We start from the raw sequence: 72089 nt of genomic DNA, 5'->3' as shown, positions 1-72089 counted from the left end.
TGTTCTTGGACAGCAAAGGGAAAGACACAACACAACTCCGAGACGAAATGTTTCTGTGTGAAATGGCTTTTCTGTGTGACATTACGAGTCATCTGAATGCAATGAACTTGCAGCTGCAGGGTCGGGATCGTGTCATCTCTGATATGTACAGTACAGTGAAGGCATTTAAAACCAAACTGACTCTGTGGGAGACGCAGATGCGGAAAGAAAATTTGAGCCACTTTCCCAGCTGCCAGACCATGAAAGAGAAGCTCTCTACCAGTGCGTTCCCGAGCGCACAGTTGGCTGATAAAATAGGTATGCTTGCCGCTGACTTTCGATGCCGATTTGCTGACTTTGAAGCACAAAAAAGCAGGTTGGAACTGCTCGGTAACCCATTTGCTGTTGACGTGGAAAGCTCACCACCAAACCTCCAAATGGAGTTGATTGACCTCCAATGCAATGATGCACTGAGGGCAAAATATGCGGCAGTGGGTGCTGCGGAGTTCGCCCGTTTCCTCCCCGACACAATGCCCCAGCTGCGCATCCAGGCTGCTCAAACGTTGTCTATGTTTGGCAGCACATACCTGTGTGAACAACTGTTTTCTTTGATGAACTTGAACAAAACATCACACAGAAGTCGACTTACTGCTGAACACCTCCACTCAATTCTGAGGATTTCCTCAGCTCAGAGCCTTACCCCGAACATTGATGAACTTGTGGAAAAGATGGGACACCACCAAGTATCACCCTCAACCTCAAACAAGTGAACATTACTGTGCAATCACATATTTAGAGTTTTTACTCAGTTCAAGTTTAAAAGTTAAAGTTTAATATTTGTTTTCACTGCATGTTACTTCTCCTTAAACAAAGTGTTGTTTTTGATTAATAGATTTTTGCACTTTATTTTATTGTATTTCAATCCAATTATATTTTAAAAATATTTCAGTTGAGTGGATGATAGAAAATTGCTATTGTTTTTTTCTTTGAAGTAAATTTAGCCCACTTTTGCTAAAATAGAAAATATAGGCTACTGATGGTGCCTTGAATACCGGTTTCTTTCATTTAATGTTCATGTTATGGGGATTTTTATATAAAGGAAATTTGTCTTTTGTGTCTGTTGAAAATTAAAGATTACTGACAGAGCCATAAGAAAATATTGCTTTATTTATCTGATCATATTGGAATATATTTGTTAGGTTTTCAGTAGGTTCAATTAGGTTCACTAGACTATATGCGTCATTTAAAAATTTCTCAATGAACATTCGAACAGTCCGGCCCTCGGCTTGTAGCTAAAATTTTTATTTGGCCCTCCGTCCATTTGACTTTGACACCCCTGGACTAGAGCAATGAAGTCAGGTATAGTTTCTGATGTCGCTATGCGTAGGATTGCTGAAAGGTGAGTCCGTAAGATATATTCTGTTCCTTGACTTATTATATTTCATCACTGAAAAATGTCGGATCACATACGTAGGTTGACCCAAACAGTGCAAACATCTTCTGAGCATGACTCCTAATCTTCTGAAAGTTTTGTTCATCGAGAGATGAATAGAACCTCGTCAGTGACATTGTTTGGAATAGTTCTCCAATCACTGCATCTGACTGAAGATTGATAAGCTCAAGTTGCAGGTCAGTGGGAGCATTATCCACATTATAGGTGAAAGGAGAGGAAACAGTAGGAGCATTATCCACATTATAGGTGAAAGGAGAGGAAACCGTAGGAGCATTATCCACATTATAGGTGAAAGGAGAGGAAACCAACAGCATGTCATTTTCCAACACTTTAAAATCCTCAAACGACGAGAACTGACCGTTCAAAGCACGCAGCAGCGATGTATACTTCTCCCGCCGGTCATCTGATAGGGAACAGACTAGTGGTGTCAGAAGGTGGGTGATTGTTGCCTTCTACTTGGCGGGTCAGGAGAAGTAATTTTCCCTTGAAGGCTTTGACAAGGCTGTACATCTGATGTGTAAAAAGGCCCTTCCCTTGTAGTTTGGAATTCACTTCATTCATGAGGGCCATGATGTCCACGGTGAAGGCAAAATCAACCAACTTTATTTTATCTTGCAGTTGAGGGAAACTAACATTTTCCTTTCATTAGCAAAAACTCAGCAATCTACAACATCAGGTCCCACACCTTTTTAAGTACCTTCCTCAAAGCCATTTCACGTTTGTGTGTTAGGGGAGATCTGAATGGCCCGACTCTCTTCCAACAGTGAGACAAACTGCCTGGGTTTTTTAAGAATGTGCTCTTAAGAAGTTTACAACTTTAGTGACTGTCCACAACATGGCTCATTTTCAAGGCACATTTACAGAGCACCTCCTGATGAATAATGCAATGCAGGAAAAACGTTTTCTGATCTGGTTTCAGCTCAGATCTTGTATCCTTTTCAAAAGGCTAATGTTTTTTTCCAGTCAAGTTTGGGCACCCATCAGTGGTCACACTGGATAACTTTATAAAACTCAGTCCCAGCTTTGCCACACACTTATTGACCACCTCCAATAAATATTTCCCTGTGGTTGTGCTCTTCATTGACTACACTGAAGCAAGCTCCTCTGTAATTTAAAAGTCTGGGGTTATGCCTCATAAGACTATCAACAACTGCGCTGTGTCACGTGCATCACTGCTCTCATTCAGGGCAAGGGAGAAATGGGTGAAATCCTTGTCTTTCACCTGTTGTTCCATATTATCTGCGATGTCCTCAACACGCCGTGTCACTGTTTGTCTTGACAGGGAAACCTTTTCAAACAGCTCTTTCTTTTCGGGGGAAAGTATTGCTGCAGAGTTGATTTAAACATTCTTTAATGAATTCACCTTCAGCGACTGGCTTGATTATCTTAAGCAATTTTGTGGGACCGTACCTAGCTAGCTCTTGCAATTCCGTCGATTGCTGAATGCAGTTTTGTGAAAAGTCCTTGCCCTACTCTGCTCAGAAGACATTCCTATATTTCTCTGCATGCCTTGTCGGGACAAGTTGTAGTCTTTCAAGACAGCGATGCTCTCTTTTCACACTAAGCACACAGCTTTCCCTGATGCCTCAATAAAGAAATATTTCGATGTCCACTCTTTCTGGAACACCCTACATTCATTGTCTACTTTTCTTAGTCTAGCTCAGGCCTGATGAGTTTCTGTCTAAACAGTGACATGAGCTGCCTGAAAGCCTGAGATTTAATTCAAATTGGAATTAGTGGTTTTGTTGGGGATAATATTGAATTATTGGAATTGACCTAACATTGGAATTCAGAGGAACTGAATATGTTGAATTTACAGGGAGAGAGAATTGGAATTGACCCTAACCCTGATGCGCGTATACCAGTGGTACTTGACTCAGAGCTGACTAGCATTCATTGGGGGCGGCAGCGTAGCCTAGTGGTTAGAGCGTTGGACTAGTAACCGCAAGGTTGTGAGTTTGCTCAGTTTTGCCGGTTGACCAGCTCTACAAAGGGTCTTTTAAAATTGGAGGCCACTGTGTTCTTGGGGACCTTCAATGCTGCAGTCATTTTATTTAGTAAGTTTCTCCAGATCTGTGCCTCGACAATCCTGTCTTTTAGCTCTACGGATAATTCCTTCAACCTCATGACATGGTTTTTGCTCTGAATATGAACAATTTTTAGAAGCTCTGTTTATACCTGCCGTTAACATGCATCCTTTGTCCTGATCTTGACCTGATTTGCAAAATCTTCTGTTTACACATAAGGTCTGATCACTATCAGATCACAATGTCTGTTTATACCTGGTTCTACACTGAACAAAAATATAAACGCAACATGTAAAGTGTTGGTCCCATGTTTCATGAGCTGAAAAAAAAACATCCTGTTACACACAAGCTTATTTCTCTCAAATGTTGTGCATAATTTTGTTTACGTCCCTGTTTGTGAGCATTTCTCCTTTGCCAAGATAATCTATCCACCTGACAGGTGTGGCATATCAAGTAGTTGATGAAACCGCATGGTCGTTACACAGGTGCACTTTGTGCTGGGAACAATGAAGGCCACACTCAAATGTGCAGTTTTTGTCACACAACACAATGCCACAGATGTCTCAAGTGAGGGAGCATGTAACTGGCATGCTGACTGCAGGAATGTTTAACGGAGCTGTTGCCAGAAACTTGAACGTACATTTCTTTACCATAAGCCGCCTCCAATTTTGCTTTAGAGAATTTGGCAGTACATCCAATCGGCCTCACAACCGCTGACCACGTGTAACCATGCCAGCCCAGGACCTCCACATCCGACGCGGAATCGTCCAGGTGGACAGATTTTGATTGGCTGGGCATGGCTCCCCAGTGAGGTGGGCCTATTCCCTTCCAAGCTCACCCATGGCTGCGCACCTGCCCAGTGATCTGAAATCCATTAGAGCAGGGGTGTCAAAGTCAAATGGACGGAGGGCCAAATAAAAAATTTAGCTACAAGCCGAGGGCCGGACTGTTCGAATGTTCATTGAGAAATTTTTAAATGACGCATATAGTCTAGTGAACCTAATTGAACCTACTGAAAACCTAACAAATATATTCCAATATGATCAGATAAATAAAGCAATATTTTCTTATGGCTCTGTCAGTAATCTTTAATTTTCAACAGACACAAAAGACAAATTTCCTTTATATAAAAATCCCCATAACATGAACATTAAATGAAAGAAACCGGTATTCAAGGCACCATCAGTAGCCTATATTTTCTATTTTAGCAAAAGTGGGCTAAATTTACTTCAAAGAAAAAAACAATAGCAATTTTCTATCATCCACTCAACTGAAATATTTTTAAAATATAATTGGATTGAAATACAATAAAATAAAGTGCAAAAATCTATTAATCAAAAACAACACTTTGTTTAAGGAGAAGTAACATGCAGTGAAAACAAATATTAAACTTTAACTTTTAAACTTGAACTGAGTAAAAACTCTAAATATGTGATTGCACAGTAATGTTCACTTGTTTGAGGTTGAGGGTGATACTTGGTGGTGTCCCATCTTTTCCACAAGTTCATCAATGTTCGGGGTAAGGCTCTGAGCTGAGGAAATCCTCAGAATTGAGTGGAGGTGTTCAGCAGTAAGTCGACTTCTGTGTGATGTTTTGTTCAAGTTCATCAAAGAAAACAGTTGTTCACACAGGTATGTGCTGCCAAACATAGACAACGTTTGAGCAGCCTGGATGCGCAGCTGGGGCATTGTGTCGGGGAGGAAACGGGCGAACTCCGCAGCACCCACTGCCGCATATTTTGCCCTCAGTGCATCATTGCATTGGAGGTCAATCAACTCCATTTGGAGGTTTGGTGGTGAGCTTTCCACGTCAACAGCAAATGGGTTACCGAGCAGTTCCAACCTGCTTTTTTGTGCTTCAAAGTCAGCAAATCGGCATCGAAAGTCAGCGGCAAGCATACCTATTTTATCAGCCAACTGTGCGCTCGGGAACGCACTGGTAGAGAGCTTCTCTTTCATGGTCTGGCAGCTGGGAAAGTGGCTCAAATTTTCTTTCCGCATCTGCGTCTCCCACAGAGTCAGTTTGGTTTTAAATGCCTTCACTGTACTGTACATATCAGAGATGACACGATCCCGACCCTGCAGCTGCAAGTTCATTGCATTCAGATGACTCGTAATGTCACACAGAAAAGCCATTTCACACAGAAACATTTCGTCTCGGAGTTGTGTTGTGTCTTTCCCTTTGCTGTCCAAGAACAGACAAATCTCCTCACGAAGCTCGAAACATCTTTGAAGCACCTTTCCCTGGCTTAGCCATCGCACCTCTGTGTGATAAGGCAAATCACCATGCTCCGTTTCTAACTCCGTCAGAAATGCCTTGAACTGGCGGTGATTCAAACCTTTGGCTCTGATAAAGTTAACTGTGCGCGTGATGATGCTCATTACATGCTCCATTTTCAAGGCTTTACCGCACAACGCTTCCTGGTGTATGATACAATGATAAGCTGTCAGCTCACCTGTCGCGTTTTCCTCTTGCATCTTTTCCCGTATCTTTTCCACCAGTCCGCTCCTGTGTCCACACATCGCAGGTGCTCCGTCGGTTGTCAAACCCACGAGTTTTTCCCAAGGCAGCTCCATCTCATTTACACATCTTGATACCTCTTCATACAAATCATGCCCCGTAGTTGTGCCATGCATAGGACGTAAAGCCAAAAACTCCTCTGTCACGCTTAGGCTGGAGTCCACTCCGCGGATGAAAATTGACAACTGGGCAATGTCAGAAATGTCGGTGCTCTCATCCACAGCCAAGGAATATGCAATGAAATCTTTTCCCTTTTTCACAAGCTGCTCTTTTAGATTGATGGACAACTGGTCTACTCTCTCGGCAATGGTGTTTCTGCTCAGACTCACATTTAAAAAGAGTTGCCTTTTTTCTGGGCAAACTTCGTCACAAACTTTAATCATGCAGTTTTTGATGAAATCCCCCTCCGTAAATGGCCGGGCTGATTTAGCGATCTCTTCTGCCAAAATAAAACTGGCCTTGACAGCAGCCTGGCCTTGTGATTAGGCTTTTTTGAACAGAGCCTGTCGAGATTTGAGGCCTCGTTTTAATTCCTCTGCCTTTTGTAGCCTTTGTTCCATGTCCATATTCTTGTTGTTGTCCGCGTGTTTCGTTTCATAATGTCGTCTCAGATTATACTCTTTCAGTACCGCCACACTTTCTCCACACAGAAGACACACAGGTTTTCCAGCTACCTCCGTGAACAAATACTCCGACTCCCACCTTGTTTGAAACCCCCGGTTCTCAGTGTCCACCTTCCGTTTTGCCATTTTTGATGGGTATCTGAAAGTTAATTTTACTGTGATGCTGACAACTGCTGTGCCAATAAATATTGAAATGAAGCAGCCTACTGCTCGGTGCGTCACCGTTGCATTGTGGGAAATGTAGTATTGGTGCGTGTAAAAGATCTGCGGGCTGCCGGCTTGCTGCGGTCTGCGGGCCGGTTCTAATAATAAATCAAGATCATCCCAGGGGCCGTAAAAAACCTTCTCGCGGGCCGGATGTGGCCCGCGGGCCTTGACTCTGACATATGTGCTCTAGTCAATGCCCATCAGAGAATTCACTCCTCACACTGAGTAGTTTAAATGTAATGTAGAGGTCTCTTGTGTTTTTGTGCATACCAACATCTCAAGACATCAGTCATGAAGTTTAAGCTTGGTCGAGAAAATGAGTCTTCCAAATGGACTATGACCGCAAGCATACTTCCAAATTTGTAGCAAAACGACTTAAGGACAACAAAGTCAAGGTATTGGAGTGGCCATCACAAAGCCCTGACCTCAATGCTATAGACAATTTGTTGGCAGAACTGAAAAGGGGTGTGCGAGCAAGACTCAGTTACACCGGCTCTGTCAGGAGGAATGGGCCAAAATTCACCCAACTTACTGTGGGAAGCTTGTGGAAGGCTACACAAAACATTTGACCCTAGTTAAACAATTTAAAAGGCAATGCTACCAAATACTAATTGAGTGTATGTAATCTTCTGACCTGGGAATGCGATGAAAGAAATAAAAGCGGAAATAAATCTCTACTATTATTCTGACATTTCACATTCTTAAAATAAAGTGGTGATCCTAACTGACCTAAGACAAGGAATTCTTACAAAATGTCTTTGGCTAAGGTGTATGTAAACCTGCGACTTCAACTGTATACCTACTGTAAATCCGTCCAGATACGCTACTTATTTTACTTTTTAACATGCACAGAAATAAACCACATCCATGTTCTCCTTTTTGTAGGTATTTTTATTATTAAAATGCAATGAACTACACTGAGGGAAAAGTCAACTGTGCGTTCAGCACCACGGACAAAACTTTTGTTAATTGTTCAATATATCCACAATTTTCCTACCTCATGATGCCATCTATTTTGTGAAGTGCACCAGTCCATCCTGCAGCAAAGCACACCCACAACATGATGCTGCCACCCCCGTGCTTCACAGTTGGGATGGTGTTCTTCGCCTTGCAAACATAACGATGGTGATCATGGCCAAACAGTTCTATTTTTGTTTCATCAGACAAGAGGACATTTCTCCAAAAAGTACAATCGTTGTCCCCATGTGCAGTTGAATACCATAGTCTTTTTTTATGGCGGTTTTGTAGCAGTGACTTCTTCCTTGCTGAGCGGCCTTTGTTATGAGGATATAGGACTCATTTTACTGTGGATATAGATACTTTTGTACCTGTTTCCACCAGCATATTCACAAGGTCCTTTGCTATTGTTCTGGGATTGATTTGCACTTTTCGCAACAAAGTCCTGAGCAGTATGACGGCTGAGTGGTCCCATGGTGTTTATACTTGCGTACTATTGTTTGTACAGATGAACGTGGTACCTTCAGGCGTTTGGAAATTGCTCCCACGGATGAACCAGACTTGTGGAGGTCTACAATTTTTTCCCCTGAGGTCTTGGCTGATTTCTTTTGATTTTCCCATGATGTCAAGCAAAGAGGCACTGAGTTTGAAGGTAGGCCTTGAAATACATCCACAGGTACACCTCCAATTGATGTCACTTAGCCTTTCAGAAGCTTCTAAAGCCATAACATCATTTTCTGGAATTTTCCAAAGCTGTTTAAAAGGCAGTCAACTTAGTGTATGTTAACTTCTGACCCACTAGAATTGTGATACAGTGAATTATACGTTAAATAATCTACCTGTAAACAGTTGTTGGAAAAATGACTTGTGTCATGCACAACGTAGATCTCCTAACAGACTTGCCAAAACTATAGTTTGTTAACAAGAAATTTGTGGAGTGGTTGAAAAACGAGTTAATGACTCCAACCTAACTGTATGTAAACTTCCAACATCAACTGTATCTGTCAATACAGTCATACACATGATGTATAATCCTGTAATATGATTCTGGCCCGCAATGGCAAAAATATATTCTAATGTTGCCCTCCATGGAAAATAATTGCCCAGACCTGGTCTAGCTATACAAATACATATAGGAATACAGTTTGGAATTATTAAAAACAAACCCTACTGTCAATTTGATACTATGTGGATTAATTCCTTTAACTGGGAAATTAAAATAAAATTCCAAAGATTAAATGTTTTAATTAACAATTCCAATACAAAAAGTCTAAACTCCAAATTAATTCCAACGGAAATTCTCCACTTCATGAGTGAATTCAAGAATTTAAATTTCTAATTCAATTGGAAATGGCAAACTATAAATATAATAAAATACAAATTTAGCAAATACAATTGTAGTCTAGCAGTTTACAAATGTATTTCCATTTTAATTCACAAATACATTTTGAAAATGGACTACAATTTCAGTACATATTGCAATACACTGTACATAAACAAAAATGACTACTTTTGTTAGGAACCCCCCTGAACATATGAAGAGTTTGACCACTTGTATTTTCTCTTCTACATATTCTGTCACTTGATGGTTTCATTCCAGAGACACATTTTTTTGTCTATAATTATGATATATATATATATATATATTTTGCCTCACACAGAGAAATAAGTAGTACTGCTCGGTTTTACAGTCAAATGTAACAATGTCCTTTCCCCCTTCTGATGACCAGGTGGCGAATCGCATCTCTGCATGTCTGGCAGACATATCAGTGTGGATGACGGATCACCACCTCAAGCTGAACTTCGGCAAGACGGAGCTGCTCTTCCTCCCGGGGAAGGACTGCCCGTTGCATGATCTCGCCATCACGGTTGACAACTCCATTGTGTCCTCCTCCCAGAGCGCTAAGAACCTTGGCGTGATCCTGGACAACACCCTGTCGTTCTCAACTAACATCAAGGCGGTGGCCCGTTCCTGTAGGTTCATGCTCTACAACATCCGCAGAGTACGACCCTGCCTTACACAGGAAGCGGCGCAGGTCCTAATCCAGGCACTTGTCATCTCCCGTCTGGATTACTGCAACTCGCTGTTGGCTGGGCTCCCTGCCTGTGCCATTAAACCCCTACAACTCATCCAGAACGCCGCAGCCCGTCTAGTGTTCAACCTTCCCAAGTTCTCTCACGTCACCCCGCTCCTCCGCTCTCTCCACTGGCTTCCAGTTGAAGCTCGCATCCGCTACAAGACCATGGTGCTTGCCTACGGAGCTGTGAGGGGAACGGCACCTCAGTACCTCCAGGCTCTGATCAGGCCCTACACCCAAATAAGGGCACTGCGTTCATCCACCTCTGGCCTGCTCGCCTCCCTACCACTGAGGAAGTACAGTTCCCGCTCAGCCCAGTCAAAACTGTTCGCTGCTCTGGCTCCCCAATGGTGGAACAAACTCCCTCACGACGCCAGGACAGCGGAGTCAATCACCACCTTCCGGAGACACCTGAAACCCCACCTCTTTAAGGAATACCTAGGATAGGATAAAGTAATCCTTCTCACCCCCCCCCCCCCTTAAAAGATTTAGATGCACTATTGTAAAGTGGCTGTTCCACTGGATGTCATAAGGTGAATGCATCAATTTGTAAGTCGCTCTGGATAAGAGCGTCTGCTAAATGACTTAAAAGTAAATGTAAATGTAACAAATGACTCCATTTTAAATAAACTGTACAAATTATACATTTGTGACATCTATATAATAATTGTTTTAATAAATAAATTCAATACAGTAATATGAGATCTGTATGCAAAACATTAACATTTGACATTTACCAGGTGTGCTTATCCAGAGGGACATACAGTAAGTGCATTCACCTTAAGATAGGTAGATGAGTGAACCACACATCACCGTCAAATATACAGCATACGGATATTATCCGCTCGTGTCTTTATACTTCCGGTTTTGTACACAAGCTTCAAAATGACTAAAAAAATAGATATATTCTTGGTTATTGCAAAGCCATTTCACAGCTGTTTAGATCATACAATGATTCTCGTTTGGACACAAACTGAAATTAGGTGAACATGATCAAATTTTATCAACAAGGTAATGGCAGGGGGATTTCTACATATTGCGCCTAAGGAAATTTCTATTCTCCGTCTGCTTAGCTAACTTTTGTTTCAACCCTGACTTTGTATTAAAAATGTGACTGATACAACTCTGATGTACCCATTGATGGATTTATTAGTTCATTGATTAATGACACTTGCTTAGCCAACACTGCCCAAGAGGAAATAGCCGGAACCCACCTATGCAAGACCTTATATTTGAGATGTACATCTCCCTTCCCCCAACACTGACATTATCTCTGTCTAAACACTGGTCCTGTCAATGACCCACATGCAAAGGTAACACAGGAAGCGGTGTCACAACAGCTGTGCAAGTGTGAACAGACTGCACTTCCTGTGATTGTCTTCAGTGAATGGGGGGTTTCAAGCAGAAAGCAGTCATCCCATATAGAAATGGACTGTTTTAAAAAATAATTTTTACAATTGGGTGTGATTGGTAAAATAGCGTAACTGTTAAAGGGAAGTGACAGCACACTCTCTGCAGCGTATTCAGGGAGACAACATGGCAACGCGTCGCCTCCCGCAGAGGTTCTGCAGGTGTCTCATCAACACCACAGGACTAGTGCTACTTTCTGTACCTGAGCCAGGAGACTGACAAGTGTGTAGGAAGTTCACTGACTGAAGTGTGACTGGTTGTGTATGTGAGGCAAAGGCAATGCATGTGTAAGAAAGATATCTCAAGCTCTTTCCCAAGCAACCGTTCCAATCATTAAACCACAACACGTAGAACCACTAAAAGACTGTACACCTGCACAACATTACCATGTCCTTGCAAGCCTAAATATTCTGGAGCAATATAATACCTGAGATTCAGGTATTCTGCGTGAGCAACCGACAAGAGGAAACACACACACCCACATGCAGTAATTTATTAATATTGAGGTCCTTAACCCGATCAGACAGAGGCACAGTGAAATTGATATAACAGGAGAGCTTGATAATTCTTCTTTTGCGTGACAGTTAAGAATGGGCACAGTCTTTCTTCATACAAAACATTACCAATATGAGGTGACCTCAAGTCAGTTGGAGTGATTAGTGAGCAAGGAAGAGAGAGGATGGAGGTAAATATGTGGCATACAGAGTGAAGGTCTTACCTGTGCTGCCTAATGTTTTGTAAAACCGGTACTCCAAATGCAGCTGTGGTGCCCTTGACTTTATTGGTTCCTGGAGGGGGAATACAGAAGGAAACACTTCAGTTGAAGGGAGTCTTTTCATACACTACACACCAAGAATAAGAAGTACACCTAAATAGGTACATTATTCAAATTAATTATCCTTCAACAAACTATTTTCAAATTCAGGTTTATAAATACATACATATTTTTTAAATAAAATTATATGTAAATAGGCTGTTCACTCAAAGTATGTTTTTAAGAGCTGCTCATTGAGTCACTCCACAAATACAGAAATAAGAACACATACTTACCAATTTTATTGCAACATACTCATTGGTGTAGAGGTTTTTACCTGGGGGGGGGGAGAGGTTATTATTTTCAAAACAGATGTGAGGTCGCACCATAGAAATATAATGAAAAGAACGGGCTTGGATGCTCTAACCCTGTTAATTTGACTGGCAAACTCATGGGTACAGTCACATTGACTTCCTGGTATTGAAATACAATCATTTCTATCAACTGATACGCCGAGTCGATATTCACCTCATAAGGAGCATCACCCCTATACCACGCCCACAAATCGGGGAAAATAAAACACTTTCCCCATTGCGAGAGAGACAACTTTGTCGCCTTTCTTTTGTTATACAGAAAATCGCAAAACATACCAAAAAGCTGCTTTGAAAAAAATGACAACGTTTTTGGTGTGAATCAAGGGGGTAACCTAGGTAACCACAGATTGTTTTCCCCACAGGCGGGCAAGGCCGAGACCTTCTAATACTATACTGGATTGCCATGGTAATGTAGACGCTAACCGATGTGGCTCATGCAATTGAGTGTCCTTCTTGTAATGTCAGCTGAGTTGACTCAACAAATCACAGCACGGATTGAAGGGTACACTTCCTGCTTTTACGTCCTGGCATGGGTACACTCAAAATGTCTACCAGTACACCCATTATGCCACCATTGACTTGAACGGGGACGCCCATTATATTCATTATACTTCTATGGTGGCACATCCAGTGCAGCCACCAAGGAACCATCTTAACTCCCACAGCTTTAAGACACATGCTTCACAAATAACAGTGATGACTGAACAAACAGTGACTGGAAGGTCAGAGTCGTGTAAATTGATAAATGCGGACGTTCCCATTGGACAGTTGAGGTGAGGAGGACAACCAGGAGCATCTAATGCACCATTAGGCATCTGAATAAGCCCATTGTGCAATACCATGAACCCTATCATGCGTATTCTATTAGGTGCACGTCTTGCACAAAAACTACCAACTTCGGATGATTTAATAAAACCAGTAACTTTGGGCCTCCATTTTACTCCAATTACCTGTCTTTGTGGGGAATTGGAGTGACTGTAGGCCTTGCTCACTAAGTCATATCGCATTACAAAAGGTGTCATCTTGGAGAGAGAAGTGAATTGCGTTTGCGGAGCAAGCTGAGAATGAAAGAGCTAATGCCAACAGTGCGACACCAGCTGGGAAAGTGAGAACACGGCTTGTGTTTTGATGTAATGATCCTGCGCATAGCAGTGCAATAACACTTTATATAAATGTGGGGGAATTACGTAGGGCAGTGGGAGAATATGTTTCATTGTAGAATTCAAATACTTAGCGTAGCACATCACTTCAGTTTGTGTGTTTTGAAATAGACCAAGTGTGTTTTGAGATGCCAGGCTTAAAGGAAAGATTCACCCATGTTGAATGTTATATCATACTTTGCCATCTCTGAACAATGTTCTATCGATTCCTGGAGTCATTTCATGTTTATCTGAGCTCTTGCTGTTCACGAAGGCAGAAATACACCCGTTGCAACGTATGATCCAAAAGGTGTCATACCAGCTACATTTCTGCCTGCTTGTAAGTGCTATATATTGAAAGCTTGACTGCTGACCAGCCAACATTTTTGGGACTGTATTTATAGCGGACTAATGAAGAAAAAATAAAATAAAAGATACTCAGATGATTATTCCTTTAAATTTCAAAGGGTACAAGGTTTAGTGTCCTCGTGGAAGCTTCTTCCCTGGTTAACACTGGCTCCAAAAGACACCTTGTGATATTTGCTATTTTACAATCCTCCACGTTCAATGTTGAAATGCCAACGATTTGTGGTGAGGTTTCCTAATTAACAAAGTCAAATTTCATGAATTCTAGTCAGAAGAGAAGAATACAGGTCTGAATAACAACTCCCTCACAAGACAGTTAGTATTCACATCTGCTTTTTAAGATGTCTTGCCCCTGTAGGCTTATCTCTTCTCAACTTCAATCGAGCAACAGCAGTCCAGCATTCTAAATGTCAGGGCAATTTAGGCCATTCTTAAATTCCTCATAAGTGAGCAGAGGAGCCTATGGAACCCAGCCACACTCAGGCTGAGTGACAACGCCACAGGCAAACTATAGGCTTCAGAGAACCTCTGACTGCTCAGCAGCACAGTTCATGCGTAGAGCATACCAGAGAACAGGCCACTCTCTCACCCACCCCCTCCTGGACTAATATCCACGTGGGAGGCAGCAGAGTAGAAGGGAGGAGAATCTCAATCTCTCAACCAGTTTCAGAACCAACAGTAAAGCCTTTCTGGCTATAGCTCTTCATTTCATGGCTTCATGCTCCTCACTGTACTGCTTGGAGAATATGTTCATTAGACAATCCAGATATCTTCGTCAGTCACAGGCTACAGGTGATGTGAAATAGGCCCAATGACCTTAACGTATAAGCAAAAACCGGTTAAATTCAATTAAAAAAATTAAAAAGATAGGTCTGCTATACTGTACCCAAATGAACAACTCTAAAAGAACAGCCTCCTCCTATTTACCATGCAGGTACTGTATGTCCCTTTGCTGACTGGGTTAAAAAGGAAAGCTTATTATAAATTCTATTAGATTCTTTCAGCATACATGAAACAAGGCAACATTAACAGCGTATTCATGGGGAAAGAAGCAGAGGAGTCTTATGAGCAGGCACACATGCATAAACTCAGGTAGGGTCACAGTTTGGGGAATATTCAGAAGTGGAACATTTCCATGGGAATTAACTGGAATATGGGAATATATTTTATTTGTATTTTTTATTTTTTTATTTCACCTTTATTTAACCAGGTAGGCTAGTTGAGAACAAGTTCTCATTTGCAACTGTGACCTGGCCAAGATAAAGCATAGCAGTGTGAACAGACAACACAGAGTTACACATGGAGTAAACAATTAACAAGTCAATAACACAGTAGAAAAAAAGGGGAGTCTATATACATCGTGTGCAAAAGGCATGAGGAGGTAGGCGAATAATTACAATTTTGCAGATTAACACTGGAGTGATAAATGATCAGATGGTCATGTACAGGTAGAGATATTGGTGTGCAAAAGAGCAGAAAAGTAAATAAATAAAAACAGTATGGGGATGAGGTAGGTGAAAATGGGTGGGCTATTTACCAATAGACTATGTACAGCTGCAGCGATCGGTTAGTTGCTCAGATAGCAGATGTTTGAAATTGGTGAGGGAGATAAGTCTCCAACTTCAGTGATTTTTGCAATTCGTTCCAGTCACAGGCAGCAAAGTACTGGAACGAAAGGCGGCCAAATGAGGTGTTGGCTTTAGGGATGATCAGTGAGTGTGTGTGTGTGTGTGTGTGTGTGTGTGTGTGTGTGTGTGTGTGTGTGTGTGTGTGTGTGTGTGTGTGTGTGTGTGTGTGTGTGTGTGTGTGTGTGTGTGTGTGTGTGTGTGTGTGTGTGTGTGTGTGTGTGTGTGTGTGTGTGTGTGTGTGTGTATATATGCAAAGTAATATTAATACCATCTAAAAATGTAGATATTTTTTTGCATTGGATATATTTACCATATCATAAGGAGACAGAAACATAAACCTTTTTACCTTATCATAAGTAGAAACATAAACCTTTTTACCTTATCATAAGTAGACATAATTGCAAATGATTAAATCCTTCCAAAATAAACAAAAACAACTATTTAGTTATGAATTGAACTTTAATTAAATTAGTTCACATGGGATGACTTCACTGAACAACAAAAGGGAATATTGAAGGATCCCTAATGATCCATTGCATATCCTAAAAACATTTTCAACATATATAGTCTAGAAACTAAAGCTTTGGTTTTCTTCCTCTCAGGCTTCCATGTCTTCTCCCTGGACCTCCTCAATGTCCACCTCTTGAACATCACCCTCGGAGGCCTCATCTTCGCTGTCACTTTCCAACCTTGTTGAGGATGGCTCATTGTCAGACTCAAAAAGCCTCAAATTTGACCGGATGGCCACCAATTTTTCAACCCTTGTATTGGTCAGCCTGTTGCGTGCTTTGGTGTGTGTGTTCCAAAACAAGGACCAGTTGCGCTCTGAGGCGACTGATGTTGGTGGGATTTGGAGGACGATGGAGGCAACCGGGGAAAGAGCCTCAAATCCACAAAGTCCCTTCCACTAGGTGGCTGATGAGATATGTTGGCTCGACTGTCATATTGCATCTCCACCCCAAAGCCCTTGCTTGGAAGTGTTCTTCACCAGACTGCCAAGAACCTTGCCAACGTACAGGCCAAGGTGGCGAGACACGGTAGTGATGACACCATGAGACTTGTTGATCTCTGCACCAGACAGGATGCTCTTGCCAGCATACATGGGGTCCAACATGTACGCTGTGGCGTGTATCTTCACACTTTTTGATGTATTTCAGTACTGCAGTTTCCTCTGCTTAGAGCAACAGTGAAGTGGGCAGGGCAGAACAGACTTCTTCTCTTACATCTGCAAGCAGAGTCTGAACATCAGACAGGATGTCATAGTCTCCCTCAATCCGTGCAATGGCTACTGCTATAGGTTTCAGGAGTTTCAGGCTGCTTACCACTCTCACAAAATACATAATCGAGGATGATCCTCTTGATGGGGCTGTCCATGTCGGCAGACTGTGATATGGCCATATCATGGAGAGACTGCTTCCTCTCCAGGAGACTGTCAAACATGATGACAACACCACCCCAAGGGGGGTTGCTGGGCAGCTTCAAAGTGGTGCTCTTATTCTTCTGACTTTGCTTGGTCAGGTAGATTGCTGCTATAACTTGATTACCCTTCACATACCTAACCATTCCATTGGCTCTCTTGTAGAGTGTAGCCATGTGTTTTCAGTGCCATGATGTCCTTGAGGAGCAGATTCAATGCATGAGCAGCACAGCCAATGGGTGTGATGTGAGGGTAGGACTCCTCCACTTTAGACCAAGCAGCCTTCATGTTCGCAGCATTATCTGTCACCAGCGCAAATACCTTCTGTGGTCCAAGGTCATTGATGACTGCCTTCAGCTCATCTGCAATGTAGAGACCGGTGTGGTTGTTGTCCCTTGCGTCTGTGCTCTTGTAGAACACTGGTTGAGGGGTGGAGATGTAGTTAATTATTCCTTGCCCACAAACAGTCGACCACCCATCAGAGACTGCAATACAGTCTGCTTCCTCTATGATTTGCTTGACATTCACTTGCACTCTGTTGAACTCTGCATCCAGCAAATGAGTAGATAAAGCATGTCTGGTTAGAGGGATGTATGCTGGGCAAAGAGCATTCAGAAATCTCTTCCAATACATATTGCCTGTGACCATCAGAGGTGAAACAGTTGCATACACAGCTTGAGCAAGACATTCATCAGCATCTATGACTATGTTCCTCCATTGAATTAAAAAAAAACTTCAGATTCCAGGAGGACCATGAGCTGTTGCTATCGATAAGGTGTCTGATACACAATTTTCACCTCGAATAGAAGTAGAGGGACTTTTGTAAGAGGTTCGTTGTTGTGAGCGCTGAGGGAACTTTACGCACTTGGCCAGATGATTCTGCATCTTTTCTGCTTTCTTCACATATGATTTGGCACAATATTTGCAAATGTACACAGCTTTCCCTTCTACATTAGATGCAGTGAAATGTCTCCACACATCAGATAGTGCCAGTGGCATTTTCCTGTAAAGATTAGAAAAATTGTTTAAAAAATATATATACACAATTCTATGGACAGATAAATAGTTAAGCAGTTAGATTAAACAACTCATTTGTAGGATAAATGTATTAAAATGAAACATGTATGGAAACAGGTGAATTAACACTCAGTTAGCAAGCTCAAGCAAGCTAATTTACCCACATGGTAGCAAAAACTAACTAGCAGAAATTGTTAACAAGTTAGAAATTATTTAAACACTTTGCTGTAGGCTACTATTTAATCTTTTTTTAACATTTTTTATCACAAATGTCATGTAAAATATATTCACCCCAGCCAGTATTGTAATCAAAACTTACCAGAAAGCATGTAGTCCTTGGCTCAGACAGTGTAGTAGTGTGGGCTTAATAGCATCTCATTAGTGTTCAAGATCTTGAGAATCAGCTGTACATGTGATGGATGAGTGCACTGCACATGTGATGAAGAATGCACAGTGCATGCAGATGGTTGCAATTCCATTGAATTTGGAATAGTTTAACCAAAATATGCCACAAGACCTAGAATTGCTTTATGTGTATCCCATAAAAAAGGTTCACTGTTGTAAGCAAACTTTTTTGATGAATTTAAGCAAAATTCCCAAGATTCCCATGCTTAACTTCAGACTGAGAATTTCAGGAAATTTACCGGGAAGTTTCCGACCTTAAAGGCTTAAAAATGTACCTGAGTTTAAGGTCACCTCAGGCTGCGAGGTGTCAGATGTGATAATGAGTTGTAGTGGAGGTGCAGGGGGATAGACATTCAGCTCTCAAAGTGAAGTAATTATCCATAACGAAAATGAAATGCATCTTATTTGCCGCCAATGTAATCTGTGTCTCAATTCCAGTGTCCACAGCCTTTGCAGAGTAGCTGGGGCCTGACCTCATCATGAATCAGTGATTGCATCGAACTTTAATCATCGTGTTGAGATATTATGATAGCGAGGGTGAGAAGAGGGCACTGATTGTCATTAGGAATTCATCAATGAAGATTTTATGTTACAGAGGCCCAAAATTGTAAAACCAATCTTCATACATACACCAAAAAAAGTTCCAAATGTATTCTTGAAAGGGTGGCCAGTTCTTACCTAGCTTCAGCTCTCCAAAGTTACCACAGCCAATCTTCTTGCCCACACGGAAGTTTGGCCCAACCATGAGCACTCCGGAGGAGCCTGATCCAGAGGGGCGAGAGTGCCCGCTGCGCCCCTGACCCGCCTTGCTGCTGCGCGCCGGTCGCTCACCCTCTTTTTCCCGTGGGTGCTCCATGGCTCAAAATGCCCCCCCAGAGGACACGAGGCACAGGGAGATGGTGCGCTCCCTGTCAGGGGCTGCTCCTCAGCTGGGCAAAGGGGCCGGGGCACCGGGCTCTGCCTCTGCCCAGCCCCGTCACTGCGACCTCGACATTGGGGTGGGGGAGCGAGAGCTTTCACAGGTATCCTGGAAACAAGGGAAAAGGAAATGTCAGAAATTGACCAATTTAAATGTCCTGCTGAGATAAACTATGGAGTGACTAGGTACTGAGAAACCATGACAACCCCACCACACAAGGACCTGCAGGATAAAAGAACTCTACAAAAAAAAAGTGTAGTCCTAAATTGATACTGTCAGGATACTGAAAATGGCAAAAATTGTGATGAGGGAGCTTAGGGCTGGGCGATATTAAATGAATTCAAATGTGTGTTTTTGCGTGATATTCCAAGAATCAAGGTTTTGTTATTTTTTGTTTTTATGTCCGCTTGTTCTCATGTTGTATTTTTGGTCTAGTCTCAGTCGCTCCTCTGTGCACCTTCCGCATTTACACCAGAGATCTGTATATAATGACGAGACGTAAAGTACCATTCAAAGGTTTTACATGTATTTCTTTTACATTGCAGAATAGTGAATACATCAAAACTATGAAATAACACACATGGAATCATGTAGTAACTAAAACAAGTGTCAAATCAAAATCGAAATATATTTGAGATTCTTCAAAGTAGCCACCCTTTGCCTTGATGACACCTTTGCACACTCTTGGTATTCTCTCAACCAGCTTCACCTGGAATGCTTTTCCAATAGTCTTGAAGGAGATTCCACATGTGCTGAGTACTTGTTGCCTTCTTTTCCTTCACTCCGCGGTCCAAGTCATCCCAAACCATCTCAATTGGGTTGAGGTTGGGTGATTGTGGCGGCCAGGTCATCTAATGCAGCACTCCAATCTCCTTGATCAAATAGCCCTTATATAGCCTGGAGGTGTGCTGGGTCATTGTCCTGTTGATAAAAAAATGATATTGGGACTAAGTGCAAACCAGATGGGATGGCGTATCGCAATTGAATGCTGTGGTAGCCATGTTGGTTAAGTGTGCCTTGAATTTTAAATAAATCCCTGACCGTGTCACCAGCAAAGCTCCCCCACACAGTCACACCACCTCCTCCATGCTTCACGGTGGGAACCACACATGCGGAGATCATCCGTTCACCTACTCTGCGACAGACCAAAATGACAGATTTCCACTTATCTAATGTCCATTGCTTGTGTTTCTTGGCCCAAGCAAGTCTCTTCTTATTGGTGTCCTTTAGTAGTGGTTTCAATTAACACCTGTTAATTGAAATGCATTCCAGGTTATTCCATTCCAAGCTGGTTGAGAGAATGCCAAGAGTGTGAAAAGCTGTCATTAAGGCAAAGGGTGGCTATTTGAAGAATCTCAAATAGATTTTGATTTAACACTTTTTTGGTTACCACATGATTTCATGTGTGTTATTTTTATGTTTTCACTATTATTCTACAATGTAGAAAAGAGTCCAAACTTTTCACTGGTACTGTAGATATATTGTTTTACACACTTGAAGTACAAAAATAAAAACTGTTTGTGGTGAAATCATAAGGAAGGCTTACTATTAACAATAAGGACCAAAATGGGCCATACAGCCTGAGTTTTCCAACGGTGTGACAGGAAGCTGGTGTCACAGCAGAGGAAACAGCAGTCACTCCAGGGGACATAACCTATTAATAAACATTTAATTATAATCAAATAACACTTATTTGCATTAGACCTATTTGTATCCTGCTGCAATTTTGATGCTTTTAAGTGATTCTGCAAGATTTATGTATTCATTCTCCCATGCCTGGTTTCTCACTCTCTGCAACCTCTGTGTCTGTCTCTGCCCTCCGGGGAGGGTCTAGTTTCTTTACCTGGTCCTAGTGATCGTGCAGGCAGACAATGGGGAATGGCTGTGGTGCTCCCATTCCTGGTTCTCACTCCCTGCATTAGAACATCCATCCCATTGGTCCCTTTATGTCTGTCCTACCAGTTTCTCTTTTCCTGACCGATTGGCATACGTGATTCACCCTGGGAGCCCCCATCAGCCGTGCCTCTTTTGGAAACTGTTCCCCTCCTGCTCTACCTGGTTGATCCTGCCATATTCTTGTCCCAAAGATTAAGCCAAGTCTAAATACACACGGCCGGTACAGTGAAACTTTGCATGGCTCATTAAGTTAAGGTTCCATTAATTCGCTCCAATGTTACTTGGATAACTGTGGCAATTGTAGCGCTAAGATATGCCAACAAGTGCTGGCCCAAAACCGATACGGGGACCCTTCGTGGCACTGGCGTCTCATTCGAATGTCTGCCCTATCAACTTCCAATGGTACTTTGTGCCTACCATGGTGACGACTGGTCACGGAAAAATCAGGGTTCGACTCAGTAGAGGGAGCCTGAGAAAGGGCTAGCACAAGGAAGGAAGCAGGCACGGAAATGAGCCACTCCCAGTTCGGGGAAGTAGTGACAAAAAATAATACATGACTCTTTGGATTATCTGTAATTGTAATGAGTACACTTCAAATGAGGATCCATTACTGATGTTTAGAACTGATGTTTAGAAGCATTTTTACAGTGGTCAAAAACTTCTGAAAGTGTCATTATGTTTTAACTGTACAATTTGGACTGCCTGTTGTGTATTGTCCGTCGGTGTGACAGTGTCCTATGGGGTGACGCCAATAAATGAAAAAAATGAAAGACATTGTCAAGCATGAGGCAGGTAACATTATAATAATACACAAGTAAGATAAAAGCAATTATCTAAGTTAAAGTGAAATTACTGTGAATCTTACCCAACATTTTTGTAAAGCTTTACACTCGGTTATCATCATTATACAAGACAATTGTGTCTATTTCATTTGAAGTGCCGGAATATGATTACTGATTTAAAGACAGAAGTAACTAATGAGTAAAATAATTCTTATTTTGAAAACAAACTATTATATTAAAATTAATTGTAATGTCACCCCAGAGGAAAAATTCAAGGCACTAATACAGGTCCACTAAACCGGATATAAACTCAGAATTGAAAAAGGCTATATAACATTGAGTTGTACCTTTTGTTTTGGCCATATGGGAACTACCTGTGTACAGTTTCAAACTGTACTTTGGTTCACATTGAATAAATTCCTATTCTTTATGCTGTGAACATTAGCCTTAGCATTCAAATGTAGATCTTGCTCCTTGACATCAAGCTACAACTAGAAACCAGGAACTGTGTTTTAAAAATATCCACGAGTGACCTTGTTTGTCTGTAGAGGCAAAGTTACAGGACCTTTGCTCTAACGTGGAGGGTATAACTGCCATGAGCATAGTCACTAATATTATTCAAATGTAATATATATTTTTAAATATAGTTTGGACTATTTGTAACTTTTATGTAGGCTACCTACCCAGTGAGGCTATTAACTACAGCCATTACACAGAGTTTACAAAACAATTAAGGACATCTGCTCTTTACATGACAGATTGACTAGGTGAATCCAGAAGAAAGCTATGCTCCCTTACAGATGTCGACTGTTAAATCCACTTCAAATCAATGTAGATGAAGCGGAGGAGACGGGTTAAATAAGGATTTTTAAGCCTTGAGAAGTGGATTGTGTGTGTGGGCCATTCAGAGGGTGAATGGGCAAGACAAAAGATTTAAGGGCCTTTGAACCAGGTGTGGTAGTAGGTGCCAGGCACACCGGTTTGTGTCAGGAACTGCAACGCTGCTGGGTTCTTCACGCACAACAGTTGCAAGAATGGTTCAAAACCATCCATCCAACTTGACAACTGTGGGAAACATTGAGGTCAACATGGGCCAGCATCCCTGTGGAATGCTTTCGACACCCTGTAGAGTCCACGCCCCAATGAATTGAGGCTGTTCTGAGGGCAAAAAGGGGTGCAACACAATATTAGTAAGGTGTTTTTAAATGGTTTGGTATACTCAGTGATTTGTCTACATACCAAGTGCATACATTTCCCCCCCCATACATTAATGAATTAGCCTACACCCACATTTTATTTTTGAATAAACCAAGCCTCAGTAAATCATGATGGTTTATGTTACCGTTGCCAGTACTAGACCTAAATGAAACATTGCAGGACAGGTCTCACCAACCTGCAGAGAAAAGTAGGCATTTGGTTAATAATTCATGGAAGAAAGTCAACGTCTTCAGATCCCCTTTCATTTCCCACAATTGTCTGCTCCATTTCCCTCTGACAATGACAGGAGAGGGCCTTGGTGCTGGAGTATGGCGATCAGTCACTGTTCTCCACAATGTGGGTTGGTTATCGCTCTCAGTGACTGGGATCGCACAAATTAGGCCGGCTTCCTATGAGATATTTCCTGCACCTGGTTCAAAGAGTTTCTATCCGCAGAGGAAAAGTGATAGATGGAAAAAGTCGCTCTGAGATGGCCACCAGAAGACAAAGATAGCTTTCTGTGCTTCCTTCCCTAGATGCAAGACCTTCAAACCTTTGTTTCACTGAGGCCATAACAGTTTGTTACAAAGCTTGGAAGCCCTCATCTAAAAGTAAAACGATACTCATGCTCGGTTCGCATCCGACAGCGACAGCCCAGCAAGGCATTTTTCCTCCATTGTCTATGAAAAGCATTGATGGAAAGGGGTTAGACAGCCACGTCAAATCAAACTAGCGCAAATAACCCTTGATGTGCAATATCCAATCAGACCTGGGGTCAGAGCTTTGACATAAGAAACACAAAAGGTACTCAGCATAGAGGGGAATCTTGAATAATTTAAACCCGTAAAAGGTTGAGTGTGGATTCACCAGTCAAGTGGGGGGGAGGGGAGGAGAATACAAACCGTTAAACACATGAGTTGAACAAGTGGCCATTATATCAGCTCCCCTTCCAGTTTACTACACTTGAGACCATTCACACTTCAACAAATAGCTTACTGGTAATGTGGAGGAAAGCTTTGGTAAAAAAGCAGTTCCAGCAACAGTCTAATACTGGAGGAGATGACAGAGTTTGACTAGCCAATTTCTTTAAGGGTTGTTTTCAGAGCGGTCATGTGCACTAATTCAAGACATTCTACAACTTCATTACAGGTTCTTACTATTTCCATTGTTTTCAGTTATTTGGAGTAACAGAGCTGTGAATTGGAGATGGAGGGGATTTTACACCATAATCCAGTTAGAGCCCAGTGAAAAGAGGTAGATGTTTTCTTAAGGTAGGACAATAAACAAAAGTACAGGGGAAGGTGTTTCAAATGCCATTGTGAGAATAAAGGCTGTTTTTTCAATATAGAGAATGTGTAAGAGAGACTCGCCTGTGGTAGCAAAGTCACTGATTCAAACCATCCTCTCTCTACCGGCTGTTATGCAAATTCCAGCTCTGTGCACGTCGCACACGTCATGGCTAAGCCTACAATAGTGTGTGGAAAGTCAGGGATTAAATTGCTCAGTGTGACACAGTGTGTGTGTTTTTCTAATGCATTCTCTGACTGCATAAATGTGTATTTTTCATCTAGCTGTGCTAAATCAAATGTAACGTCACAGTCATGGAGTTAAGTCGTTATGCAAACATGTTACAATGGACAATGCAAGCTAAGAAAAATGAACAAATAAAATATACAATACAATTCATTCGTAACTAACAGAATGAAGGGTTGTTACATTTGGGCCTTCCCGGGCCTCCTTGTACTCAATTCAAACTTAAAATGATAAAACCAGAAAGTATGTAGAAAATAATGGACAGTTATGGAATAAAATATCTCAAATAAAATAGCACCCACTGAGTTTGTTAAAATGTTTAAGTCAATCAGACCACATTAGAAAACCACACAATACATGGCAAAAATTGTAGAATTGCAGGTAACTAGCTATAAAACTGGATTTAAAAAAACAACAAATTAATAAAACTCAGTCCATGGCAAAATGTATAGAATTTAAGGAAATTACCTTTAAAAAAAGTAACATGTTTTTATCTCTGCGGCCAAGAGGACAGTTTCAAAAGATTTGATCTCCAGTGTTCTGGAACACAACAATTTTTTGTTTTTTGTACTTTTGCCACTTTTTCCTCCCAAATTTCGTGATATCCAAATTGATAATTATAGTTTTGTCATGTCGCTGCAACTCCCCTACGGATTCGGTAGAGGTGAAAGTTGAGAGCCTTGTGTCCCCCGAAACAAGACCCTGCCAAGCCGCACTGTTCACTTAACCCGGAAGACAGCCACACCAACGTGTCAGAGGAAACACCGTCCAGCTGGCGACCGAAGACCGCTTACAGGCGCCCGGGCCAATTGTGCACCGCCTCATGGGTCTCCCAGTCACGGCCGGCTTTGAGACACCCTGGGATCAAACCCAGGTCTGTAGCCTCAAGCACTGCGAAGCAGTGCCTTAAACCGCTGCGTCACTCGGGAGGCTTCAGAACCATTATTTTAAAAGCATGGGAACCGGTTAATGTTATTTTACGTCACATGCATTTTACTCAGTCCAACAAAAAAGCGAAATCCAAGTGCCTATACAAAAGCACTCACTGTCACTCAAAAACATCTCCTTCCAGTGTCTGCCTGCCAGCTAGTTAAGGATACTATAGCGATAACATTTCACAGTGGATTTTATTAACCTCTCTGGGATGTGGGACGCTGGTGTCCCAACTGGCCAACATCCAGTGAAAATGCAGAGCGCAAAATGTAAAATAAATTACTATAAAAATTCAACTTTGATGAAATCACACATGCAATACACCAAATTAAAGCTACACGTGTTGTGAATCCAGCCAACGTCTCAGATTTCAAAAAGGCTTTACGGCGAAAGCAAACAAACACAGATCATATTTCAACCTTCCAGGCGAAATACAAAATGCAGAAATCAAGATATTTTATGCCTAGACTTTGACGAGCTTCTTCTGTTGGCACTCCAATATGTCCCATAAACATCACAAATGGTCCTTTTGTTAGATTAATTCCGTCAATATATATCCAAAATGTCCATTTGGCGCGTTTGATCCAGAAAAACACTGGTTCCAACTCTCGCAACATGACTACATAAGTTACCTGTAAACTTTGTCCAAACATCTCAAACTACTTTCTAATACAACTGTAGGTATTTTTTTTACATAAATAATCAATCAACTTTGAGGGGATATACTGTGTTCAATACCGGAAGAAAACAATGTGTAGCTAGCTTTCATGTCACGCGCCTCTAACAAAGATTACACTTCCCTCTAGCCTCGTTCTGAACAGTGCTACTTCTTCATTTCGCAAAGGAAAAACCTCAACCAATTTCTAAAGACTGTTGAGATCTAGTGGAAGCGATAGGAACAGCAAGAAAGTCACTTAGAAATCTGGATTCCCAATGAAACCCCATTGAAAAGAGAGTGACTTCAAATGGTTTGTCCTCGGGGTTTCGCCTGCCAAATAAGTTCTGTTATACTCACAGACATGATTCAAACAGTTGTAGAAACTTCAGTGTTTTCTATCCAAATACTAATAATATGCATATCTTAGCTTCTGGGCCTGAGTAGCAGGCAGTTTTTGAATTCACCTAAGTTTGTTAGCTACATCTGGTCCAGGGTGTTGAGCTAGCCCCGGCATCGGGCCAATTCTCGGACGTTCAAAGTTCCTCCATAGCTGGGTACAGTGAGCTCTGAAAGTATTGGGACAGTGACACATTTGTTGTTGCTTTCGTTTTGGCCCTGTACTCCAGCACTTGGATTTGAAATTATACAATGACTAGGAGGTAAGTGCAGACCGTAAGCTTTATTTTGAGGGTATTTCCAACCATATCGGGTGAACAATTTAAAAATGTCACAACTTCTTGTACATAGTCCTCCCCACATTTTAGGAGTCCAATAGTATTGGGACGAATTCACTTATACAGTGCATTCGGAAAGTATTCAGACCCCTTCACCTTTTCCACAAATCTTAGTTTCATCAGACCAGAGGATCTTGTTTCTCATGGTCTAAGAGTCCTTTAGGTGCCTTTTGGCAAACTCCAAGTGGGCTGTCATGTGCATTTTACTGAGGAGTGGCTTCCGTCTGGCCACTACCATAAAGGCCTGATTTGTGGAGTGCTGCATAGATGCGAGAACCTTCCAGAAGGACAACCATCTCTACAGAGGAACTCTGGAGCTCTGTCAGGGTGACCATTGGGTTCTTGGTCACCTTCCTGACAAAAGGACCAACCCCCCCCCCCCCCCCAGATTGCTCATTTTGTCCGGGCGGCCAGCACTAGGCAGAGTCTTGGTGGTTCCAAACTTATTCCATTTACGAATGATGGAGGCCACCGTGTTCTTGGGGATCTTCGATGCTGCAGACATTTTTTTGGTACCCTTCCCCAGATCTATGTCTCGACACAATCCTGTCTCTGAGCTCTACGGACAATTCCTTTCCACCTCATAGCTTGGTTTTCGCTCTGCCATGCACGGTCAACTGTGGGACCTCATATAGACAGGTGTGTGCCTTTCCAAATCATGTCCAATCAATTTAATTTACCACCTGTGGACACCAATCAAGTTGTAGAAACATCAAGGATGATCAATGGAAACAGGATGCACCTGAGCTCAATTTTGAGTCTCATAGCAAAGGGTCTGAATACTTATGTAAATAAGGTATTTTTGCTTGTCTATTATGGGGTAGTGTGTGTAGATTGGCGAGGGAAAACAAATGTACCTAATCCATTTTAGAAAAAGTGTGTAACGTAACAAAATGTGGAAAAGGGAAGGGGTCTTAACACTTTCCAAATGCACTGTATCAACAAAAAGAGGTTAACGTATGTTTTACTCAGAGCATTGCCACATCCCTAAAATGGCCATGAGAAGTTTGTATTTATTAATGATCCCCATTAGCTGCTGTCAAGGCAGCAAATGAGGATCCTTAAAATATGACATGACGTGCCCTCAGGCCACTGCTCTACAATTAGGGCTGGGCGACATGGCCAAAATATAATATCCTGATAACGATACATATCACAATATAGCACATTTTCTGTAAATCCACTGAATAAATAGTTTATATAAAATGACCACATGTAAAGGCCTATTGCTTTTTACATTTTGAATTAAGGTCAAATAATATTTTATTATTTCTCCTTTTATTTAGAACCTTTGTGCAAATTTTCAATTAAGCAAGTAACAATATTAAATATTAATGTATAAAATCTAAAAAAGGTAAATAGAAAACACTTCAACTATAGTAACAAACAAAATAAATGTTAGGCCTAAAAATGTTGGGGCTTACATGTTATTTTGGCAATAATACGTGACACATCAATTTGCATTTGGTACCTTGGGTCAAGCGTTAGCAACAACTCACAAAACCCCCGTTTCTCCACCATGTAAATTAGGGCCATGTCTTCGCAGATGTAAGTTGTAACGGCAGCTGTTATCACCTTCAATTTTTGTAATTCTTTGCCATATGGTGTGCTGTGGGGAAAAGCCTCATGCAACGTCTGAGTCGGGGGGGGGTTGTTTTGAGCACTCAACTGTACTTTTTTGGGTCTCATCCGTAGAGTCTCTCCGTACGGTTTCACCTGACTCTTGCGTGGGTGGTAAAAGAGGTTAGTGGTGTTTGAGCTTGTTGTCGGGACAGGCCAGCGGCATATTTTGCATATGACGATTTTCTGGTCCGTGTCAGACTTTTCATACCCAAACCTCGTCCATGCGACCGAAGTAGCCCTTCCTTTCGGTACGAGCTTTGTGTCTCCATGCCACGTTCACTCTCCTCCATGTTTGTTTGTGTTGCAAATTTCCTTCCACAAGAACACAAAGCGTCGTCCAATTAACAAAAAATATTGCCGTAAAGAGTGAGATTTGCAACAAAGAAAAACAAAAGACCATAATATGAAACGATATAAAAACGTTTATCGTCACGAGATACATAGTCATTATGCCCAGCCCTATCTACAATACAAAATTCATGTGTACGTGTGTGTAGAGTGCGTGTTAGCATGTGTATGAGTGTGCCTGTGTGTGTCTCCTCACAGTCCCAGCTGTTCCATAAGGTGATTCTACAGCTTGCGTCAGTTACCCGAGTTCCATGTAGCCATGGGTCTATGTAGTACTGTTTGCCTCCCATAGCCTGTTCTGGGCTTGGGGGTTGTGAAGAGACCTCTGGTGGCAAGTCTGCATGGGTGTCCGAGCTGTGTGCTAGTAATTTAAAAACAGAAAGCTAGGTGCTTTCAGCATGTCAATACTTCTTACAAAAGCAAGTAATGATGAAGTCAATCTCTCCTCTAGTTCGAGCCATGACAGATTAACATGTATATAAATGTTAGCCCTCTATGTACATTTAACGGCCAGCCATGAAGAGGTGACTCCGGGATGCTGGCCTTCTAGGCAGAGTTGCAAAGAAAAAGCCATATCTCTGTCCATTGTGTGTTATTTTGCCCATCTTAATCTTTTCTTTTTATTGGCCAGTCTGAGATATGGCTTTTTCTTTGCAACTCTGCCTAGAAGGCCAGCATCCCAGAGTCACCTCTTCACTGTTGACGTTGAGACGGGTGTGTGTTCTGTTTAATGAAGCTGCCAGTTGAGGACTTGTGAGGCTTATCTACAGTATCCAACTCCATCCTGTCAAAAAAAGGATAGGCCTGTGGCTGAATCTAGGTGATGATCCCTGCACTAGAGGGGTAATGGTTAACACCCAATTTCTGTGATTCCTATGTTGACACATTTATGAAATTGCTTATTCAAGTTACCAGTGTGGTAGTACTCGAAGTAGAGGAGAGGCACAGGAGAAAACCAGTCGAGTCCGGTCCACGTTTTAAGTGTCTCGAATACATTTATACTCGGTCTTGACTCGGTCTCAGACAGTGAAGCCTCGTAATTTCTTCCCGAGACCAGCGGAGATTAAACATTAAAAAAAATTAAAAAACGTATCAGCTTCCATTCGGTAAGCGCATAAAACCAGTTCGCCAGGCCAAATGTGTATGTGTACACACACATGTTCCTTTCTTAAAACATTACTATCTATTATAGACGTGTTTAGAATGTATGCACACATGACTGTAAGTCGCTTTGGATAAAAGCGTCTGCTAAATGGCATATATTATTATTTTATTATATTACTCAGTGGTGAAACTAATGCACCTGCCATTTCCAGCTACAAAAATAATTTACAACATTAACAATGTCTACACTGTATTTCTGAGGATGGAGCTGATTTCCTAGTGTTTACAATCTTATGTGCCAAAATAATTGCTCAGAGAACTTGGGGGCCTAAATGAAAAATTGTAAGCTTAGATTGAAGATATGGCAAATAGGAGCAGCAATATCGTCCGCTATCTACCCTCAGTAATTTTCCATCCAAGTTGTCAGACCACGGTGGCTTGTCATTTTTTCACCTCTTCCACACTCACTTTACAGAAGTCAAAATTACAATGCTTGTCTTCTATACATTTGATCAGTTATACTTAGATGTGTAGCCTCAGTATTAGTTGCTGGCATGTCATGCCTAAATTTGCTAAATTTGCCAATTAAAAACAGAGGGGTGCTGTTTCACTCACACAAATGCCTTCTTTGGTGAGATAAATTTGCATGAGGCTGAATGTAACAAACGACAAAAGAGAAAAGCAATGTTCTTTTTTTAATTGCTAAATTTGAGGAAGCCTGGCTTCCCTTGGCATCCATGAATACACACCACCGCAAAACATGTTTTATTATCAACTGAAAAAATATGTTTCTCCTGTCTTGAATGAAACATTTCTAGTGTTATGAAACCCTATCCTATCTGTCCAGTAGCGGAACAAGATTGCATGAAGTTCACATAAGACGCAATGAAATGCATCATGATAGAAAACAGGGCATAAATTGATCATCACTAGTTACCACAGCCAAAGTAATAAACCCTTTTTGTCAATTTCTGTTTTTAAAATGTGATTAATCCTATACGCACTGATAACCTTAAAGCAAAACCACAAAAGCCATTGACTTTTTGGCTGTGGTAACTAGTGGAAACCACAAATTCCATTGCTAAATCAGGAAACCAGCCGTGGTTGGCTAACATAGGTAAAACTAGATACACTAGCTCCTTTAGAAAGGACTGGATTAGCTAGCAGTTGGAATGACAAATCTAGCTAGATGAAAAACTCAACCCAGTAGGGTTTTCAAAAAACAACACAAGAGATAGTATCAATAACATGATGAAAGAAGCCGATTGAGCCACATATAATCCCCACATGAAGTTTCTTGTCATCCTTGCTAGCAATCTGCCATCAAAAATCACAACAGGCTGACTTCTGCCCCATGGCAGCTTCTTTCTTGGCACTCCTAGATGTCCCATAAACATCATGTTGGGTCTTTTTTCGATTAAATCGGTCCATATATAGCCTAGATATCGATCTATGAACACTGTGTGAACAACGGGAAAAAAATAGCGTTTTCTAACGTAACGTCATTTTTTTAAATTTAAAAAGTCGACGATAAACTTTCACAAAACACTTCGAAATACTTTTGTAATGCAACTTTAGGTATTAGTACACGTTAATAAGCGATAAAATTGATCACGAGGCGATGTCAATTCTATAGGTGTCCGTCTGGAAATGCTGTCCTGATAAATCTCAAAACAAAATATCCGGTCGGATACAAGAAGAAATGGCTTGTCTCTTCTTTGTTTGACCAAGAAACAAATCGTAGGCAAATGACAAAACTGTTGACATCGTGTGGAAGCTGTAGTAGGTATTGCAACCTCGACCTCATTTAATCCGGTTCACCTTTAACAATCCTTGGAAGTGGCGCATGGATATTTTTTTCAATTTTCAGTGATCAGATTTTCCTGCACTTTTCGATGAAACGCACGTTCTGTTATAGTCACAGCCGTGATTTAATCAGTTTTAGAAACGTCTGAGTGTTTTCTATCCACACATACTAATCATATGCATATACTATATTCCTGGCATGAATAGCAGGGCGCCGAAATGTTGAACGATTTTTAACAAAGCAATAAGGCCAGAGGAGGTGTGGTCTAATGCCACTATATACCACAGCTAAGGGCTGTTCTTAGCACGACAACGTAGAGTGCCTGGACAAGCCGTTAGCCGTGGTATATATTGGCCATATATCACAAACCTCCAAGGTGCCTTATTATTATTATAAACTGGTTACCAACGTAATTAGAGCAGTAAAAAAATGGCTGTCAGCCGGTCTGCATTCAGGGCTCAGCCCACCCAGTTTATTATAACACAACACACACACACACACATATACATACATACACACATATATACACTCAGCAAAAAAAGAAACGTCCTCATTGTTAATTAACTGAGTTTATTTTTCAAACTTAACATGAGTAAATATTTGTATGAACATAAGATTAAACAACTGAGACAAACTGAACAAGTTCCACAGACATGTGACTAACAGAAATGGAAAAATGTGTCCCTTAACAAAGGGAGGGTCAAAATCACACACACACACAACTCAAATGATATCCATCTTAACTGGCTCTATAGTGTTTTATGTCCTGCAGATTCGATAAGAAAGATTACGAGTTCAACTGGAAAGTGAGCATGCATGTCGGGTAACCAGTAGCCTTAATTCTGGCACAGAATTGAGCATAGTTTAATAATAATAATAATACACAATGAGAGAAATTAGGTTTGGACTACTACTTGCAAATGTGCAATCATTGGACAATATTAGACAAATATTAAAACTAGAGGAGGTACAATCGCGAATATCCTACCAACAGGATATTACAGTTTTTGATGTCCCATGTTTCACGGAATTGTGGCTGAATGACGACATGGATATTCAGCTAGAGGGATATACGCTGCACAGGCAAGATAGAACAGCACACTTCGGTCAGACGAGGGGGGTGATCTGTACAGGTCTGTAAACGCTGGTGCACAAAACCTAAGGAAGTCTCTAGATTTTGCTCACCTGAAGTAGAATATATTGTGATAATTTGCAGGCCACACTACTTGCCTAGAGAGTTCCGCTATACTTTTCGTGGCTGTTTATTTACCACCACAGACAGATGCTGGCACTAATACCGCACTCAGTCAGCTGAATAAGGAAATAAGCAAACAGGAAACCACTCCCCCAGAGGTGGCGCTCCTAGTGGCCAGAGACTTTAATGCAGGGAAACAAATCAGTTGTAACAAATATCAATCAACATGTTAAATGTGGCCAGAAGACGCAGATGCTAAACTACAAGACTGTTTTGCTATCACAGACTGGAACATGTTCCGGGATTCTTCCGATGGCATTGAGGAGTACACCACATCAGTCACTGGCTTTATCAATAAGTGCAGTGAGGACGTCGTCCCCACAGTGACTGTACGTACATACCCCAACCAGAAGCCATGGATTACAGACAACATTCGCACTGAGATAGAGGGTAGAGCTGCCACTTTCAAGGAGTGCGACTCTAACCCGGAAGCTTACAAGAAATCCTGCTATGCCCGGCGACGAAACATCAAACAGGCAAAGCATAAATACAGGGCTAAGATTGAATCATACTACACCAGCTCTCACGCTTGTCTTATGTGGCTACAAAGGGAAAAGGGAAACAGAGCTGCCCAGTGACACGAGCTTACCAGATGAGCTAAATCACTTCTATGCTCGCTGAGGCAAACAACACTGAGGCATGCATGACAGCATCAGCTGTTCCGGGCGACTGTGTGATCACGCTTTCCGTAGCCCCTTTCTTTCTCCTATCAGTCTGTAATACCAACATATTTCAAGCAGACAACCATAGTCCCTGTGCCCAAGAACAGAAAGGCAACGTGCCTAAATGACTACAGACCCTGACAGTTGTGAATTTGATGCAGCCGAAGAGCTACTGCGCCCTTACCCGGGAAAGCACTGAACAACAGACAGGGACATTGGACCATCTAAGCAGTACAAATATGATGAGAACTACATTGATTTGGGGTTCACTTATATTGGGAGTAGTGCATTTCCTCAGTACTTTTGCACATATAAACACACAGTGGTTATCTCACAACTCGATGAAACCTTCACTGTTGTGTAGACATTTAGAAACAAAACATGCCAATTTGAAAAATAAACCACGGTAGTTTTTTGAGCGAGAATTAAGATGACTTTCGAGTAGTAAGACATGTATAAAAGCAACAGATGCCATTAATAAGAAGGGGCTAGAAGCGTCTTATATGGTGCGCTACAGAGTGGCTAGGAGAGGCAAGCCCCATACTATTGTGGAGGACTTATTTCTTCCTGCTGCCGCGGATATGGCTGGGACAATGTTGGGGGAAAAGGCCATAAAAACTATACAGACAATGTCTTCCTCAAACAACACTTTCACGACACATCAGTGACATGGCAGGAGATGTTTTGAAACAATTATTGCATCGCACCAAAGCCAGTGAATTCTATGCGTTACAGCTGGATGAGTCAACAGACATGGTATATGTCCATTACATTTAAGGGAGGTCAATTAAGGAGGACATCTTCTGCAAACAAGGAGAGGATATTTTTAAGTACAGGAAAGCTTTGTGACATCAAATGGACTTTGGTGGTCAAGATGCGTTGGTATCTGTACTGATGGCGCAAAAGCCATGACAGGGAGACATACGGAAGTGGTAACGCGCGTGCAAGCAGTTGCTCTCGAACGCCACTTGGGTACACTGCAGCATCCACTGAGAGACTCTTGCTGCAAAAGGGATGCCTGACAGCTTGAAAGACGTTTTGGAAACTACAGTGAAAATAGTTCATTTGTTAAAGCAAGACCCCTGAACTCCTGTGTATTTTCTGCACTATGCAAAGATATGGGCAGTGACCATGTAACACTTTTACAACATACAGAAATGCGCTGAATATCAAGGGGCAAAGTACTGACACATTCTTTTTTAAAGTCATCTTTATTGACCATCATTTTCACTTGTCTGACCGCTTGCATGATGACGAGTTTCTCACACGACTAGCCTATCTGGGTGATGTTTTTTCTCAATTTAATCATTTGAATCTAGGATTACAGGGACTCAATGAAACTATATTCAATGTGCGGGACAAAATTGAGGCTATGATTAAGAAGTTGGAGCTCTACTCTACTCGGTCTGCATTAACAAGGACAACACAGGTCTTTCCATCATTGTATGATTTTGTGTGTGCAATTAACTCAAGCTTACAGACAATATCAAATAGTGAAGCACCTGAGTGAGCTGGGTGCGCAATTACACAGGTACTTTCCTGAAATGGATGACACAAACAACTGGATTTGTTATCCCTTTCATGCCCTGCCCCCAGTCCACTACCAATATCTGAACAAGAGAGCTTCATCAAAATTGCAACAAGCAGTTTTGTGAAAATTGAATTTAATCAGAAACCACTGACAGATTTCTGGATTGGGCTGCGTTCACAGTATACGGCCTTGGAGAAAAATAAATAATAATAAATAAAAATATCTATTTATAAAAATAAATTTAAAAAATCGCACTGTTAATACACTGATGCCCTTTGCAACCATGTACCTATGTGAGTGGCTTCTCGGCCCTCACAAGCATGAAAGCTAAATACAGGCACAGACAGTGTGTAGAAAATTATTTAAAACGGACTATCTCTAATACAACCCAACAATGCAGAGTTATGTGCATCCTTTCAAGCACACCTTTGTCATTAACCTGTGGCGAGTTATTCACAATTTTCGATGAACAAATAAAGCTTGATATGTAAGATGGCAAAATAAAGAGCAAAATTATTGATTATTATTATTTGTGTCCTGGTCCTATAAGAGCTTTTTGTCACTTCACACGAGCCGGGTTGTGACAAAAACCCACTCATTCTTATGTTTAATAAATGTATTATGTAGTGTGTGTGTGTGTGGCAGGCTTCCAATGAAAGCAAAAAACTACTTTTGAGAGTGCGCTGACCCTGGTACGCAGCTGGAGGTTGAATGATTGAAGGGGTATGGGACAACAAAATGTTTGGGAACCACTGTTTTAGAGGATTACCTACACAATTAACAATTGATTGTTGACCCATTGGTCAACAGATGCATTTTTGATTGACACCTCAAATTAAACTAGTGTGACGTAACACACTTAATGTTTTGTGTAATCTGTGGTGAATGTATTGTAAATGTTTTTATAACTGTATAACTGCCTTCATTTTGGAAGAGTAGCCCTAATAGATACAAAACACAAACTCAGACACCTGGCTAGCTTGGTTCTGACATGGGTTAGAGTAACGTGCCAGATTACTGGACATAGATAACCACTTGCGAAAAACGAGCGTCCCCGTGTCCTTCATTAGATAACCTAGCAATTTTAATCATTATTCTCCTAGCTGGATCACCAGATAACGTTCGCTAACTACAGTAGTTAACTAATGACGGAAACTCGCATTTGACAGACAACACTAACGTTAGTCAAACACTCACGATCCCATTACATACCATGTATAGTACTGTCTGCACCACAGACACAAACAAAACAGTGAATGCATTTCCTTGTGGTCCAACGCTCTCTAGCCTGGGTAGGTGGATCGTTAGCTAACTAACTACAGTAGCTGGCTAAAGGTAATTGTCCAGGCAACGTCTTCAATTCAGGCCAGCAAATTGCTAGCTAGCTAGCTGCTTCTAGCTAACCCTAGCCTAGGCGGCGTTCAGAAAACGTAGATAAGCTAGTGTTAGCCAATTTTAGCTTGTGGAAATGTTACTTACTTTCAATGTGGTCCTGGATGCATTTAGTCATTTATTTTCCGTGTAGCGATTACGCCAGAAACGAGGAAGCGACGTCAATTGGTGTTTTCAGTTAGCATCCCAGAGCCCTCTTCAGTTCGCCTCCACTGATATAAAAATCAAAGATGGTGCATAAACGAAGATAGCTCACTTCGGCTGTTTACCATTGGAAAAAAAGCGATGAGTTCCGGTTTAACAGGGTGTCTCCCGTAGACGCCAATGCAATAGCAGAGGGGTCTTGTATACTTACGTTAATTTAAATGGAATAAAAAAATATGGAGTGTCTCGCTTCCTCTTCAGTCTCTGTAAAAATGGTCCCGGAAGTGTTGCTCCAACATCCTGCGAGAAAATCAGTTCCAAGTGTATCCTGCTAGAACATTGTCATCATGGAAATTACAGGTCAATGTGCTTTATGGGCGGCAGGTAGCCTTGCGGTTTTATTTTTATTTATTTCACCTTTATTTAACCAGGTAGGCAAGTTGAGAACAAGTTCTCATTTACAATTGCGACCTGGCCAAGATAAAGCAAAGCAGTTCGACAGATACGACACAGAGTTACACATGGAGTAAAACAAACATACAGTCAATAATACAGTATAAACAAGTCTATATACAATGTGAGCAAATGAGGTGAGAAGGGAGGTAAAGGCAAAAAAGGCCATGGTGGCAAAGTAAATACAATATAGCAAGTAAAACACTGGAATGGTAGTTTTTCAATGGAAGAATGTGCAAAGTAGACAAAAATAATGGGGTGCAAAGGAGCTAAATAAATAAAATACAGTTGGGAAAGAGGTAGTTGTTTGGGCTAAATTATAGGTGGGCTATTACATACCATGGTTAGAGCATGGGCCGAAAGGTCGCTGGTTTGAATACGAGCTAACAAGGTGTAAAAATGTTTATTTTTTATAAAACTGTCAATGTGTCCTTAAGGCACTTAGCCCTAATTTTCTCCAGGGGCACTGTACTACAAGTGACCTTGCGTATGATATGTGTCACACTTGGCACTTCTCAACGATGAATTGGTTCCAACCTTTCCCGATACTGGTTAAAAATCTCATGGTATTGACCAAACATGTAGCACTGGAGGTTCACCATACTGTACAAAAGGTCAAGCCATTAAACATGGGGCGGCAGGGTAACCTAGTGGTTAGCGTTGGACTATTACCTGGAAGGGTGCCCCTGAACACGCAGTTAACCCACTGTTCCGAGGCCGCCATTGAAAATAAGAATTTGTTCTTAACTGACTTGCCTAGTTAAAGGTAAAATCAAATATAGGGAGAACTGAGGGCCACCACTCATAGAAATTGGACAAAATGCAGGTAGTCTAATCATGGAACACTAACCAATATCAAGCATTGCTGAGGCAGTCAACCTCATTACAATTAACAAAAAAAGGTGACTGAATCTTTTAAGGTGGGTGCTTATTTGTCCCATTTCATTCATGTAGAAGTATGCATTACATCCTGTCCCCAACATTTTGATAATCTTAATGATCTAGCACCATCTTCTGGTATGTAGAGGTTACCCATATGACAAAATATTGGCTAATAAATTAGTAGGGGCATGATTGCCATAGTTGTTTGACAGGCATGGAATCCACTGATACATTTGCTAATTCTACCATCATGGCTTTTCAATAACAAAATATTTTGTTAGCACAGAAAACCTAAGTGCAATTTAGATTGAGAAAATAGATTAGGTATTGTAAACAGCAAGAGTAACAAAACAAAAGGCATACAAAAAATGGTTTATTAAACTTCTGTACAAAAACCACGAATTCATCAATTATATACACATAAAATCTGCCAGCCCATTCAAGTACTAGAAGCAATGGCTTTTTAATTGGGACACGATTGGGAAAGCTCATTCATTAGCATCCTCATCTTCAGCAGGCAGTGGTCTGGATCTGAAAGGTGAATGGTTGACATTAGATGGGACAGCAATGTTTGGCCCATAATCACATTTGAACAGGCTCTGCAGCACAGTTAAAGTCATAGATGTACCCTGAAAATGTGAAACCTGGCACATCACCCAACGTACATACACGCTTACAAAGAATCACGAACAGCCAGATGAGCCTTCAAACGTATTACATTTTTACAGTCATAAGGTGAATGCACCAATTTGTAAGTCGCTCTGGATAAGAGCGTCTGCTAAATGACTTAAATGTAAATGTACAGAAACAAAAAAAGCACAAATACACACATTTCCCAGCAATTCTGCTTCAGCAAATAAACCAGAGTAAAAAAAATATGAATCCCCAGAATCTGTTGCAAAAACATTGCCAAGATATCTATGGAGAACAGACCAATGCAATATAAAGTATCAGAATGAGTTCTTAATATTAGTAACTTTGGCAACATTTTTGGAACAGATTCTAATGAAAATGTTTGAGAATATACACCACTTCCTCCAGATCTGCAAGCACTAAAGAGGTAGGCATTTCAGGGCTGCTTTTTGGACTGGCTCTAAAACTAAGCTTAATATAATTCAAATGTACTTCTTCGATGCCTTGGACACTCCACTGCCTCCAGCCTCTTCATCATCTGACTGGGGGAGCTGGTTCTCTTTTTCAGGCTCCCTGCAGGGCCCACCAAAGAAATCCCCAATGCCTTTTTGCCAAGTTGGGGTGGGCCGAGGACACACAGGATTCCCTCCAGCAAATTTACTCTTAGCTGTAAAACAATGCCAGCATTACAATTCACAATTTAGACGAATATCTGCCATGACTACTCACCACTTGGACACATGAGAAAGAAATGCATTCGGAGGCAATATATTGTTAGCCATCTACCAAAAATTGTTATGTAGGTATCTAGCTTACATGGAAATATGGGCTTTAAGACAATTTCAACTTTACGCCTGAATGAAATCATGACTCACCAGGCGTGCCTGCTTGAGAGCCGCTTGATGCATTTGCAGAACTCGAGGCACCCAATGACTTCCTGGGTGCAGATGCAGCCACAGCTGAAAATGGATAAATGTGTTAGTTATCAAGTAATTTTATTAAGCAAAAGCCGTGTATTGAAATGCAGAGTTAGTGTATAGTAGTAGCAAAGTAATCTTCACCGACACATTTGTGTGACTGGTTTGTTTGGGCGGTGAAATTGGCGCGAGATTGAGGATAATGAATAACAAGTAGCTAGTCAGCTAACGAAAATACGCCAAAAAGACACTTGACTACCACGTTGTCTTTATCCAGTCTTTCGTTTTAAACACGTTTAATAACGTTAAGGTAACAATCAAATCCGGCACAAAAAAACATGATGCGAGTACGAAAGCGTCTGGGTTATTAGCATGAGCGCCATCTGTGTTCACAATTCTATTGAATTGGCGGGAGACAAATCTTACCCAGTCAATCAAGCCATCTAGTTAGCTAGCTAATCACTAAAATCGAATATTAGCAGTTAGTTGTTCCAAAATAATGGAATGCAAGGGGTTGCAATTATCTTCAAAACTCACTAGCTACAGTAGCTAGCGATTCCAGTTTCGTACAATGAATAACCATTTAACTAACGTTAGCTAGCATGTTATGAATCAAAATAAGTAACAACTTCAAGTTGATTGTAGAACATTACCTTTCCTATAAGTTCCGGGGACACTGTCTGCCTTCGTCCTCACCATGTTAACCTTTTTTTACCGCACAACCTGAAACAAAACGGGACGGACACTTTCAATATAAACTTCTACTTTCCCGCCTGGGTTTAAATGACGAATCTCCTGGCTCACCTGACGTCATTGGTTACGTGACTATTGCCCTCCCTTCACGAAAGCCTCGCCCGTTTCTTCTGTGCTTGCCTCTGGGCAGCTCAAAGCACGCACAAGCTTGTTATGGGGAGATAGGGAAAGGTAGTTTTTTGGGTGACGGGGAGAGAAGATGCTCCCCTGAGGTTTTGTTTGGGGTTTTTGTTTAGTCAAATTAAAATACCATTATTGGAGTATGTATGAAAATTATGAGTTGTAAAAGAATGAATGTTATTGAAGGTAATAAATTATTTTTTTATAAAAAATAAAATTTAAAAAAAGCTTTATGTACTTCGATAGGTTATTACATTGAACACTGCTTATGGTCTGAATAGAGACAAAGCCTCATATAAGTGCAAGTTAAGCCGAAATCAGCCTCCCGCTGTGCCACGAGAGTCTAGGTTCGAGTCCAGGCTCTGTTGCATCCGGCTGCGACCGGGAGACCCATGGGGCAGCACACAATTGGCCCAGCGTCGTCCGGGTTAGGGGAGGGTTTAGCCGGCAGGGATGTCCTTGTTGCAAGGTGTAGGGTGTTTCGTCTGACATTGGTGCGTCTGTCTTCCGGGTCGAGTTTTTTTGGGGGGCTTCCGTGTTTAGTAGGCATTGTGTCAAGAAGCAGTGCGGTTGGGTTGTGTTTCGGAGTATGCACGGCACTCGACCTTCGCTTCTCCCGAGTCCGTACGGGAGTTGCAGCGATGATACAAGACTAACTACCAATTGGATACCACGAAATTGGGTAGAAAAATATAAATCAAATCCAAAAAGTTTGGCCCAAATCTGCCTCAAAAGAATAGTTTGGAAAGTATTCGAGCTCCTTCACTATTCCATATTTAGTTATGTTAGTCTTTTTCTAAAATTGATTAAATCGTTTCCCCCCCCAAATCAATCTACACACTATCCCATAATGACAAAGCATTATCAGGTCCCTCTTGTTGCACAGTTATTTTCAGGTCTCTCAGGAGATGATCGATCTGGTTCAAGTCCAGGGACAAGCTGGGCTACTCAAGGATATTCAGAGAACTGTCCCAAAGCCACTCCTGCATTGTCTTGGCTGTGAGCTTAGGGTCGTTGTCCTGTTGGGAGGTGAACCGTCACCCCAGTCTGAGGATCTCTCTGTACTTTGCGCCATTCATCTTTCCCTTGATCCTGACTAGCCTCCCAGTCTCTGCAAAACATCCCCATAGCATGATGCCTGCCACCACCATGCTTCACCTTAGGAAAGGTGATGAGCAGTGCCTAGATTCCTCCAGATGTGACACTTGGCATTCAGGCCAAAGAGTTCAATCTTGGTTTCATCAGACCTGAGAATGTTGTTTCTCATGGTCAGGGTCCTTTAGGTGCCTTTTGGCAAACTCCAAGCGGGCTGTCATGTATCTTTTCCTGGGGAGTTGCTTGCGTCTGGGCACTCTACCATAATGGCCTGATTTGCAGGAGTGCTACAGACATGGTTGTCCTTCTGGAAGGTTCTCCCATCTCCACAGGTGAACTCTGCAGCTATGTCAGAGTGACCATCACTTCCCTGACCAAAGCCCTTCTGCCCTGATTGCTCAGTTTGGCCAGGCAGCCAGCTCTAGGAGGTTCCAAACTTCTTCAATTAAAGAATGGAGGCCACTGTTCTTGAGGACCTTCAATGCTGCAGAATTGTTTTGATAGCCTTCCCCAGAGCTGCGCCTTGACACAATCCTGTCTCGGAGCACGACGGACAATTCCTTTGACCTCATGGCTTGGTTGTTCCTCTGCCATGCACTCAACTGTGGGACCTTATATAGACAGGTGGGTGCCTTTCCAAATCATGGCCAATCAATTTAATTTACCACAGTTGGACTCCCAAGTTGTAGAAACATCAAGGATGATCAATGGAAACAGGATGCACCTCAGCAAGATATTGAGTCTCATAGCAAAGGGTCTGAATACTTATATGAATAAGGTATCTGGCTGTTATTAAACAGTTTTTGCTTTGTCACTATGGGGTGTTATGTGTTGATTAATGAGGACATTATACGTATACCATTTTAGAATAAGGCTATAAAGTAACACAATGTGGACACATTGTCATTAAATCATTTGCAGAGTCACATGGAGATAGTCATGTAGGGAATAGTGAAGACAGTGATTCTGAAGGACTAGGAAACTCCACCAGAGGCCATATGATAAGACTCACAGTTCAGCCCACTCCTTCATTCTCTTCTCTGTCTTAGCCGGGCTCACTCTGCCTTCTACATAGCTTTGCAGAGTTTTTCTACCTGGCGTCTTGCTGCCGCCTGGACGAGCCGCAAGAACAGCCTCCTCACCTTGGTCTTCCTGGTCCGCTGGCCAGGGACACGCACATTATGCTATATAAACAGTAACAGGTAGGTATAATACACACATACACTTTCTCTCCCCCTTTCTCTTACCTGTGATGTTGGAGCGGTCTTTGTCAGCCTCGGCTTTGTTCCTCCAACGTTCCTGTACCAGAGCCCCCTGCCATCCCTCTCTGTTTCAGCTCGTGGAACCTCTGGAACAGTGCCAGCAGACGATAGGTGGAGATCCTCTGGTCACTCTGGAACGCTACCACGGTAATCCCAGAACCTGGAAGAAACAATGGGCAAATATGAAATGGCACCCTACCAGGTGAGAGCACACACACACACACACACACACACACACACACACACACACACACACACACACACACACACACACACACACACACACACACACACACACACACACACACACACACACACACACACACACACACAACCATCTTGCTCTGCCTGGTGTTTAGTTTGTCCTCCATGTCTTTCTTCTGGCTCTTTTTAAACTGACTCTGCAGCTCAGCCAGCTTCTTACATCTCTCAGCCTTCCTCAGCTCAGCCTCCCCATGCATACGGTCCGTCTGCCACTTCTGCTTAGCCTTCTCGACGCTACAGAGAGAGGGAAAATGTCAAGGAGGATCTGGAGGTAGGGAGGGAGAGAAAGGGCAATAGAGGAGTGGACGAAAAAGAGACTGGTTTTCCTTTAGCCAGGTGTGTCTTTGTATGTTGTTTGTCTCTACTAGGAATCTCCCTCACCTGTATGCTGATGGGTCCTTGATATCCTGTGCCAACCTGTTTCACCAACAACAATGCACAGTCAACCACAGTACTGACCCTCCATTTTGTGTTATTCATGTCTTTACTGTCCCTCTATCCCATGGTGAGGGGTCTTTGGCCTTGCTGCGCTGCAGGGCTTTCAGCAGGTCCTCCTGGGCAGCAGGCTGAAGGAGAAGATGTTGACGTCCTCCCCGTCGTCAGGACAAACTGGCCATCAAAGCTTCAGCACAGCTGTCCGTACTGGTTGTCGTGGAGACTGAGGGCCAAGGAGGCCTGCATGGAGGTCGCATGGCTGCGAGGGGAGGCCCTGACACTGCCGGACTGCATACTCTTCCTCTTCATTTTCCTCCTGCGGCTCTTCATCAGTGGGCTCACGGGCCTGCTCCTTGGCTTGCTTCAGTCGGGCCTCTCTCTCTCTGCCTTTTCTCCTTCAGAGCCTGCCTGAATGTAATCTCCTCCTCCCGCTGACATTTAAATATGTACAAACACATCTCTAGTTTGTGTTTAAAGTTTACAGTACAGTTAATCTCAGACAGTGAGGGCCAAACCTTGATGCGTAATTTGATGCTGCTGAAGGTAAAGTGTCAGAGGTGTGGTTGGTGGTGCTGTGGTTCTGGGCCTCCAGGTCTGGAGACTGCACTTCCACCATTTCACCACTCCAATACAGTGCCAGCAGGGTGTTCTTGTCCTTAACACTCATGTGCACACACAGAAGGAGGGTTATGACTTATTAACTAGTGATGTGCAGTTTGCATATTATTCGTTATTTTTGAACGACTCTTTCTACTGACTCGAGAGTCATGATTTGTTTTTCTGTGTGACCACTTCGTTTTAGTTGTTTGATTGACCTGCTAATCTCGGTTAACCCAGAACTAAAGTATTGCGCAATTGGTCAGATGCTTGATTACCATTTATTTTTGCGGAGTCTGTCCATGAGAGATTACAATGAGTTCTAGAGCACGATTGATAAATGTTCCTCCGGCTCAGCGGCTCCCATCGACGTCTTCTGACAAAACAAATGTCTGTCACATATGCCCACAGGAAAATAGATCATGCTGCAGGCAACATAGATTAGAAACATACAAGCACACTTTTTTTACAAGTCTCAGTCACAAATGAGACTATGGCGAACGACATGTGAACGAGAGTCTTGTAGAATTATGACTCATGAGTTTTCAGTTCATCGTATTGTGTTCTGAATTATTTATTTTGACTCAACGAGTCAAAGATCACAGTCAGTAAAAAGAGCCAAACTTCCCATCACTATTATTAACCTCACGTGCCATTGTCTTTTGTCAATATTTCACTGATCTAGGACCAGACTGACATGTGACTGGGGGTAACACTCCAGCCCCTGTACATGTCCTGGGACTGTGACAAAGCCAAGGTCAAGGTCGTACCTGTCCCCCGTGGTGAAGAACACAGTACAGTCCATACTCTAGAGCCGGGTTTCCCAAACTCAGTCGTGTGGCCCCCCCCTGGGTGCACGTTTTGGTTTTTGCTCTAGCACTATAATCAATGCTTGACGAGGATATGGTTATTTGAATCAGCTGTGTAGTCATAAACCAAAACGTACACCCAGGGATGTCCCCAGGACCGAGTTTAGGAAACCCCGCTCTGGGGAGGGAAGGAGAGATTGTGGAGGGGAGGTTTATTGATATTGGTTATTGTTGCATCCTAAGAAGCTGGGTTCTTTTTACTGAAGACTCCGAGGCATACTTACAATAACCGGAACAGATTTATTTAATGTTCTCCTTGACACATTACAGTCGACTACACTCTACAGTATCTTCAGCCCAACTCTTCCATACATCATTGAACTTTTACCGCCCTTGCATCTCGTAATCCAATCACTTCAATGCAAGAACGGAAACCCCATTGTCATTTGTTAATTCAAATAACTGAACCCCTGAATACAAATCCCATTGGCTATTTGCAACCATTTTAAATCTAAACTCATTAACACATAATACATTTCTCAATACACCACAGTTATTATACCCATCCAGTTGGTTTTTGATCTACAAGTGGATTGTCTATAGATGGGAGCTAATGATTGATTTCACATTGGTCAACAGTCTGCGGCACTTGCTAGTCCGAACCCGTTGGCTGCCACAGGTGCATTGTGGGGTATGAATGTCTGTTTGAGAAGGAGCTCAGCTTCGCCATAGAGACTGCGTCCGGCAACCACCCATAAGATCTGGGGGTTGTAGAGCTCCAGCAGACAGACCACTCCGTCCTGAAAGCCCACCACCACCAGTCCCTCCTCTAGGGTTCACCTACACACACCTGCACGGGCAAACACTCTCAACACACAGTACATTACATAGATAAGCAAAGCGCTTTGAGACCTAGTGAAAGGAAACAAGGCCTTACATAAATTATTATTTTACCATACAGTTAAGTCTGACAACTGTAACTTAGTGAGCTCCAAAAGTATTGGAACAGTGATGTTGTTGTTTTGGCTCTGTATTTTCATCCATATCGGGTGAACGGTTTAGAAATTACTGCACTTTTTCTACATAATGTTGTCCCGCCATTTTAGGGGCCAAAAGTATTGGGACAAATTAACTTATGTGTATTAAAGTATTTGGTCCCATGTTCATAGCACGCAATGATTACGTCAAGCTTGTCATACACGTTTGTTGGATGCATTTGCTGTTTGTTTTGGTTGTGTTTCAGATTATTTTGTGCCCAATATAAATTAATGGTGAGTAATGTTTTGTGTCAATTTGGAGTCACTTAATTAAATTGTAAAAAAGAATAAGAATTGAATATGGTAATCCTGAATGGATTGAGAATAATGATCAGAGAGAAAGATGGAGACACAAATAATGTAGGGGGGGTTAGCATTTTTTGGGGGCTATGATATGTGTGTCTAACTTTCTCACTCGTCATTATTCAAGATTCATTCAGGATTACCCATGACAATGGAGGACATGCTAACGTTGCGTCCGATCACAATCTTGTTCATGGGCTCGATCTCAAACAGACCGATGTCATCGTTACAGTCCGCCGTGTCAATACTCTCAAAGTCTCAGCCCTGCACAGGGTGGAGGAAGTGACATCATCAGGGAGAAATATTACACAGCAGGCAAAACTGACCACAGACCAGTTGTTCAGGCTGGCTTTTTAGGGTTAGCAGAGACCTCTTAGACTGGGGCTGAGAGGACTGTACTATATCTGAAAGGTTACCCTAATGGCTCCGTCAGTGCCAATGGTCATGAGTTCCTCCTCGTCCAGGACAAACTGCTGGGTGGTGCCAGCGTGGCACGTCCTTCCACCCTTATGGCAGATCTCCACCTTGATCAGACCCCTGTCCCACACTAGCATGTTCCCCCACTCAGACCCAGACACCACTTGGCACTGTTAGGTTCTAATTCTCAGAGTAAAAACTCAATGGACACTATGAAAGCTAAAACCAAGTTAATTCTTCCCAGAGGATCAATACAGCTGCATTAGACGATGACATATTCACACAAGCACTGATATGTAACTATGTTGAGTCTCCTACACATCTGAACAGCCAATGCATCTCTGCTGCTAGACATTTACATTTACATTTAAGTCATTTAGCAGACGCTCTTATCCAGAGCGACTTACAAATTGGTGCATTCACCTTATGACATCCAGTGGGACAGTCACTTAACAATAGTGCATCTAAAACTTAGGGGGGGTGGGGTGAGAGGGATTACTTAACCTATCCTAGGTATTCCTTAAAGAGGTGGGGTTTCAGGTGTCTCCGGAAGGTGGTGATTGACTCCGCTGTCCTGGCGTCGTGAGGGAGTTTGTTCCACCATTGGGGGGCCAGGGCAGCGAACAGTTTTGACTGGGCTGAGCGGGAGCTGTACTTCCTCAGTGATATCTGTTCTTCCTCACTTCATCTGACCTGACCTCTACCCCAAAGTGCTCACTCCTCCCCAACTCACGGCCATCATGGTGATTGGTACCAGACTGTCTCTCTTCTCCTCGGATCCCTGATGGCTAATAATAACTTTATCTGACATCATGTAAATGTTATGCATTACCCTCTTTCCCTCAGTGACATGAATAAGTATATTTCATATTCTCAGAACCCAATAACACACAGACAGAAGGGATGTGATCGGGACAACATATAACAACAGAAAAAGAGCATATTGCTTTGGGTCATTTTCAATGCAATAGTAGGAATTGAATGATAAGAGCAGTGGACAGACCTTCCCCACGATATCTGTCAGGGTAGTCTACTTAAACCTTTCCAGAAGGCCTTTCAGTTTGAGATCAGTAAAAGTGCTGGCCATTTTAAAAAAAGCAGTAAAAGTGCTGGCCAGACTAGAGGAATGGATGATAAGAGATCAACTCACATGGTGTACGACTCTGTACATATAATAAGCCATTTATGGATTTATTGTCCATATTTCATGATGAAATCTGTTTTCTCTTAGGGGGTTTGGCGTTCTATAAAGTGCTTTTTGACAAATTTATAAAAGTGCAAGTATACAAAAACATTTGGATTGATTGATTGCTACTGACTTCTTGTGTCCTGATCCGGAGGTGGTGAGTTGTCCGGCGTTGTCAGGTGCAACGCCTTGCAACGCAGCATCACCTGTTCATGCCTCCACTCCCACAATGTCAGCAAGTAGTCCGGAGCACTACCCACACTGGCCAGCAGGGTGCCCTCACAGTTAAAGTCCACAGACCAAATGTCTTGATCATTGATCATATGCTTCATAAATTGTTAAAAACCTAATAGTTTGTGTGTGTGTTGTAGTTCCCATACCTCTGAGAATGTGGTAGGGTTGTAGTGAGGAATATCCATAGATGACGATGTTGGGCTGGTCTCCCTTCTCTGCCAAAGCAAAGTATCTCTTACTGGGGTGGGCCTGCAGAGAAACACAGTGACAGATGGGTTTAAAATGAGGGTGTGTCAAGGTTATCCAGGGCCAGTGTATTTGTTTGACACTACCATGGTGGTGTGATACCTCCCCCACTACAGAAGTGGAGGTAGCGTTGCTCCTTGGTCCGGATGTTCAGGAAGATAAGCAGGTTTTCCACCCACAATGGTCAGCACTCGCTCATCCAACAACTGCAGGTTTGCCTTGTGCCCACAGTAATACCCAAACGAGTGCCTTGGAAAGCATCACAACCCACAAAACATATTAGCTTGAGGTAGTGGTCGGATATGTAGACTACTATACGAACCTCTGGCAAATGGAATCCACAATGTGAAAGGATACGTTAGGTGCTCCTCCTCTTTCTCCACAGTTTTACTACTCCCACAAGGCTCAGTGGTTATGGTGTGTCAGGTCTAGCTCCTGTCTGATAACCGTGGCATGAATTACATTGTCTCAGCTTCCTTTTCCATGCCAGGCCACCAAACCTTGGTTCTGAGATGCTGCTTTGTGCCCACTATTCCCAAGTGTCCTTCATGAGCTAGTGCAAGTGCCTGCGCATGTAATGCCTGTGGCAGCGCGATGCCTATTCTGCGAAGAACTAGGTATCCAACTACACATAAATTACTCGCTATTGAGGCATAAGCTTTACAGTTCTAAAAATATCCACTTGCAATAGCATTATCTCTCTTAGCTCTGGCTCTTTGGCTGAGTCTTCTTCTACTTCTCTGGTAGTCAGTGCTTTGGGTGTAGCACTCACTGCTGCAATCCTCACATTCTCATCGGATCCATGTGAGTGTTTCTCCTGCGGTGCTCTCACTCCCAGCAGGCAGCTTCTCACTTCTGAGGTTCTCTCTGGGTCCCTGGAGTGCATCACTGCACTCCCTCTGCTGTAGGTCCAATGCCTTTAGACTCGTTTATTGTTGGGATATTATAGCCAGGCTTGCTTGTCTCATGTCTAAGCACATTCTTATCTCATCATTTGCCTTTTGTATAATGACCACTGGGTTTACCTATGGGGTGGGGTCATTAACAGGTTCTACAATATCTATGTCCAAACTTTTCTCTACATTTTGGTTGACCTTCTTCCTGAGATCTGTTTTGTTTTCAGTTTTCCAACTCCCTGGAACACTTGTAGGTACTGCTGTTTTAGTGAGGGCTTGGTGTCTGTCACTGTTGCGACATCAGCACCTATTCTCAGAACCCCCAGTTTCATGACTGTATCTTTGCCCAGGAGTAGTTCTCCATTTCCTTTGATTACAATGAACTCTGCTTGCTCAATTATATTGCTGGTTGCGATTTCACGTTTGAATGCACCCTTGACTGATAGTGGTTCACTAGAACAATAAGAATGTAAAAAATGATCTGTCGTAGGGACATATGACAGTGGCGGTTTTAGCATGTACATCTTGGTGAGGCAAAAAAACAATGTGGGACACATGCCAGCAAAGCCACTACACAACACTAAACAATACATTCATTGCACTATAACGGTGACAAACGGTGCCCACAAACTGTTAGGGCCTACATAAAGCTGCCCCAACACCTTACCACTGCTACACCTAGCTATCAGCAGAGCCTTTTCTGGCAGCGAAACAGTTCATTCAGCCTCATTTACTGCCTTTAAAAAATAACATAGCTGATATGGCTGACTTGCTTAAACAGATGTGGTTTCCACTGACAATTGAGATGTACAAACTATGGCATAAGGGGACGACAAGCGGATAAGAGGCAATACGTCATTTAAATTAAGACAATGAGCAAGCGACGATGGACGTAGTCAATATAACTATTTGTTCAGCACTTTTGAAATGTACAGCTGCAGAATTCAGATCATGGGCCATTCTTACAGTATTCTCCCTGTACACCAAGTCAGAACCATAGGATAAATAAAGGGGGCATATAAACAGACAATGAAAGCTCTTACAATATTGGATTATTACATTTCTCTAAAACAAGATATAGGCTATATGTGCACCACCAAGTTAGAACAGTAGGCTAAATTAAGAGGTGAAAATAAACCAAATTATTAGGGTGAGGAACACTGAACGCCATTTGGGTCTTTGCGTGTCAAAAACAATACAAGTCATATAACACTATTTGACATGTTAAATAAGCATTTAATTTGACACGTCAAATAACACAATTCTATTATAGAATGATGTGTGTGTTGAATTTACACGTGTAAGCCAACCGCCACCACTACTATCAGTAGCACTGTCAAAGCTGTACAACAAAAGTAACCAAACAAGCATGAACGATGTGTTTACAATAGCACATTGGTGAAAATAGACCAAATTATTAGAGTGAGGCACATGTGTTACTAACAGCTTACTACACAACGTACACTTAGTATTACTTTCTTAGCCACAGTATACATATCTCCCTGGCATATTACATCATTTATGCAGCAGCATACAATACATATTTGGACTCACCTTGTGAAGGTGGCGCAGCGGTCCTTTGTGGGCAAATTTTGTCATCGAAGTATGACATTCTCCGGATTTATGGTGGGAACTCTTGAAGAAAAAAAACACAGCCACTCAATTGATTAGCAGGCTAACGTTAGTGGTTTCTTTGCAATGCTTGCAGTTAGTCACTGATTCCCTCGAAACAAATCATTGTTGAATTTGCGATTTCCAACTTGTTGTGTAATCTTTATGTCCAATGGCCAATGAGCATATATACATTTTATCTATAACTTCTCTTCATTATTTATCTTCATATGTCAAGGATTAATTAGAATTTGCCAGTAGATTGTCGACTTGATTCATGATGATTACTGCTAGCTAAGACTTTGAAAGTAAGATGTTGACATGATCAGTCCAATCAAAGCTACTGTACATAAAATGTCATTTGACGTAACTTTATCTGTGGCCATTGACCTTGAGCCTTCTTGGTTGGGCATTGGTAATATAACTCTATGGCAGAACCCAAAAGGCTGACATGTTTTATGTCTACCTTTACTAAGCACTTAAACTTGGAGATGACGTACTGTCCCCATGAGTGACAGAACACTGAGCCAATCATGGCGCAACGCTCCGTATCTTCTGTTGGCTCACCCCACCACCACAGAAAGCACTGAGCTAGGCTGAAACACCTGCATGGTAGAGCCGCCTTACTCAAGAAAACAAAAAAAGAGACCATGTGTGTATGCAGCTTTAATAAATCCTCTTAGGGATCGGACCCTTTTTAAAAATTTTCGCATAAAATAACATACCCAAATCTAACTGCCTGTAGCTCAGGACCTGAAGCAAGGACCTTAACCATATTCTTGATACCATTTGAAACGTAGGATAATTTAACACATTAGATCTGATAAAAGATAATACAAAGAAAAACATGTTTATTTTTTTTTGTTCCATCATCTTTAAATGCAAGAACAAGGCCAAAATGTAATATTCCAAGTTAGGCGCAATTTGGAAGCAGTGTAATGTTTCAATGAGCCATTGCATTTCTGCTCAAATGTTGTATTGACTGCCCAAATGTGCCTAATTGGTTTATTATTACATTTTCAACTTCATAACTGTGCACTCTCCTAAAACAATAGCATGGTATTCTTTCAATGTAATATCTACTGTGAATTGGACAGTGCAGTTAGTTTAACAATAATGATCCATATCAGATATGTCTATGTCCTGGGAAATGTTCTTGTTACTTACAATCTCATGCTAATCACATTAGCCTACGTTAGCTCAACCGTCCCGTGGGGGGAGGGACACCAATCCTGTAGAGGTTTTAACTGAATTATATATATATATATATATATATATATATATATATATATATATATATATATATATATATATATATATATAAATGTATTTTTGACATTGTTTGCAAACTGATATGTGACACATATTAATGCCAAAATAACATGCAAAACAGGCAAGGCAAAAAATATAAATATTTATATATATTTTTTTTTTGTTGCTAAAAATCTGGGGCTAATTGTCAAACTAATATTATATTAATGTACAACAATATAGAAGATACATAACTAAAAGTTATGCAATATGGGTATATGTCCACTGCACACTTCTTAGGTGTGTAATTGACATGAGATTACAGTACACAAACAAGAGTGTGCAATATATAAGGCTAGTCCATGAACCTTCTGAAGTTTGTTTGAGGTCATTAGGTCACATGACCAAGGAGCTATTGAAATTCTAAAGTTTGAAAAATGCATGTAAAACCGTGTGAGATGAAAATGGACAAACTAAAGGGTGTGCAATGTGTAGGCCCACTGTGTGGACATTCTGAACCAAGGAGCTCTTGAAATTCGAATGTAAGACAAGTTTGTACTTTGTTTACGCTCCCTAACAAATACGGAAAGCTGCTCACATTTACACATTTACTAGCTTTGAAAAGTGAATTATTGTCCAAATCGATCTGTACAACGTTTCCAACATCACGACACTTATTTGGAGTCTGTGGCTCAAGTGGTTTGAAAGCTATTGAGGTTTGAAAGTGTGAATATCTGGCGAATATCCAACCTGAAACTGTCTTTACCTTGGTACTCAGTGGATATTCTGAAAGGGTTGTAGGTCATGAAAAGGTAATATAATCTCATGAGATGCAAATGGACAAGCAAAAGGGTGTGCAATGAGTAGGCCCACTGAGTGTACATTATGAACCTTATTTCAGGTTTGTGACATGACCAAGGCACTATTGAATTACAAGATGTTTTATAAATAATTTAAAATAGTGCGAGATGTAAATTGACAAAAAAATAGTGTGTGCAATATGTGTCTCTGCCATCAGGTTAGCTAGAATCTGTTTTGAACATTTTAGGAGTAATGGTTAAAGAGCTATTGAAATTTTAAAAATGTGATTTGTCAATACGTTGACGGTCCCTAACTGCTGTTGGTGGACGTTAGGAAAACTACAGGCAAATATCCGTCGAATATCCAACCTGAATAAAATCTTTACCTTGGTCGCAGATTTTCCAATTTCAAAACGATTTGGAGCACAACACGAATTAGAAAAATAAATGCAGTACTTTTCAATGTGTGAGATGTAAGAGGTGTGCCGTGGGAGCGTGAGATGAGGGTCAAATCCATGTCTCACAGTCAATGCGTGAGAGTTGGCAGCTCTGGTTTGATGGGATTCAGGAGCTGAGGGCCGCCTGACTGCTCGGCTGAGCGGACACACAGAAAGAGATGAACACTTGGAAACACAGGAAAGAGAGTCGTGTATACTGTATCTCCTACTAATGTTGATTATGAGTAAGGAGAAACTTTACATGCTACTTACATGTATCTCAAGTTAGGATTCAGCCCTCAGTTTTGTTATCAGTGGACCATGTTCAGCAATTTACATATGTATTTTTATACCATGTGTACCTTCAGTGATTTTTTTGTACAGATGTGAAGAGATTAAATGTATATGTGACTAAAAATACAAACTGTATATATTTTTTGTCACGTGATATGTGGATGTCTCACCCAGCTATCTTAAGATGAATGCACTAATTTTAAGTCGCTCTGGATAAGTGTCTGCTAAATATCTATGTTTCACAAGGTTTATGCTACAGTAACATTGTGTCTGAATGATGAAGACATGCATACAGTTTGATAATATTACACGGGCTGCCCAGTAATACTGAGACAGTATTTTCTGGACTGATGTTATATGATACTTTATGATTAATGATGAGCTGTCTCTTGATTAACAGAAATAACTTCTGCATTGGGAGTGACTCAATCTGATTACGCCCCCATTTGAGAAATGAAAAATAAATAATTTACATGATGAAAAATGGATACAAAATATTATAAAAAGTATGCAAAACAGTTCAGTTAGATTTAAAGTGACACGTAGACTCATCAAATAAGAAAGTCACACAATCAAGGCAAAAATACATGTAATTTCGATATCCACCTGAAAGGCAATGTGCTGTACATCTTCTTGTGGTCAAAATAGAGCAGAAACTTCCTATAGTCTCCGCCCATCTTCAGGGGTTCGTATCAGCAGTCTGTCTGGTACATTTGCCAATGTGTGTCCCTGCCTGGTTCTCAGCTCAAAGGTGCTGTACTGCGAGGAGGGGCAGACCCTGACGGTCTGGCGACCATCCTCTTCTCCAGATCCAACCCTGTCCCTGCTTCCGCCCCTCTCCCACTGGAGTGGAACCTGGAGGTATTGGCCAGGCTGAGTTTCTGGAGCCTACGTAGACTGTCTAGCTGTCGGGGCAGATGATCTATCTTGGTGTGGGTGGTCGAGGACATCTGGGGTAAAATGCCCATTTCCTGTTTATCCTCCTCTTGCAATGTCTGCTGGGCTAACCTGAGAAGAATGGGTACCATTCAAATTAGCTCTGAATGCAAGTTAAGCATTCCACTGAGAGCAAGCAAGTTCAGCGTTTCACTGTAGTTTTTAGACGTACTAGATGGTAAGATAAAGAACCATATAAACTGGGTGAATCGAGCCCTGAATGCTGATTGGCTGACAGCTGTGATATATCAGACCATATACCACTTGTATGACAAAACATTTATTTTTACTGCTCTAATTACATTGGTAACCAGTTTATAATAGCAATAAGGTACCTTGAGGGTTTGTGATATATGGCTAATATATCATGGCTAAGGGCTGTATCCAGGCACTTCGCGTTGCGTCGTGCTTAAGAACAGCCCTTAGCCGTGGTATATTGGCCATATATAACTCCTCGTCGGGCCTTATTGCTTAAATATAAAACTGCTATAAGCCAAGGGGTGGCATACCCTTTCAGTACCTGTGGTTGCTTTTCACACGCCTTGCTGCTGCATCTCCTCCACATACACGCCTGCCTTCTCCCCCCCTCAGCGGCTCTCTCTTTGAGGGGCCCTGCCTCTGTACTCCAGCCCCTGCCTGGTCTGCCCATAGACAGCCATAGCTACAGAGGAAAGATGGAGGGAAGAGGGGTTATAGTTGGGGCAGGACCTCAGAGGGAGAGAGTTATTGTCACATGTAGAGTGAAAGAAACATAAATAAACATCTGTTGTATTATACTGTGTATACCAATATACAGTATATTATGTACAGCACTATAACTAGACGCACTAGAAAGTCAAAATGCCTGGTGTGGAGAGGACAGTAACCTTTTCCCTCTGAAGTCTATGTGCCTCAGGTCTGGCAGGAAGGAGTTACCGTCTGTCCCAGGTTTACTCGGTGGCTTCTCAAAGGCTGCTTGAGGTCCACTTTGGTCCTGCTCACCCACAGGCATAGCGTCTGATACACCTGCTGTGCAGTCCCTTTCTGGGCTCCTCCATAGGGGCTCTAGGGCATCTGTGTTAGAGGTTGGAGCCTCTGGCATGTAGTAGCGTTTGGAGACCCGGGCTGCGTGGCCTTGTTTCTCTGGGCGTGGCCTCTGGTGGTGGGACTTGGCTGGGTAGACGTTGGAAGAGCGGCAGGGCTCCAGGCCTTGTGGCGGGATGAACTCAGGGACCACCCTGCACTGCATGCCCGGAACTACTAGGGGAGAACTGACACATTTCCAACACAAAACACGTGTGTGACAGACTGTCCAATTTAACATTGACATATTTATGCAGACGATGTACGGTCCCAGTCCTGTATGTTTCGTCATAAATTAAGTCAACTTTCAATAAAGAGCATATTTTACCGCTATGTTTTGCTGTAGTTACCTGGTGTGTAAAGCAGGCATCCTCTCTGAAAGACAAGAGTAATAACAGCATTCATGCTGATCGAACATCTTTACAATAGCAATATTTGGAATGTTTGATTAGCATCTGTTAAACTGTGGGGTGGAAAAGAATGCCACTGACGACACTCCTGATTGCAGTTCTTTGTCATACTATTTTAATTCTACTATCATACCAATTTCCAGTTAGCGAACACCTAACTTCATATTGGGTGTGTGTTCTTCATGTCAATATTGTACCATTCATTCTACCCACTCTATTTCTGCGCTCCAACCCACCTCTCATCCCAGCGTGGCTTCTGTGATCGGGGCTGAAGGGCATGGGTTGCTGCTGAATGGGGGTGGTGTGAACCCTGATCTTCGAGGTGGGCACAGGCACAGAGAAGCCGCGTTGCTGTACAGCTGTAAAAGATAAGGGGCGCCGCTGAGGTCCCGGCCGCGGGGCCTGGGAGGAGCCAAACTGCAGCTGGGGACTCCAATACTGCAGCCGCTCCTCCTCCGGCTCCTCTGAAGAAGGGATGTTTATTGTAATAAATATTGCCCTGGAGGCTGAACTGAGCGATTTCTGCTATATGGGCCAGTTGCAAAGTACAAATTAATTAATTAATTTAAGGGTAGGGTTAGGCATTAGGGTTAGCATTGTGGTTAGGGTCAAGATAATATTGTATTACTTTGTGACTGTGCCAGCAAGTGGCCACTCTGCAGAGGGTGTAACATCTGATTCCAACTCACACTCTCAAACACGTAGATACCCTGAACGCAGCTCACTCTCCAGATCCCAATCACCTGAATTCTGATCACCTGTTCACACACCTGTATGTCATTGTCACACACTATGTAGTTCAGTTCTTTGCACCCCATCATTGTGAGGTATCGTTTGTTTTGTGACACACTTCTATTCAAAGCTGGGTTTCCTGTAATTAATCCTCCTGTGTATGATAGTTTTGGCCTGCCTCCCTAACGACGCCATTTGCCTATTCCCTGCCTGTACTTTAGCCTATTGGATTTCCTGTTATCAACCTATTGCCTGATCTCCCGGACTACGTTACTAGCCTTTTCCCTGCCTGTACTGTTGCCTTTTTGGACCCCTTGTGTATGACCTTCTGCCTGCCCCTGGACCCAGCTACCTTCCTCCTCCTGTGGTCCTTTACAAATAAACACCTGCTGGAAACCAGCTCTCTGTCTCCCATCGTGTTCATTACACAGGGCAAGATTCATGACAATAAATGTTAACCTGAACATTCTGCATGTAAACTGGGAAATAAAAAAATTGTTTTTCTTTAGTCACGTGGCCAGAAAACTAAATCCATTCCTAATGATAAAAGTCCATGTACCTGTGACAGGTGGCTGAGTACGCAGGTATGCAGCCCTTACAGCATCCATGTATTCATTCTGGAACACAGTTAATGCTGAGCATCAGACTAGGACAAAACAATCACTGCTCGTTCATGCCTTTTGTCAAGTTTGATGGGGTGGGGATGCTCAGAGTGCATTGACCTACTGAGAAGAGGTTGGGAAGGGAGGTGGGGGGGTTCTAGGCCCAGGTTGTTGTGAAATACCTTGAGAAAATTTGAACTGTAACAGTACTTTAATGACAATGCAAAACTATCAACATGCAGTAGGGATTGAAGGGTGAATGGCAGCCATTACCTTCTCTGACTCCTCCTCCTGCCAGAGGGTCACATGGCCTATGACCCCGATGCGAGTGGTGGGATGGGGGATCCAGGAGCGTTCTGTCTGACGACTCATTTTCACCACAAACGGCACCTATACCGTTACATCAGAAGTAGAAGCGCATGTCTTAAGAAATGAGATACTGGGGAAATGCAAAAGCCACAATCTGTCTAAGCAAATGAGGAAGAGTGTGAGCTTCTCGCTCTCTAATCCATACCTCTCTCTTCTTCTTCTTCTCTCTGACCACGGCCACCGTCTTTTCCTGGATCCTCACCTTCACCATGTCCTCAGTGGGTAGCACAGGGTCCTGGAGACAGACAGGAGGAAGAATGTCATTAGGGGAGTTTGTTTTGTTCCTAAAGTGAAATCTCCACCCTTCCAGGGGCAAAAGGCAAAGCAAAATGAACTGGCCCAATCACACTATATTGTCTGTATGTCTCTCCCAGCCTTTTATGTATTAGGGACCACTGTATGTTTCATTGTATCTGGTGGATGAGCTGCACTAATGTGTTGTGTGTGTGTGTTCTTCTCACTATGTTCTTGATGTTCCTGTGGAGGACCTTTGGGTCGACGTTTCTAACTCTCTCCTGTCTCAGTCTGTTCCTCTCCTTACCACTCCTAAGGTGTTTCTTCTTCACTTGGCTCTGCTAGAAAATAAGTTGGCATTAGACTCAGTTAAAGCTATTGTACACAAACATAACTGCGGTCATACGAAGGTTAAGGTTCAAACGGCACCTCATCAATTCGGTTCAGTAGATGGACAGGCAGGCCATCAGACTCTGTGCTGTTTGAGCCGCTGGTACTGTGGAGGAGACACAAAAAGGACATTTAGGTGTATGTGTGTGTGTGTGTGTGTGTGTGTGTGTGTGTGTGTGTGTGTGTGTGTGTGTGTGTGTGTGTGTGTGTGTGTGTGTGTGTGTGTGTGTGTGTGTGTGTGTGTGTGTGTGTGTGTGTGTGTGTGTGTGTGTGTGTGTGTGTGATGCTCTAAAACCTTCCTTACCTGGACTCAATGTCAGAAATGGAGACGCTGAGAGATCCATCAGAGTCGACCTCCCGGCCCAGCCTCTCTCTGAGCTCCTGCCTTAACATCGCCCGCAACTCAGCTAGGCAGTGACTGGTCTAACACACACACACACATTATGGTTCATCAACATGACAAGCTGAGATGTAACCTTGGTCACTGTGGTAGTGAGAGGTTGACTCCACTCACCTTGGTTGGGTCGGGATCACAGTAGTCCAGCAGTGTGTCACATAAGTAGTACCCCAGAGACTTCAGGTCCCTGGTGGTGAAATGGGTCCCCTTCCTGTTCCCTATAATACAGAATGGAAATGAAGCTCTATAGCATGCATACACATATACACACACTACACCCTGTGCATGCTTACCCAGAGTGGAGCCTCCGAAGGTGGACTCCATGGTGTAGCTGTTCCTGATGCCTAGCCTCCACATGACGACGCGTCCTGTTCCCTCTTTACTCTGATGAACTCTGAACTTACAGCTCCTGAACGAGAACTTCAGGAAGAGGGCACAAACATTGTGTTTGACTCCCTAGCTGTGATTTATAACATAAATGTACTGTGGTTTTATACTGGAGTTGCCTTCTTGGCCAGGTGTCCAATAAAAAAAATATGATTTTCTTTATTTCAATGGGATTGGAACCTTGTCATTGGCGTTCTTGCTCATCATGAGCGGGAAGACTCTCTCATGGAGCCGTTGTGTGGCATCATCGCTGTTGGTACAGCCATACATGAAAACGTTGTTCTTACGACTGTGACCGTGGAAATCACAATACAACACCACGTCCCTCTCAGCCATCAGTCTTGGGTGCCAAGGCAACAACAAGGACAGAGGGAAAACCATGGCAACAGGGTCAGAGGTCAGAAAAGGCAGAGTGAACTGACAAACCTCTCCATAGGTTAGAAAGGCATGACTGTGTCACATCTGTTTGAGTATCCTCCTGCTTCCCACCTCTCACCTCTTCACCATGTTCCTGGTGTGCCAGACACAGGGGAAGGAGTCCCTCAGCAGGGTATTGTAGTTCCTGTTCAGGTCCCTGCCGGCCAGAGAGCAGCGATAGTTCCCCACAACCACCCCGTCTGGGTTCAGCATGGGCACCACCTGCAAGTCCGCAAGGGAGAAACACAACAATCAACATGAGTGTCTTCATTGGGTGTTTCTAATTCTGAAGGGAAAACATAATTTATCCCACATGGCAGTCAAATACATAAATGAAACACATGGATATTTACAAAGATAAAAAGGCCCAAAGTGCGTCAGCGACCTTAAACACAAAAGTCTCCCTCAGCAGCCTGGCGTCGTCTGACTCTCCTAGCAGGAAGTCCAGAAAGCCCTGCATCATCCAGGAGCTGTTGGTCTCCCCGGGGTGCACCCTGGCTGTAACCACCACCGCCCGCTTGGCACTCCTATCCATCCACCCCCCTCCTGGTGATGTCACTGTCAGCACGTGCACAGCATTGCCGGCCAGGCTGCGACACAGCACCCGCAGCTTGCAGTAGGCGCCGGTGGCCGAGTTGGAGGTGAGGCGGCTGAGGTAGCGCTGCAGGTGGGAGTAGGTGTAGGGGTAGCAGTGGGCCAAATAGCAGGTGTCAAAGTCGTAGGGGAACTGGCCGGTCCATGTAAGGGAGTGTAGGGACTTTGTGTTGGTGGTAGTGTTGTTGTCCTGCTCAGCCTGGTGGTGCTGGTTGCGGTAGTATCTGATGTTGGAGCCAGTTCGGCGCCAGCCCTCTCCCTTCTCCCAGGCGGCTCTTTCAGAGTAGAGCAGAGGCCTCATGCCCAGGCAGTACAGGCTGCTAGCCTTCATCAAGTTGACTATGGTGAAGCGATAGGTGACCCCCGCCTTCATGTTTCTGACCCGGAAGTAGAACCACTGTGTGTGCTTGGTGGTGTACATGTCGGTGCGGAGGGTGAGCTCATAGTCATGGACACCGCTGTGTAAGGGGGAGAGGGGGATAGAAAGAGAGTGAGAAGGAAAGATTCTTCCCTACATACAGTTACCCTCCCTGCAACTTAGCAACAATTTGTAAATTGTAAATAGGTTAAACAGTTATACAGGCTCAATAGACTCACACTTGAACTGCCTTCTGCAGGTTGCCGCTCTCAAAGCGTGACTCAAAGGCCAGGGTGGACTTGTCCTGATGCATGGCACAAGAGGTGGAGCTCTTGATGGGCCCCCGGCTTCCTCCCACACGAGAGTAGGTGAAGTAGGAGGTCTTTGTGCCTAAACAGGGTAAAGAATAAGAACAGGAGCTAGAAGGACAGGTGAGAGAGGTAACACTGTCAGAAAATGAAAGCCTACTAAGGGCACCACTATATACCTTACTGACATAGAGTTAGGGTTACTGACATAGAGTTAGGGTTACCTGGGTCAATGCAGTAAACCATGTTCCCCTTTTCCTCCCCGACAGGCATGGGGGCCCTCTCATGGCCCGTGGGCTGGTAGAACGGCTCTGGGTCTGGAGGGTCCCACTCTAGAACACAGCAATATACAGTATTTCAATAACATTTCATTTTGGATTAACACAATACTGTATAATAGTTAAAAAATGTGGAGCCCACTGAGAAACAGAACTCTGTAATGGAAAGCTCTGGACTGTTCAAAACACTGCAAAGGTCAAAACAACACTTAGTGTTTGTTACAGCATATACAGTTCAGTGGTATGCACCTATGTGGTGTATGGCTTCCTTGAAGACCTCATACTCAATGGGCCAGCGGACCCCCTGGAAAGGGGTGGAGGGGATGGCAAACAGGTCCAGGGGCTCCCTAAGCCGGGGGATGGGACGCTCCCCGTCAAAATCTATCACCAGCTGCCTGGTCCTGAGGGCCTGTCCCAGGTGCAAGGTGACTGGGGGATAGATAGAAAACATCACTGCATCACAAAAAAAGGTGATAGAATTTAATGACAAAAATATACCTATGTATAGGAAAAACATAAATGCAACAGTAGTGTAAGTCAAAACAGCAGCGTTGCAGTTCTTGACACACTCAAACCAGTGCACCTGGCATGTACTACCACCATATGTATATATATATACAGTACCAGTCACAAATTTGGATACACCTACTCATTCAAGGGCTTTTCTTTAGTTGTACTATTTTCTACATTGTAGAATAATAGTGAAGACATCAAAGATATGAAATAACACACAGTAGCCACCCATTGCCTTGATGACAGCTTTTTACACGCTTGGCATTCTGTCAACCAGCTTCATGAGGTAGTCATCGGGAATGCCTTTCAATTAACAGTAAAAGGCCAAGTCCATATTATGTCTCGAATAAGCAAAGAGAAATGACAGTCCATCATTACTTTAAGACATGAAGGTCAGTCAATTCAGAAATCCAACATTAAGAACTTTGAAAGTTTCTTCAAGTGCAGTTGCAAAAACCATCAAGCGATATGATGAAACTGGCTCTCATGAGGACCACCACAAGAAAGGAAGACCAAGAGTTACCTCTTCTGCAGAGGATAAATTCATTACAGTTACCAGCCTCAGAAATTTCAGCCCAAATAAATGCTTCACACAGTCCATACACATCTCAACATCAACTGTTCAGAGGAGACTGCGTGAATCAGGCCTTCATGGTTGAATTGCTGCCAGGAAACCACTACTAAAGGACACCAATAAGAAGAAACTTGTTTGGGCCAAGAAACACGAGAAATGGACATTAGACCTGTGGAGTCCAAATGTGAGATTTTTGGTTCCACCCACCGTGTCTTTGTGAGACGCAGAGTATGTGAACAGATTATCTCTGCATGTGTGGTTCCCACCGTGAAGCATGGATGAGGTGGTGTGATGGTGCTTTGCTGGTGACACTGTCAGTGACTTTTTTAGAATTCAAGGCACACTTAACCAACATGGCTACAACAGCATTCTGCAACAATACGCCATCCCATCTGGTTTGCGCTTAGTGGGACTATAAGCTTAATTAAATAGTACCCGCAAAACACCAGTCTCAACGTCAACAGTGAAGAAGCGACTCCGGAATACTGGACTTCTAGGCAGAGTTCCTCTGTTCAACGTCTGTGTTTTTTGCCCATCTTTCTTTTTATTGGCCAGTCTGAGATACGGCGTTCTCTTTACAACTCTGCCTAGAAGGCCAGCATCCCGGAGTCGCCACTTCACTGTTGAGGTTGAGACTGGTATTTTGCGGGTACTATTTAATGAAAGTGCCAGTTGAGGACTTGTGAGGCGGCTGTTTCTCAAACTAGACACTCATGTACTTATCCTCTTGCTCAGTTGTGCACCGGGGCCTCCCACTTCTCTTTCTATTCTCTATTCTCTTTCTATTCTGGTTAGAGCCAGTTTGCTCTGTTCTGTGAAGGGAGTAGTACACAGCATTGTACCAGCTGCCAAACATACCCTCGTAAAACTGACCATCCTACCGATCCTCGACTTCGGGGATGTCATCTATAAAATAGCCTCCAACACTCTACTCAACAAACTGGATGCAGTCTATCACAGTGCCATCCGTTTTGTCACCAAAGCCCCATACACTACCCACCATTGCGATCTGTAGGCTCTCGTTGGTTGGCCCTCGCTTCATACTCGTCGCCAAATCCACTGGCTACCAGTTATCTACAAGTCTCTGCTAGGTAAAGCCCCACCTTATCTCAGCTCACTGGTCACCATAGCAGCACCCACTCATAGCACGCGCTCCAGCAGGTATATCTCATTGGTCACCCCCAAAGCCAATTCCTCCTTTGGTCGTCTTTCCTTCCAGTTCTCTGCTGCCACTGACTGGAACGAACTGCAAACATCTCTGAAGCTGGAGACTCATGTCTCTCTCACTAACTTTAAGCGCCAGCTGTCAGAGCAGCTCACAGATCACTGCACCTGTACATAGCCCATCTGTAAACAGCCCATCTATCTACCTACCTCATCCCCATACTGTATTTATTTATTTATCTTGTTCCTTTGCACCCCAGAATCTCTACTTGCACATTCATCTTATGCACATCTACCATTCCAGTGTTTAATTGCTATATTGTAATCACTTCGCCACCATGGCCTATTTATTTCCTTATCTTACCTCATTTGCACTCACTGTATATAGACTTTTTGTTTTTTTGTTCTACTGTATTATTGACTATGTTTTGTTTATTCCATGTGTAACTCTGTGTTGTTGTAAGTGTCGAATTGCTGTGCTTTATCTTGTCCAGGTCGCAGTTGCAAATGAGAACTTGTTGTCAACTAGCCTACCTGGTTAAATAAAGGTGAAATAAAAAATATAAAAAATGATTTAAAAAACATGCCCTTGAAACACAGGAGTGATGGTTGCTGATTACAGGCCTCTGTACGCCTATATAGATATTCCATTAAAAATCTGCCGTTTCCAGCTACAACAGTAATTTACAACATTAACAATGTCTACACTGTATAAAGTATTTAGACCCCTTGACTTATTCCAAATTTTGTTATGTTACACTACAGCCTTATTCTAAAATGGATAAAATCTTTAAAAAATTATCTGCTTCAATCTACATACAATATGCCATAATGACAGTTTTGCAAATGTATTAAAAATCAATTGAAATATTACATTTACATATCACATTTACACCTACCCTTTACTCAGTACTTTGTTGACGCACCTTTTGCAGCGATTACAGCCTAGAGTCTTCTTGGGTATGAAGTTACAAGCTTGGCACACCTGTATTTGGGGAGTTTCTCCCATTCTTCACTGCAGATCCTCTCAAGCATTGTCAGGTTAGATGGGGAGCATTGCTGCACAGCTATTTTCATGTCTCTCTAGAGATGTTTGATCGGGTTCAATTCCGGGGTCTGGCTGGGCCACTCAAGGACATTCAGAGACTTGTCCCGAAGCCACACCTGTGTTGTCTTGGCTGTGTGCTTAGGGTCGTTGCCCTGTTGGAATGTGAACGTTATCCCCAGTCTGAGGTCCTGAGCGCTCTGGAGCAGGTTTTCATCAAGGGTCTCTCTGTTATTTGTGCTGTTCATCTTTCCCTTGATTCTGTCTTGTCTCCCAGTCCCTGCCGTTGAAAAACATTCCCACCGCATGATGCTGCCACCACCATGCTTCACCATAGGGATGGTGTCAGGATTCCTCCAGACATGACGCTTGGCATTCAGGCCAAAGAGTTCAATCTTGGTGTCATCAGACCAGAAAATATTTTAGGTGCTCTTTGGCAACTCCAAGTGGGCTGCCATGTGCCATAAAGGCCTGATTGGTGGAGTGCTGCAGAGATGTTTGTCCTTCTGGAAGGTTCTCCCATCCCCACAGAGGAACTCTGGAGCTCTGCTAGAGTGACCATTGGGTTCTTGGTCACCTCCCTGACCAAGGCTGTTCTCCCCTGATAGCTCAGTTTGGCCAGACGGCCAGCTCTAGGAACAGTATTGGTGGTTCCAAACTTCTTCCATTTAAGAATGATGGAGGCCACTGTGTTCTTGGGGACCCTTAAATGCTGCAGATTTATTTTGGTACCCTTCCCCAGATCTGTGCCTCGACACAATCCTGTCTCGGAGCTCTACGGACAATTCCTTCGACCTCATGGCTTGGTTTTTGCTCTGACATGCACTGTCAACTTGGGAACCTTATATAGACAGGTGTGTGCCTTTCCAAATCATGTCCAATCAATTTACCACAGGTCGACTCCAATCAAGTTGTAGAAACATGTCAAGGATGATCAATGGAAACCGGATGCACCTGAGCTCAATTTCGATTCTCATAGCAACGGGTCTGAAAACTTCTGTAAATAGGGTATTTCTGTTTTTAATACATTTGCAAACATTTCTAAAAACCTGTTTTCACTTTGTCATTATGGGGTATTGTGTGTAGATTGATGAGGAAAAACAATAATTTAATCAATTTAAGAACAAGGCTCTCACGTAAAATGTGGAAAAAGTAATGGGGTCTGAATACTTTCCGAATGCACTATATGTATAATATTTGATCTATCCTGCTAAGAAAAACAAAGAGCCGGTTGATGGTAGTAGATGCTAATAATAAGATGCTTAACCGTAACTAGCAGAAGCATTCAATAGAGATCTAATCTGGTCTTTTGGGATGACAGGGCTTTAGAATATGACTAAAATGACACCGCCCTCTGTATCCTGTAATCAAGGTATTACATGGAGCAGGTGGACTGGATTGCTTTAATCAACTGGATTACACAGCTGCATCACATCCAAAAGTAACATGACCCAGCATTGGAGAAGCCTGAGAATCACGCACTATTGTAAAATACAACAAAGTATACCAGCCCTCTTGTTTATCAGTCATTACTATCTGCCCATGACACAAACTTGTGGGCTTTGCTTAACACTTTAACCACAAATCCAATTTGAACCATTTAGCAACTATACACCGCTAACAAAAACCCTTACCCTACTACTATCCAGATGAAGAGTAAATTGTTATAGTTCAAGTGTAAAATAGCTTTATTCGCTATTTTGACCCATTTGTCCTTTTTTGCATGTCCATATTGTGGCTCTCATCTTACATGCCCTCCTGCCAGGCTCCTGCTCCTCATCCTCCATGTTGGAATTATTGCTGTCAGAGGAGTGGGTCCCTGGGTGGCTGGAGCCAGGGTGGTGGGAATCCCTCCATCTTTGTCTTAAGAGGTTACCTTGGAAATAATTCTCTGTGCCTGAGGGGAGAGAATTGACATTTCTGAGGGAAGCACTCTGTAATGTTTTTTTTATTGGTTTATAGCAAAGAATGCATAAACATTTTATTTGTGTATGTAAACATGTTACATAACTGGCTAATATGGCAAGAGTAGCAGTAGCACAATCTCATGTACTATGCTCAACTACTGTATAAAAGGTCATAATGGCATCTTGTTTGTTGGGGTAAGATTGGTGCCCTTGAATTGATTGATTTGCAGGATTAAAATGCATGGTAATTTGACAGAGAGTGGAATGGTGTAGGTCAGGTCTCACCAAGTAACATTTATGTAAACAAATGATGCAAGGCAAGCCTCTTGAGTTTCCAGTAATTGTGTCAGGTTGCCAAGTGCCTACCTACTTGTAAAGAGTCCATAGTGCTGTAGGTGGTGCAGGATGAGTCTCTGATAGGCATTCTCTGATGTCCTCTTAGAATAAATCAGATGAAGCTTGCATTTAGCAGGCTAGGTGATAGACTAACTGCAATTATTGTAATCATTTTGTAAAAATACTGTAAATATGTGAGTAACCGTAAAACATCTGGGTACGGTTTCCCAAAAGCATCTTATGGCTAAATGAATCGTTAGAACCTTTGTTGGAGCATCGTTAAATATCCGAGACATTCCCAAATCCATCGTTATTAACGTTGCACTTGGAAACGCTCGTAATCTAACACCCGCCTCAGACTATTCGTAGAACAGCTAAACATTAAATCACATGATTTACCCATCTCTCTGTGACCGCTGATAACTTCCGACCAAAGTTGACTAGAAAAACAAAGTTTCCAGTGTCTTTGCAAATAATCAAAACAAGCAACCGAGAGGATGCATTAACATAAACAGTTGGCTATAGGCTTATTTTAATCATATTGAAATACATTTCATGTTCAATCAATTTAGTTATATTTTATATTTTTCGGCTAAGGTCTGTAATTGGTCTCAATATATGATGTGTAGCCTAACGTGTGCAATGATGTGGCAAATCGGTGATTCAGTGCATTTTTTGGGGGGTAAGCATTAGAATAAGCCACCTCAATATTTAGAGCCGTAGGTAGTTATATATCTCTAGGAGCTGATCCCTCGTCAGGTTTGTGAAATAATGATCATGTTAAGGAAAGATTTGAATGGAGAAAGCTGATCCGAGAGCAGCGCTCCCTTTCTTTCTATCCTATCAGGATCGACACATCATGCTCCAACGACGCACAGCAAACCTCTCTGTGTGGTGTTTTGTGAAACGCATGTTACATCTTCTGCCTCTGTAGGAAATATGCATAATTAAAACACGAAATTCCATCGCTATCGGGAAACCGGGTCCTGACTAGTAACGTTAAAAGTACAATCTTACCTGATCACAACAACAATCACGTTGGTGTTTTGTTGGCATAGGATACTTTGTAATAAAATAATGTAGCCTATGGCTTCAAATATTGTACAACGTCTCATGTTAAAATGTTTCTCATCTAACTAACTTGCTATAGTACTGACCAGTATCTCTGTTTCTGTCTTCAATGCTGGGCACATCCTGGGTGGAACTGCAAAAGAGAATTCCCACAGAAGTTAGTTTTCACGCGTTGCTTACTAAGTTAGCTAACATTACTTAGCTAGGAACAGAACTATGGACCAACAACAACAAGTGGTAACTGGTTACAGCTTCTCAGATATTATCACATATTATTGAACATTCCTAACAGCAAATAACGTTAGACAAAACCCCAAACCTTTGAATGAAAAACACGTCTTGACTTGCAAGAAAAGTGTGGGTGAACTTCATAGCTAGCTAGGTCACTTGACTAGTAGCAGCTAGCAAAAAAATAACTTTCACTACAATGTTGCTTAGCAACTAATGTTCCGTGCACCGTTGTCATGGGATCAGGGGTGCGTTCAGTACGACAGAACGGTATTGAATGTTTAATTCAACGGAAACGATACTGTACTGAACGACCAGTTTGATACCGATGTGTTTATAGGGGCCAGAGAGAGATTGTATGGTGGGTTGTGTGCTGCACGAGTTTTGCGATTTCAAGTGATCACACCCACCAAACGGGAGCAAACGCACCCCAAACCGTAACGCAACGTAGCACACGTTGAAATGAACTGAACGCACCCCGGTTGTCTTGTTTGTAGCTTAGCTTGCTACAGCAAGATCAGGATAGCGTGCAGTGTTCACCTTTTGTTTTCAGCACGGGCATGGGTAGAGCACACGTTATCACAAAAAATATTCAATACAGTTGTTACGGGTTTTTCTCAACGAGCGATTAACAGTTGCTGTTGATGAGATATTCTGGGCAGTTGAATAAAACGCAAACTGAGTACCAGGAAGAACTTTCCCCTTCAAAGGAGGAAAACGACTGTCTGCAAAGGCTGCTTGAAGTCGCTGTTATTAAACCTGAGATCAGGCTACACATAGCAGGTTCGTTAGTTTGTCTAGTTCGACTACTCTACAAAATGTACAGTATTTATTGGGCAACTCATATCAGCTTTTGTGTTTTCAATGTTAATGCTGTGTGTTGTGTTTTGTGATTGCAGTCTACCCTAGGCGACTCATGACGTTTACATTGTCATTTTATCCAGACCTCCAGCAGCTCATTCTCCATGGTGATCAGGAGGTTCCCCCTGATCAGCAGCACTGTGTGCAAGAGTGGAGCCCTGGTCTGGGACAGGAGGACCAAGAGCCTACACATATTACAGAGGAACGTGGGGAGCTCAGGACCAGTCAGTGGGAAGAGCAGCTTCCAAAGCTGGAAGATGATACCAAATACTCCATATTCACTCCTGCCTGTGTGAAAAGTGACTGTGATGAGAACCTAATTCTGCACTCATATCTTTATCGTGGTCAACATTAAGTTAATGAAGAAAGGGTATCTCTCCCCAGCACCTCAACTAAATAGATCCATACAGAACCTTATGAACAGGACTACATAGTATCAGAACGAACCAGTGACTGTCATTCTCTAGCTGCAGTAATCCAGACTGTTCTGCAGTCAATGGGGTGGAAAGTTAAGTCCCTCAGTCAGGTTTTAAGCCCAGCAAATCAAATATAACATGGACAGTAAAAAGACAAAGCTCCTGTGTCAATAATAAGGGTAGGAATTCTACAGTCATCCAATCTGAAATCACCCAGTCAACGTCATAATGCTTCTTGTCATTGTAAGGTGTGTGGCATGTCTTTTCGTTACATGTGTTCTTTAGTGAATCATGTGAAAATTCATACAATGGATATAGAACATCCTTGTGGTGTGTGTGAAAAATGCATTGAGTCCTCGGAAAGTATGAAAGATCACCTGCAAATGCACCTTACAGCGAAGTTTTAGGTGTAACATTTATTGTAAATGTTTTTGTAAGGAATTGAAATCTGACAGCACACACATTCTAAAATGGATTAAATAGTCGTCGCCCCCCCCTCATCAATCTACACACAATACCCCATAATGACAAAGCAAAAACAGGTTTTTAGAAATGTTTGCAAATTTATAAACATAAAACTGATATTACATTTACATAAGTATTCAGACCCTTTACTCAGTACTTTGTTGAAGCACCTTTGGCAGCGATTATAGCCTCGAGTCGTCTTGGGTATGACGCTACAATCTTGGCACACGTGTATTTGAGGAATTTCTCCGATTCTTCTCTGCAAATCCTCTCAAGCTCTGTCAAGTTAGATGGGGAGCATCGCTTGATGCTGCCATTTCTACAGCATGATGCTGCCATTTCCACAGTATGATGCTTCACCGTAGGGATGGTGGCAGGTTTCCTCCAGACGTGACGCTTGGCATTCAGGCCAAAGAGTTCAATCTTAGTTTCATCGGACCTGAGAATCTTGTTTCTCATGGTCTGAGAGTCCTTTAGCTGCCTTTTGGCAAACTCCAAGCGGGCTGTCATGTGCGTTTTACTGAAGAGTGGCTTCCGTCTGGCCACTCTACCATTAAGGCCTGACTGGTGGAGTGCTGCACAGATTGTTGTCCTTCTGGAAGGTTCTCCCATCTCCAAGGAGGAACTCTGGAGCTCTGTCAGAGTGACCATCGGGTTCTTGGTCACCTCCCTGACCAAGGTCGTTCTCCCCCGATTGCTCAGTTTGGCCAGTCGGCCAGCTCTAGGAAGAGTCTTGGTGGTTCCAAACTTCTTCCACTTAAGAATGTTGGAGGCCACTGTGTTCTTGGTGACCTTCAATGCTGTAGAAATGTTTTGGTACCCTTCCCCAGATCTGTGCCTCGACACAATCCTGTCTCAGAGCTCTACAGACAATTCCTTCGACCTCACGGCTTTGTTTTTTTCTCTGACATGCACTGCCAACTGTGGAACCTTACATAGCAGGTGTGCGCCTTTCCAAATCATGTCCAATCAATTGAATTTACCACAGGTGGACTCCAATCAAGTTGTAGAAATATCTTAACGATGATCAATGGAAACAGGATGCACCTGAGCTCAATTTTGAGTCTCATAGCAAGGGTCTGAATACTTATGTAAATAAGTTATGTTTTTTATTTAATACATTTGCAAAAAGGTATAAAACCTGTTATCGTTATTGTGTGTAGATTGCTGAGGATTTTTTTATGAATCCATTTTAGAACAAGGCTGTAACGTAACAATTTGGAAGAAGTCAAGGGGTCTGAATGCTGTGTAGATGGAGTCTGTCAAATGCACAAAAAAGGGGGTTAAATACATGTAAAAAAATCAAAACTATTCCTGATCTTTCTTATCTCTCAGATATTTGTATCCGTTTGTATGGGCTAATAGCAGCAAGGCCAACAAAAAATATATATATATATTTTTAAAATATATTTTTGTTGTTACTGCAAGTGGTCATAAAATTCCAAATCAAAAAGCTAAATTATCCTTTGTATGACCTTAAAACAATTCCATATAGTTTAGTAGAACCCCCCGAGCAGGTTTGTGATAATGCTAGTCTATTTAACCTTTATTGTATGGAAGTTTATAGAAATATAACACAGCTTTTACACGTACATAGCTATGTCGTTTGTCTGAATTTCCTATTGTAGGCTTACGGGGTTTCTACATCTCAGGTCCTTCCTTTCTACTTGCCTCCAGACATCCTCTGTCAACAGTCAGTCTCTGGAGAGGTTCCCCCTGAGCAGCAGCACTGTGTGCAGTAGTGGAGCCCCAGCCTGGGACAGGAAGACCCAGAGCCTACACAGATAAAGGAAGAACTCAGAACCAGTCAGTGTGAAGAGCAGCCTCAAGAACTGGAAGATGATACCAAAGACTCCCATGTTCTTTCCTGCTTTTATGGAATATGACTGTGAGGATCCAACTCTGCACTCAAATCTTTATCATGCCCAAAATGATGGAAAAGAAGAGTCTCTACCCATCACCTCAACTGCACAAACAGAAACTGGTGGAGATTACTACAGAGTATCAGAACCAACTAGTGATTCTCAGCCCATCTCTGCAGGGAATTCATACTGTTCAGCAGCTCAAGAGTAAAAACATGGATAGGATGGGAATTGGAGGACCTCAGGTTAAGCCAGTAAAATCAAAGAAAACATGGACAGTAAAGACAAAGCTCCCGTATAAATAATATATGCCATTTAGCGGACGCTTTTATCCAAAGCGACTTACAGTCATGTGTGCATACATTCTA

At 42.4% G+C, this 72089-nt stretch overlaps 3 protein-coding genes across 14 annotated transcripts in view; all 3 read right to left on the bottom strand.

The window, feature by feature from the left end:
- Positions 1 to 37205, bottom strand: part of LOC124002270 (casein kinase I-like) — a 66871-nt gene extending 29666 nt beyond the window's left edge. For 6 of the 7 annotated variants that reach the window (XR_006832971.1, XR_006832973.1, XM_046309648.1 and 3 more), the window contains exons 1-4: positions 36817 to 37158; positions 19034 to 19382; positions 12306 to 12346; positions 11974 to 12043 (exon numbers count right to left, since the gene is read on the bottom strand). Coding sequence is in view for 5 of the 7 variants with exons in the window: in XM_046309648.1 (XP_046165604.1) it covers positions 11974 to 12043; positions 12306 to 12346; positions 19034 to 19211 (289 nt within the window). In the remaining 2 variants the exon portion in view is untranslated. Of the gene's footprint in view, positions 1 to 11973; positions 12044 to 12305; positions 12347 to 19033; positions 19383 to 36816 lie in introns of all 7 variants that reach the window. The other variant, XM_046309655.1, reaches the window with a different exon arrangement.
- A 1363-nt stretch (positions 37206 to 38568) lies between these two features.
- LOC123992780 (PCNA-associated factor-like) lies at positions 38569 to 40570 on the bottom strand. Its single transcript, XM_046294278.1, has 4 exons — positions 40412 to 40570; positions 39717 to 39800; positions 39334 to 39508; positions 38569 to 38739 (listed from the first exon to the last, which is right to left on the bottom strand). Exons 1-4 carry the CDS (start codon positions 40455 to 40457, stop codon positions 38697 to 38699), a joined length of 348 nt encoding a protein of 115 aa, XP_046150234.1. The 5' UTR covers positions 40458 to 40570; the 3' UTR covers positions 38569 to 38696.
- Positions 40571 to 52369: 11799 nt separating this feature from the next.
- Positions 52370 to 68320, bottom strand: agbl2 (AGBL carboxypeptidase 2). 6 transcript variants are annotated; one of them, XM_046309605.1, is made up of 23 exons: positions 68209 to 68310; positions 67976 to 68022; positions 66853 to 66919; positions 66326 to 66472; positions 61529 to 61708; positions 61226 to 61333; positions 60933 to 61083; positions 60127 to 60793; positions 59821 to 59963; positions 59505 to 59664; positions 59231 to 59357; positions 59055 to 59155; positions 58845 to 58963; positions 58580 to 58646; positions 58378 to 58491; positions 58062 to 58151; positions 57821 to 57937; positions 57505 to 57562; positions 56450 to 56677; positions 56154 to 56178; positions 55608 to 55991; positions 55262 to 55402; positions 52370 to 54813 (listed from the first exon to the last, which is right to left on the bottom strand). In XM_046309605.1, exons 2-23 carry the CDS (start codon positions 68009 to 68011, stop codon positions 54546 to 54548), a joined length of 3498 nt encoding a protein of 1165 aa, XP_046165561.1. In that variant the 5' UTR covers positions 68012 to 68022; positions 68209 to 68310; the 3' UTR covers positions 52370 to 54545. The 6 variants fall into 6 exon arrangements, with proteins under 6 accessions (XP_046165561.1, XP_046165594.1, XP_046165573.1 ...); XM_046309638.1 differs by having other exon boundaries at positions 56450 to 56572; XM_046309617.1 differs by having other exon boundaries at positions 58378 to 58488.
- Positions 68321 to 72089: the final 3769 nt, after the last annotated feature.

The sequence above is a fragment of the Oncorhynchus gorbuscha genome, linkage group LG02, assembly GCF_021184085.1.
Source record: "Oncorhynchus gorbuscha isolate QuinsamMale2020 ecotype Even-year linkage group LG02, OgorEven_v1.0, whole genome shotgun sequence".
Taxonomy (NCBI): domain Eukaryota; kingdom Metazoa; phylum Chordata; class Actinopteri; order Salmoniformes; family Salmonidae; genus Oncorhynchus; species Oncorhynchus gorbuscha.
This window is presented reverse-complemented; position numbering and strand designations above follow the sequence as displayed.

Bases quoted from the DNA above. Each gene is read 5' to 3' on its own strand.
- agbl2 (XM_046309605.1), bottom strand. From the start codon at position 68,011: ATGTGCCCAGCATTGAAGACAGAAACAGAGATACTG. The intron at 56,179-56,449 runs GTGGGTTGGAGC...CTTGTCTTTCAG, and splicing joins AAGCCACGCTGGGATGAGAG to AGAGGATGCCTGCTTTACAC. The intron at 55,992-56,153 runs GTAACTACAGCA...GAAATGTGTCAG, and splicing joins ATGCCTGCTTTACACACCAG to TTCTCCCCTAGTAGTTCCGG.
- LOC123992780 (XM_046294278.1), bottom strand. From the start codon at position 40,457: ATGGTGAGGACGAAGGCAGACAGTGTCCCCGGAACTTATAGGAAAG. The intron at 39,801-40,411 runs GTAATGTTCTAC...ATCCATTTTCAG, and splicing joins CCCCGGAACTTATAGGAAAG to CTGTGGCTGCATCTGCACCC. The intron at 38,740-39,333 runs GTACATTTGAAT...TTCACCTTTCAG, and splicing joins GTGTCCAAGGCATCGAAGAA to ATCCAGACCACTGCCTGCTG.